The sequence below is a fragment of the Sceloporus occidentalis genome, unplaced genomic scaffold (assembly GCF_023333645.1).
Source record: "Sceloporus occidentalis isolate IW3139 unplaced genomic scaffold, rSceOcc1.0.p SCAF_30, whole genome shotgun sequence".
Lineage (NCBI taxonomy): Eukaryota > Metazoa > Chordata > Lepidosauria > Squamata > Phrynosomatidae > Sceloporus > Sceloporus occidentalis.
The window spans coordinates 10,880,294-10,952,382 of record NW_028317010.1 but is presented as its reverse complement, the minus strand read 5'-3'; positions in this window follow the sequence as shown (position 1 = coordinate 10,952,382).

Here is a 72,089-nt window from a genome sequence, read left to right as displayed (position 1 = left end):
TCCTCCCCCAAACATTTTGCCTGTCTCTTAATTTTGTCATTCCCAGGGGTTTGGGAAACTAATTATTATTCATTTTATTATAACACTTTTTCCCTAAACGGAGATGACCAATGTGCTGAAACTCTGGTACTGGAGACTCCATAACAGCATTACTTCTTCTAGGTACACTTGCACACACAGAGTTTATTTAAGAAACTCGGTAGGTAGGTTATTCCAAACATCTTCGAGAACCAACCACAGTTCTTCTGTGGATCTAGGCAGCCACAATTGCTTCTCTCTCTTCATGTAATCCCATACAGACTCAATGATGTTGAGATCAGGGCTCTGTGGGGGCCATACCTGAAGATAGTTCTTAATGACTTTGGCTGTATGTTTGGGGTCATTGTCATTCTGCAGAATAAACTTGAGGGCAAATCAGATGCCTCCCTGATGGTATTGCATGATGGATAAATATCTGCCTGTACTGTACCCAGCATTGAGGAGACCATTCATTTTGTAATCTCGGAAAGGTGTTTTTAAGTAGCCTTGGTGAACACTATAGTTATGAGGGTATGCAATGTGTTTGATGTGAGTGTGCTGTTCCCTATGGAACTACTAATTCAGTAGGCAAAAACTGTCTACATTTATTGCAAATCATGGCTCATCCACTGTTTTGTGTTTTGAAACATACATAAAAGTTCAGTTGACATTAGTTACTATTACTGTTTTCTTGGAAGCCAGTTAAGATTTCCTGAAAAATGTCTATCCTTCTTTCACGTCAGTAATGCTCTTCTATGTCTATACATCTAAGGATAGTATGGTTTTGTTTAAATTGGATACAGGGTACTTTCCCCTTGAAAAAAACCCCCAAAACAACCATCACTCATTCTTAGTGACACTGACACCCTTGTCTTCAAAAGCATTAACTTTTTTTGACATACTAGTATGCAATGTGATTTATTTCTCTATTTTTGGCATTGGAAATGCAACCCCCTACTGTATATTTTACAGTTACCAGAGATTTAAAATCAATTGCCCGTATTCTCATAGCTACATGTTACATATCATTTAGCATCCAATGTATTCCCAACTATGCATCTTCTTTTTATATATAAATGTATTTTCTTTCTTCTTGGAACCTGTCCCTCTAGATGCCAAGTTAAGTGTGATCACTCAATGTAGTAAATTAAGGTGAGTTTGGCACAGGGAAAGGCATTGATTTAATAACAAATATATTGTCAATGTCTGACAAAGTCCCAGCATTAAAGGGCCAAATTGAGCAGTAAAAAAAAAAGTTGGCCCCTATATTAACCACAAGGGGCTACAGTAGCCTTAATTATTTCATGGCTAGAGATTCCCTAACAATGGGGGATACAAAATATCCTGCGCATTATTAGCATAGGAACTGGGTACATGCACAGTAGGTCTGTATCTATTGTTGGACTTCAATGTTGATTCAATAAGCCAGAGGCTACCTGGTAGATGTAGAAAACAGGGCTGAGTGTCATAACAAAAAAGTAGCTGGGAAAGAAACGACGTGGAGCTCTAATTATGAGATGAGAACATGTAAGGTATTGCATTGATTTGATCCTGAGGATGCCATTGGATCATATCAAGGTAGTTAATACATAGCAGATGATGAAAGCACATAAGATATCTGCTGATTGGGTGGATGTGTCACAAGGCCTCAAAAATATCATAAAAAGGCTAAACCCAGCAATTTATATTAGCCTATCACCGGTTACATTTACGCTATATAAGAGCAGATTTGCAGTTTAGAAACATCTTAAGTGAACAGACTGCAATTAAAATTGTAATTATTATAGATCACCTATTCAAAGAAAGCATATATATGTGACCGTAACGACTGCAATAAATTCAAGAAGTTGAACATACTGATCAATACGTACTGGTGACCTTTAGTTTATATTATCACAATCTCCTGATTGTGTATACAGCTTTGTATTAGGGCCAACATCATATTGTGCACAAAATAGGTCTTTTTATATATTCCATATTCTTTGAATTACATTTGAAAAAAAACATGTATATCACACACTTTCATAGAGATTTTGCCAACCGAGTCTTCAAAAATTATTAATCCTGCTCATTTCCTTGCTCCCACACTTCCTTTAACCCAGGCACAGCTGATATACACTCATTTAAAGAACACTGGGGGACTATTTTCAAGGTAATAAACTAGCTTCAAAATCTATAAATTTTAATGAGTTAAATAAATATTTCTGTGTCAATTCCGATGAGCAGTATTACAATCATGAATGCATAAGAACTGCCCCCAAAGTGCCTTCACATATATGATATGTGGTTGGCATCCTGGCCAGCAAAATGTTACCCATGCAGGGCCACCGTACTAAATAGTTGTCCACGGTTGATAAGCAGGAACTGTAGAGCTGGGATGCCCTTTTTCATGACCTGGTATAACATCTGACAGTTTTGAAATGTTAGCATGTGGTTCTCATAAGAACACAAGAGTGCTTCAATTCTGTCTCTAGAACAGTTACAGCGCTCCAGTGAACATATTTCAGACACTTTCTGATAATGAGAATATGGTTAGCACATCAACCAAATTATGAAATATTTTAAAATCACTAAACACTTTTTGATGCTGATCACGTTGTTACATATACTCCCTTGTTTGCATATTCCTCCTAATTTTATACACAATTTTGAGGACAGGATAGGGATAGAATCGTATGAGCCTAAGCTCAATCTGTCTGCATGCAGCTGGTTTGATCTTATGGCATGTCCTCAACGCGGGAAAAAAAACATCTTTGTCTTATGCATTGGATGGCTAAATATAAGACAAGTGCACAATTTTTGGTTAGTTTTTGGTTTGTTCGTTTTCATAACAAATTTTGTTTCCTGCCCGTTTTTTGGTTTCTACAAAATTCAGATGGCTTTTTTTGATTCTGAATTGAAATTCACTTCAGTCACTTTCTCAGTCATGGTCACAGAATTGGAAAAAAAAGAGTGAAAAAGTAAATCATAAATTCCACTCCTATATTTCCTGACTCTTTCCACTTCACTCCGTCACATCCACAGTCATTCTTCTCCCCTTCACAATGCTCCTTCTCTACCACCTCCACCAATGGACCATACAAATGCTACTGCCGAACCACTTCTTTTCCTCCCCTTCACTGCTTTGTCTCCAGGGCCGGCCCAAGACATAATGCTGCCTGGGGCGAAGTTTAAAATGCCGCCCCCCCCATTATCTATCCTTCCTCTCCCTCCCTATTATCTACCCTTACTCTCCCTCCCTATTATCTACCCTATCCCCTTTGTACTTACCTTTCAGCAGTCCTGCGGTGAGTCTCCCTGCTCAGTCTCGGTGCCGGCTTGTAATGCTGAGCGCCGGAAATGACTCATCTTCCAGTGCTAAGCATTACTAGCCGGCACCAAGACTTGAATAAAGTCCTACTATTGGAAACTCGTGATACTAATAGAAACTCAAACCACAATTCATTAATCATATATATCACGCACTTCACATTAACTACTTCACTCCTCCACACCACGCAATACAGATACAGCAAAAACACAAAAACCAAAAAAAACACACAAACCAACAAATTTCAAATGAACATTTCTAGTTTTTCTTACGTTTATTTCGTTGAGGGTCCGTCTTCCTTCTATTTTCAGACATTCGTGTAAATTAAAGAGTTTGTTAACATTCTAATTTGTATGAATCAGAATGCACAAGCCTACTAAATATCATGTATGCAATTATGTTTATAGCTTCTGGGTAACAAATTAATTACATTAAAATAAATCAGTAAACTGTGAAAGAGACGAAATATTCTGTGCAGTAGAGCATGAAAGCTCTTGATCTGTATCAAGCACTGTAGAATTCTATTGGAATTTATTATTACAAATATTATATATTATCAGTAATATTAACATGTGGGTGATTACTTGTATATCCTATATCTATTTATTTAACAGAAGTGCCATATGCTTAATGTGGGAAGGGCATATTACCTTTGCCAATTCCCTGAAACTTTCCTACTAGTTTGGCTATATAATGTGCTTAATGTTTGTTTTACTAATGTGTACATAAATGTTCCTTGTAATGGCATATAGCTATAATGAATTGGGAATTCACATTGAGTACATAATTGCAGCTATTAATGCGAAACCCACGTGACAACATTCTCCAGAGCAGTAAAAGTTATATTAAAGTGTGTCGGCAGAGGAAAAACAGTAAATGTTTATGCAGATTTTTATGTAATTGTTTATATATTTTGGTAGGTGTTTTATGGTTTAATATTGTTTTTTTTCCTTTTTGAGTAGTTAAAGGCATTCTTGTAATCTTTTCTTCTTACAACGTTCGCTATAAACCAATATCTTTATATCAGATCAATGTATTATCCCCGGCAGAAAAATATCCCTTTCAGTCTACTTAATAATGGCAGCTCCAGTAACATGAGCCTCAACTTGAACTTTACTAATACAGTTTATCGCTAAATCTGTTTTTAGCTCATTAATGCACATCATCCACATGCAGACATTAACTGGCCATCTGGCAAACTTGACAAATGTCAGGTGGGGTAGTGCCAATTTGTGCGGGCTACTTACCTTTTCTGTTTCTCAAGCGGCAGTTCTGGTCCTTGAATGCTCATAAAGCTTAATTGTACGCATATTACAAATTAAGTGGGTCTATACTTTTGAGACCTTTTTTGAGTGTGTAATTTATTGTCACTTTTGCATTGTGGAAAAAAAATACTTCGCTAACTCCATAATAGTATATTGTATATAGTAAATCATACTATCATAGCTTGCAGTTGTTGGTCAGAGTCAAGATACTGTTCTACATGTGAGACCGTGGCACTGTCCTCAACTAATTAATAGCGTCACTCATGCCAGGTCTCCTTTGTCATTAAATGAGGTGTTGCAATCCACACAATGGTCACGCTGTTTTCTTGGCCATATCCGATCTTGTCTCGTACATCCAGACTCACAATGTTTTGATCAATAATCCTTCACAGTTCACAAAGTGAACTGCGTAGGTAGCTAATAATTGTTCTCTTTGTTCTTATTTAACTTTTCGTTGGGAACATTTTGTGACCTTGACAATATTTTCACATTCAATTTTTAGCAATGATGATGTAAAAAAAAAAGATAACTGATAAAATGTTCGCATTCATTACGGTGCATGGTAAACGTGTTTGAAAGTAATACTAATTATTCGTTTTATTTAAAGCAATTAGTTAATAGTTTTTAAATATAAACATTGTTGTTCTTCTCATCCCAATGATACCTCTGACCTATGGATGTTAGTATCAGTTTTACATTTTCATGATATATTTGGAGATATACTTCTGACACATCATGGCACCTCACATAAAGCAAATCCCTAACAAAAGACAAATTTGTTATACTGCAGTATAACCATGCCACAGTTTAAGCACCATGCCACAGTTTAAGCACCAGTTTTGGGGTCTTGGGGTACAGCAGCTAACATCAAATTCTACTCTGATTTTAATTATGTCTGAGCATCCTTATTGGGATTTCTCTCCTCTTTATCATAAGCATTTTTGCCCATTTCAGCAAACATGTATTGAAATGCGATAGACTGTATGCAATAAATATGTTTTGGATTACCATCATGATCTTACATTTTTTCCTCTTTCCTCTAAATTGATCCTCAGGGGAATAAAACATTTTATGCCTATTGATGTTCACAGCTTCAGTGTAAAAATCAGATTAAGTGGGTGAATAATAATATTAACAATAAATGCTAATTTTCAAGACCTTTTTTTGTGTTTTATAAAGCTCAGGTATTTGTATGGATACGCCTGAGCACATGGCCATAAAATGTATTCTTTCCTTATTCTGGAAAAAGCACACAAGTATTGAAACCTCTGTTTAGACAATTCATTTTATATACCTGAGCGAGATAAAAACACTTTTATAGTGTAAAAACAAGCAGTCTTTTCATGTCATATTGATAAGTTAAAAAACACTGTGCAATCTATGGAAAGAACACTTGCCTAGCATATTTTAGATCTAAGCATTACTTTCATAACTAGAATATCAACCCAGGGACTAGCCTTATATTTTGTTTTAATCAGTCTTTGTAATGGCATGCCTAGTCTCCAGACGAGAGGGGAGTAGTGTATGTGAGTGTATGTGTACTATAGTGTCAGAGTCAGTGTGTATGTGTGTATATGTACAGTGCTAGAGTCAGTGTATGTGTATGCTGTAGTGTTAGCGGGGGTAGGCACCAATATTGCTCATGGTGGACATTTACGGGGGTCTGTGGTGGACACTTTAATGATGTTTTATAGACTTTCACAGAGCCCCTGAGGAAGTTAAGTTTTAACGAAATAAGTAGGGCGGAAACTACAGCACTGTATATATTGAATATTAGTTTATTATTCATTTATGCTAACAGAGTTACCAGGAGGAGAGTCTCAAAAAATAGTGACTTACCACACCTTTTTACCGCACTCTGGAACAGAGGGGAATGCCTGAGAACTTCACGGAAAGCACCTGATTCTGCACTACTTCCAGAAGAGCACTTTGTTTTACGGAGGTAGATAAAGGTAACCCTAATTTTATCAATTTATCAACATTTTGCACTTGAGCTGGTCCTCCGTGCATGTTTGTTTGTGAGTTTATTTATAATAAATTATATACAGAGATTTTTTAAAGAGACAGTATTACACTATTTTTGTCTTTTTTCTCCTTTCTTGCATATGTCCACCCGTGTCCCTGAGGGGGCCATCCAGTCCGGCTTTACCAAGAGAGCTATTTTTGCTGAGATATTCTGTTTTTTACTGGCTAATGATTATATATAGTTAACTATTAAAAAATAGAATGTTGTAAGTGCTTTATTCAAAATAATGTGAACACAAAATGCATTTTCTGTCTTGCATATCAGTAAATCTATTGGTTGCCTATCGAGAGGCATCCCTTCATTTATACGGATTCAGTTATAGTTACAAACACAGAAACCAACCCTTTTAATTTGAACCCTAAGAAAATAACAGCAAAGCCCTCCTTTTGTGGACAGACATGCAGAAACATCCCTGTTGTACAGATTTTATTTGCATATCAATGTAACCCATAGATGAGGACTAGTCGTGTCCTTTTTAATGATCTAATGAATTCTGAAAATAACATCACTGCAGGCTATAGAATATATTTTATTAGTATTGTTCTTATGTGCAATATTATGCTTTCAAAGATGAAAAAAAAAGGATATTGCGAGACTTTTATTCTACTCCACTGCAGAGAATCTTTGCTATTCTAAAGGGGGATGGTAAGTCTCTTATCACGAGCCTAGTTCACCGTGTATTGTGTGAAACACCATCTGCTGCACACCCTGTGAATTTCCAATCGATGGATGCAGTCGTTCGGCATTTTTAATGAACAGATTTCTTGATTTTTTCCAAATTTGACTCGTTATAGGTAAATGTATTTTGCCATGATAATAACAAAGATGTTCTCCCTAATGAGTCTTCAAGTGTAGCCTGTGAGCTTAGATTTTCTGCAGTGATAGATAAGGTGAGATTTGCAGAAAGCTATTTGTCTGAGTATCTATTCACTTATCGGTTCTCTTGCTCATAGATTTGCATTTAAATCATTGGAATGTGCACTTTATGAGAAGATTTAGTTCCTCTGCAGTCACAAGTCATATGTTCCAACAAATGCCTTATTGCATCTAGAATATGTCCATTAAGAAATATTAGACAAATCAAAGAAGAATATCAGGATAGCAGCTCCATAGTTAATTCTAGTACCTGTTTGGTGGGATCTTTTAATTCATTTCATCATACGGTTCAGGTATATCTCAGGTGATTAGCTTACATGATCCCATTACTCACAGGCAGTTTTGCAATAAAGTGTGGACTTTCAGGCCAGTGACCACCTGATACAATCGATGACCTCTCACTGTGCCACCTGATCTCCCGCTGGAGCAGCGTATCAAGTGAGTATTGGGTGCTGTTGGCCAGCAGCCCACGGAGCATTTGCCCTATGTTCGGCCAGTCTAGTCTAAGAGTAAAAGTCTTTTAACTGGACCGCCATTAATTTGCAATAAACTCCCTTGCAAACTGCACCTCTTTCAAACAGATTATTTTGGTGGTGATGCCAGGTCTCCATCATTAGAACCTCTAGAGCAGAGCCGGACTGGGGAAGGAAAGCAGCCCGGTTACTCCAAGACAGGGATAGACAACAGTGTTCGTGGTGAGGTTCTTAGAACATCATTAAATTGTCCATCACGGCCTCTGCTTTAAGGCCAGGGGCCTCGAAATGAAGCAGCCACTTTTATCCAGCTCATGGTCACACATAAAAGCTCTGGATCTGTATTGTGACCACCAGTTAAGCATAGTGGCCTTCATCTTCTGAGACTGACCCACCAGGCAAATGGTCTTCCATGGATATTACATGGTGGAGGATTATTTGCCTCTATTTCTTCACGTAGCTCACAGCCCATCTGTTGCTGGACCCTTTCAACAACATTAACCTTGGTCCTTAATCCTTTTTGCGAGTTTCCTCAGATCTCAATATTTCATTTTCTTTTGCCATATTCTTACAGAATCTTCAGGCATTCAAAAAATGTATTATCAATCACTAACGAGAAATAAATAACCTCAAACTATATAACAGTCTCTGTGGTTCTTTCACTGCCTCCTAATCAATATTTCAGCAGAATATATATTTTGCCAAATTGCCTGAATATCACCGTGTTTTGACTGTAATGTGTTTTAGTGGTTTCCTTTGCTAGAAGACCATTGGTAGATGAGTCCAGGACTATTGGATATTAACAGAAGGTTAAAAACATTGATCAAGCTCTATTTATCACATTGAAAAACACAGGAAAAAATAGAGTTTGGAGTATATCTCTCTTATTGAAGGTGCTAGTCTTTCTGTCTTTCTACCACTCTTTAATGAGGGCAATCCATTGATTAAGCCTCAATAAATCAATTGGAACATAAGATTGTTCTGAGTATGCCACTCATCAGATTAGTTCGATGATATACTTTTATCTATGCCAGCTTTCATTTGTGATTAGGAATCATGCAATTTCTCGAAATGTAGACTTTTACCACTAGATGGCAAGATTGATTCCAGACCGTAGGTGATGTAAATAACCTATTCTCTTACAGCATAAGTCATTCAAGGGCCAAAAAAAGAAATAAAATCCCTTAGTGTCGCTGCATCAGATATAATTGTGATGCAAAACAAATCAAGCCCCTAAGAAAATCAACATATCAACATGTACGTATACTTTCTACAGTGAAGATCAGTGATGGATTTTTCAGTATATTGCCAGTGTATATAATATTGCAGGTCACAACATGACATTTCATCAGATAGGCTGTGTGATGAAGTGAAGAGAAGTCTTGTTTCAAATTGTTGTATACATGGACAGCGCATTCAAACAAATCCATCACAGTGGCGGACAGCATGGGATTTCTATTGCAGAATTTAAAACAGCTACTCAGTTGTTTAATAATAAAACAGTGGTAAATATAATCCATGTATATGTATTATACTCGTACTTTCTCTGTACATGTATATATAATATATTTATAAAGTGACCAAGAGGGAGTGAGACACATCTGAATAGTGTATAGTAAGGAGTTTTATAAGTTATGTTAGTGCTTTATATTTGTACGTCCCTTTAATTATTGGTGTTATTTCCCACTTATTTTTAACAAATTTATTGAATCTCCTTTTTTAGGAAAGTAGCTTATCAACGATCTTACAAAGCTTCATATGATGACAAAAGATGTTCTACCCCTAGCAGTATAAAAAGGTTGAGTTCCAGGGTAGGGCACAAAACACAGGTGAGGAGCTCCCTAGAAGCCGGAGAAGTGAAAGGTTTCTTAGTGCATTTTAGTGCACCCCTTTCTATAAGTCTTAATTGGTTCACTTACCGAATCACCAATTTTATATCTCAGCTAGATAAATGGTCCTGTTTGTGCCACACTATTTCTTAAACAGCAATATGATAAGCTATGCCTCGCATTATATTTTCTTCACTTTCCCTTTCTAAGTGAATATATACATTCATATGATCATAAGATATGAATACGTGCAGTAGCAGCATGGGGTTCCAGAGTGATGGAAACCTTGTGGAACCTGGGTCATTTTGTTGGTATGCCAATACATGCATCTGGTTTCAATAATAAATAAATGTATCAGTCCATATTTGTTCTATAATAGGTGCTGGATCATTCTTGGTCCAGGATTAGAACCTCTTGCCTTCTGGAAAAAGCACCTGCTGAACAGATAACAAACTGAAATGTTTTAACTTGTATTTATTAATAACTAAATAAAAGGATGTTGACAACTAATGTAATAATTTAATAATCCTAGGACTTTTTAAGGTATGATATTCCTTTAAAATCTCAGTAACATGGGATATTAGTATTCTTGAAATTACAATTATACTTTATTGTGAACATCATTGGACCTCTTCCATCATTCTCAATCACCAATCATATAATTAAAAGAAATACGCATAATTGTATGTTTGCATCTAAATTTATCATTAGCTGTATAACCTTACTAATGCTTCCTGGTCGTGGAAGGTATAACTATATGTTATACTGATTATTTGAATTTTATCTCTCTGTTACTACTTTGGTGTCACATTATATTACTCATTGTAGGAGAATTACCATTATATTTCTAACCAAAGGGATGATTACTGACACATCTCTAATACGCAGTGAAAACCTTTTTGAGCATAATAATACATTTACAAAAATGAAAAAAATAAACATGGCTGACAAGTAATTGTTATGTTGGTTATTTCATTTGATTCTCAGTTCACTGCTAGCACAAAGCAGCAACCCACTGTATTAATAAAATGTTCTTAATACAATCAGACCTAACTGTGTTCTGCTCTGCAATATATTGCTGGCGGTTAATGAAACTATTGTAATCAAAATATAATTGGCAATACACTTACTGTCTTTTAAGATGTAGTACTTTATACAAGGCAGGCGTTGTTACTTTAGTATAAGTTTAAGTAATGGTTTCTTATTGCACTGGTAAGCATAATTAAATTTATTTTTGATATTCCTATAAATGAAAAGAACTTTATCATTACTAGTCCATTTGTCTTTTGGCAGAAAAGGTTAGCAAAAAGTACACGTGACTAATGTGACTGATAGATGACCAGGAATATGTTTTTAGATGATTTTGTGACATATTGATTGCTATTTATAGAATTAACTAATTTAGGAAAAAAACACAAAGCATTTTATTAGCACCAGCATAATTAATTTAATTCCATCAATTTTAATGCAAGATTTATTGTTGTTGAGCTCATATACATCAATGTACACCAAGCACCTAATAGATAACTGCATTAGGATAATGGGGGGATATGGGTACCAAGTTGGGGGCTCTTATCATTGATTTATTTTGCTGCAAAACGACGGGACGCTATGCCCTCTTGGGCAATCAGACATACTGGTGTACTGCTGCCCAATGGGCCAGTTGCAAGGGAGGTCTCTGATCGCTCTATCCAGCCCAATTTACCTAGCCAGCACAACCTCTATAGGAAGCATTAAATGACTGCACCTTTAAGACACGGGCACTAGGATACAATGCCATATCTCAGAAGGAAAGGAGACAGAATAAAAGCAATTAAAGTGGTGTGAACAGAGGAGAGGAGATGAAAAAAAGCAGAGAAGAGAGAAAGAAAAAGAGACGGCCAATGGAAAAGAGCTAGATACGAGAAAGGAGGAATGTTAGGAGATGAACAGAGACAAGAAAGAAAAGAGGAAAAGGAAAAAAGGTAAGAGAGAACAAAAAGGAGAGGGGTGGGATGAGAAAAGGAGAAGAAGGGAGAAGGAAAGAGAGAAAAAACAGAATGGAAAAAATTTTGAGGAGAGACACATGTGCACACTAACACAAACACTCACACCGACACTCACATATACATGACATATACATACACCACTCACACCAAAACACTCACAGACACTAACACACATTAACACACACATACCCAGACACTAACACACACCCTGACATTAACACTAACACACGCTCCAAGACACTAACACTAACCTACCTTACCCTGTGCAAAGCCTCCATGCTACGTTACTGCACTTGTATTTGAAACCGCCACAAGCCCAGTAGTTTCCAGGACATTATGAGGTAAATTTGGGGATTTGGGATTTACCTCTTTATTCTAGGATTATCCTGGTGAAACTGGGACAGATGGCAACCCTAATCAGGTCTACTGCAGCACCTGTAGTAAATATACCACTTGCTCTCACCTAAGCTCAGTGTGTGTGACTTCAGGCTGTCCGTTCACTTTTATTAGTTTATTCAGAATGCAGAGAGAGGCTCTTAACAAGTTGTTGATGAAATTACTAAATTACTAGTGTAAATATTAGAGTAATTAATATAATGAATGTCCTACTTGGCCCGCAATCTATTGTTTTATTGCAGTCTTTGTTTTTTAAACAGATATAAGTTACAATCAATACTTATTATAGGGTTTCAGCTTCAGTCATTTTAGGTGCTAGAGGAATGTATCTGTATATTTCTTGCACAGCAAATAGACTTACAGATTGACTCCAGAATTTAATTAAATTGTATTTATTATCAGATGGTAATTACCTTATCATTCATTATTGCAAGTTACTTTGTTTGCAGAAACACAAATAAATAAGGTCTAACTTAACTGCTAATTAACGCTTCTGTTTGTTATTCCGACACTCATCACTTTTGTAACTTCAATTATCTCTCAGTTGCATTAATAAATACTTATATTGTTATTTTTAATCCCTCCCAGTTACCCTTTCCCTTCCAATGGGGATGGGGGATTAACCATATAAGGACAACGGGTTGTTCTTAAAACCATTAATGACAATGCATACACGTACGGGCTTTGTCGTGAAGGGATTAAGGAAAAATAACAAAAGTTCCAAACCGTATTTCAAGTTGCAGTGAATTTTTGAGTTGCCTGCCTTTTTAAACTCGCATACAACTTGGATACATGTATGTCCCGTGTGTAAATATATGCAAGGTTTTTATGCAAGGTATTAGCAAAATGAGCGAGTGCTAATGCGATTTGGGTTTTGTCCATTGTTTCTGTAAAAACAAAATCATGAAATGTTTGGGTAAACCCTACCCATAGGCCCACATTTATTCTCTACACCCAAAAACAAAATTGTCCTATTTTGGCCTTTTCAAATGTTGGGTGGTATGCAACGGTCCAAGTACCCTATGCCCCTCGTTGCCCTATGTGTTCCACTGCTCACAAATCTAGCTTGCATACTCAGGAATCTTCATACAAATTCCCTCAGACACAGGTAATCAATACTGACTAACAGGGGTCCTTGAGTGAGGTGATGTGCTTTGTATCCTTTATACACATACACAATCTTGCTAACATACACACTAATGATAACACGCATACTTACACATTCATGTTAAGACAAACTCCCTCTCACATTCTCATACATATACATTCATGCTAACACATATTCATGCTCACGCACCCCAACAAATACACATTCATTCTAATACACACTTACACATACACACTGCACAGTCACACTCTAACATACATATTCCCTCCCTCACTCTCTCATCCCCTTACTTCGCCCACGGCTTTCTTTCTAATTGCTCGCACACTGTATAAGCAACCTTACTTTTACCTCCCCTATCTGCTCACTCATGTTGATAATAATAACAGATACATAAATCAAATTTGCATGAAGATATGTCCTTAAATATATTGATTTTCAGAAGGAATTTATTGGTCTATTTATAGAGTTTGTAAGAAGATAAATCAATGTTTCGGAAATAAAATGAAAATGATTTAGAGTTTACACATTTTAAGTTCATTATTGCTGCACTGTAATGAGCTGTAACTGCATGCTATTAATTATTTTCAGTGAAGGCAGTTCAATTCAGCAAACAGCAAGTCTGATGATTACTTAATATAGATCAAATGTTCATAGCATTTAAGACAAAATGTATTAATGCAGAATACAAAAGAACACTTCCAAATTATTGATGATGAAGAAATATCCTTTTTTTTTAAAGATGTTGCTTTGATAGCCCAGTATTTTTAACATACCCTTCCCCCACCATAAAACAATTATCTTATGTTCTTGGAACAATATAGAAAATAGTTAAACATTCTGGGAATTTACTAAGCTGTGACAGGTGCAGAAACACACAGAGTTTTAATGTGTTAAGGAATCATAGGGGGGAAATATTGCCCTGCCACGGACAGCTGAAGGGTGGTTTGCTGCAGCTTCTCCTAAATGTAATGGTTTTCTTTTCTTTCTCCAGATAAAGAACCTGTGTTAAATTACTTACAAAACACTCTAATATGCATTCTTTGTTGGTGGGGCTGCATGAATCTGTTTATCAGACATTCTCTTAAATAAATCATATCTTGTGTGATATCTAATATGTAGTGGCAAGAGTGAGGATCTCTTTGAAAGTCAGGATGTGAGGTTAGCACCATCTTTCACCTGTCAGAGGTCCTGCAAAGGTCATCTTCTTTGTTGAACACATGAGGTGACATTTAACATACTCATGCTGTGGTTTTAGGTACAGCATTGTAATTTGTAAAGTCTAATATCAACAAAAATTCCCTTTTACCAGAAATCATTCTTGTTCATGTACAATGTATTACTTCAGATAAAGGTGACAGCTGGTAACCATAACTTTAATTAAATCTCCATTTCTGTATGTTGCTTAGCCCAAGAGTAATCTCTCAGAAATAAAATAAGTAGTACGTATCGTAAGAAAGCTAGGACACCAAAGCTAAATCCTTTTAATACAAAAAGCAAAACGATAGAGTAAAAATACTATTTATTTGAAGATAAAAGGCCAAAAGAGATAATAAGCAGGGACAATTATTTAAACTGCAAGTCCTTGTTACAAATCACAAATAAGCATACCATTGTTTCTTCTAATAATAAACAAAAACCCATTGTGTATGACCCGTAAATGTTTGTTTAAGTTCCTTTTCTAATTATATAAAAGTAAACCCAAAGTATATTTTAAAAATCTCATTGGTAAAGCAGAAATGGAAACTCTACAGGGCAAAAAGCAACGAAGCAGATCGAGTGACTATCAAACACTAGAGTTACTCAAAAAGGATTTTGTAAAAATATTTTCCATTCTTGGATTTTGCATCAAGCAGAATCTGAAGCCTGTGTTGTACAGTGGTGAGTATTTCTGAATCCCATGTGTTCAATTTGAGAATCATACCAGCCTAAGGACAATTTTGTTGTTCTTCAACAGGGTTCCTGTGAATAGCAAATAAACGATGGTTGTTACCTGTAAATGCTGAACTATTTGCTAGTAAATAATCAGAAAAATGATGATCAAATGTAATTTAGTAAAATAGAGTTTTGCGGCATTTATGAAAAGATCTGTGAATTCTTACAGGATCATAGTCACAAACATTACAAAATTCTGATGAATTTAAAACCGTGAATTCATTTTTTATGTAAATATTAATGCCAAAAAAATTAATCTGGGAGCAGGGTTTAAATTTGGAGTCTCTGGGTAAAGCACTGCTTCCCTGGGTCTTGGGGTCACTTTCTTCTTTCTCTGAGTAGGAAAAGTGATGTTTTAGCCACGCCCATTCCCTGCCACCATCCCTCCTGCTCCACATTGCCTGGTACAAGCCCCCTGCAGGGCTATCCTCGCCTACACAGCCGGTTAGCAGCCTGCCCTTCGCAAAGCCATCTTCTCTAGAAGATAAAGTTCACAAGTATGAACACAAGCCATTCAGAACCCTTCATTGCATTCTTATCAAGTGAACATGATCAGGTTATATAAAAAGTTCTAAAGACATTTGTTAACCTTCTTTATTAGTCCACAGCAGTTGGGCAAAGGGAGTTTTCTTTGGGCATTTACCCAGATTTCATAAAAACGTATATATATCCCTGTTCCCAAAGCTAGCCATACAACCAAAAATCAAACTTCAAGAAATTAAAATAAAATCGAAGTCCGCTTATGTCTGTATTTAATATATATAGTCAATGTCCTTCATTTAGACTTTTTTTTTTACAGTGCTTCACAGGGATACCTTGAAGCACTGTAGCTACAAATAGTTCCTTTATAAATACATTTCAGAGCTGTTTTTTTCCACTGTACTGTGTATTATGACACTAATAAAAAAGGTCATTTTGGTTTTGCTTCATTTAAAATACTATTTTGTTAGAAAAGGCTTTCAGTCATTTAATTTATGGTTGAGTTGTTATAGCAGAGAAACAATACAATCTGAAATTCTATGTGATTTGCTATAAAATAACTGTATTATAGGTTTTCTGCTTTATAACCATCACTTTGGTTTCATTTGTTCAAAGGGTTCATTCTGGTATATGTTGTGGGTCATGGAATTCAAATACCTGCATAAGATCATATAATTTATAAAAATGCAGCACCCATAAATAAATCATATGAAAGATGAGATTACTTTTTATTTACCTGCATTTTGCATTATGAGCTTCTCAAGCAATGAATAAATATAGTTTAAAATAGGCAAAAATACAAAATCCTGGGCTAAATTTATCCATGTGATTTGAGTAAAGATATTGCTTCATATCTTTTTTAGAAGTCAATGAAATATTTTTTCTTGACGGCTCCATAATAAATAAGCCCTTTAAGGCTGTTTTTTAGATAAATCATTGGCACGCTATGCAAATAAAATGTTAATATAATGGTTAATTTGCATTAGGGCCACACGATGATGTCACATACAGAGGCAAAAATTGTAAACCTTTTGCTCCTGATTTATACATAAGCCTTTTCTAACACAATATAAATATCATTTTATGAACACTGAGTGACAGTCACTTGTTGACGTCTTATTGAAAAACGATTTTATATTTATCGACCTATATAGTCATAATATAGGTTATACAGACAGTTAAAGCCAGTTAATGCCCCGGTAAAAACAGGAAGTGAGTTGATATAATTATACCAGGAAGGCCTTGCCTCAGCAAGCAAACGATCATATAAGACTAACATAAAAGAATAATTAATAGAATTTGTTATATTTTGTTATATTTCTTAAGCTGTGAAGGATAACTTATAAAGCAAATGGCAAGCTCTCGAATTTAAGTCATATGCCAGTCTGGATTTTTCAAGTTGCAGCAGCAAATCATTTTTCACCTGCTGCATTGGCTAGATTTTGTAGTTTCCTGTAAAATTTCATTACCCCTTGTAATTCGGTCTTTTGGTGAATTCGATACGGTAGAGAGATATTCTTCGTCTTAATGTAGCATTTTTCGGTGTTTGTACCATCAGATATATGATCATTCTATGTGGTTTAGTCAGGCCATTGAATTGCTTACTGTGTTGTTTTTCCACACCGTTTAGGTCAACAATTAAGTTTTAGTCAGGTCATTAAATTGATCCCAATGAGTTTATGATAAAGTATGATATTGGCTTTAGATATCTGGAGATAAATATTTTTCGAGATATTTTTGTAGTTAGTTCGCTGTAACAAACTTGTATCATCTGGTCACATTAAATGATTTAATTTGAAAACTTTAGCCTACAGCTGCTATCTATTCAGAAATGTACACGTAATACAGCAAAGTGCCAAAACTGCACTGCAGAGAGAACGTGCTACACAGAAAACAGCTTTAAAGATGTGGGACATCAATGGTGTTGCTCTGTGGTTGTTTAGTAATTTGCATATAAAATGCCAAAGCCTTTCTTACTTAATTTACTGTGACCATATAAATGAAGGAATACGTTCATTATCCGTGATGAACAGAAACATTTAACCAATGAACCCCTTAACCTAGTTTTAAGCCTGCTAATATCACTGAACTTTTATCTTGCTGACATTTATCTTGCGATTTTCATTTTTTTGGCAAATAATTATTAATTTATATGTATATATGTATAAATAGTGGTTTTAAACATTTTTTTGTTCATGTTTACCTTGTATGCTTTCAGCAAAATCATCTCTCGGTAGGTGTCACCCCTGCTGTCCTTCCACCATTAAGTCTGCTTAATGTAAAACTTTTGTAACTAAAAGGCCAGTATTAGAAACATTGTTCCTAATATTTTGTATTTTTTTCAATAAAAATAACATTGTCTCATTTTTTTCCCCCGCATGGAAAACGTACTTCTCAAATGACATAGAGGTGGGCACATAGGTCATTGCCTCAAAAACGGAAGACCCTTCTTAAAAGTTTATTGTGTTGTTTTATGTCATTAAACTTTTGACAAAAAACACACAGTTACACATGTTACAAGACTTAATTGTTTATTTGTACTTAAATGTACAGTTAATGTTTTGTCTAAATTGAACAGCATCTTTAAAACACCCTTGAATGTGTGTATCCTAACAAATGACTTCTTAACCTTTAGTAAGTCCGCTTTAACTTTGCTGTACTAATCCATACTTTTACATTTTTCTACTTACTACTGTACAAATGTTGTCAAATGCCCATTCGGTCATTCAACAATCCTAGAATTAATGTATATATATATATATATATATATATATATATATATATATATATATATATATATATGTGTGTGTGTGTATGGGAAGCCCATTACATCTTGGAATACACTGTGTACAACAACCTTTTAAATGAAAACAAATTACAGGCTCTTAAAACTTCCGGGATTCTAGGGAAAATTTAATTTATGAGGACCTGTGACTTAATGGCACAATTTACAATAAATGTATATAAGGCAAGCATTAAGCAGAGGCAGTCAACCGCAGAGTCGAAAGCACGAGAGAGAGAGGATATAGTGGTTTAATCTGAAACACTGCTATAACAGCACTTTACTGCTGAATTTAAATAAGAATGTTGAAAGGTACATCTTCAATGCATTACAGCTACCATTAACAATAATTGTCTATATTCCCTCAAATGAATCCTTTCTCCCTTATGTCCCCATCAACTTAAATCTCTTGTTTCTCCACACATGCTTTGCAACGTGTGTAATACGCAAGAGTTGGGGAAAAAAACTGTCTTGATGGTAAGTAGCAGGCTAAACCTTGTTGGACATTAAAAGTATAATTGTATCATGCAACTGCAAGGAAGATTCCATTAATAAATTATTCTACTCAGGTTACTTAAGCCTCATTTTCAAGAAAAGGGAGCTCTGGGATATAAATTGTTTTCAGAAAATCATTTAGAATTCATTGCTATGCAGCATTTGGCACACTAAGAGCCGACTGGTAAATAGAATGAGCGTTATAAAAATGCATACATGTTGCAAGATAACTATATACGGTGCTTAATGTCAAATGGAAATGGTATGTTTTTCAGACTTGGATAATTACCTGGATAATTGCAGACATGAGTTAAAATTAGTTGTGTTTAACACTCTAATCTGTTAATGCCAGGGCAAATTATTAACCATATACAGGTTTAGATGTCAGCACATAAAATTGGTCATTGGTAAAAAATAGAGGGTCAGAGGCTTAGATGAAATATAAGAAAGTTTGCTTTACTGCAGGGCCACTAGAAACCGCATGGCCTCGGTGCGAAAACTGCCCTGGGCTCCCCCAACTTCACTAAGCAACATGTCCCACAGTGCCACCATTGCCCCCAAACAGCTTGTGAGTGCCATATTTGCCCTAAGCGGCTTATCAGTGTCCCCAAACAGCCTGTCTGTGCCATCTTTGCGCTAGCTTGTCAGTGCCCCCAAACAGCTTATCTGTGCTATCTTTGCCCCCAAACAGCATGTCTACCATCATTGCTCCTTGCCCCCTCCAACATACAATATGACACACATATGTAAAAACACTTACACAAATTTACACATGCTAACATACACTAATACTCACTAACACACATGTACACGCTCACTCCAACACACACTCCCTCCTCTCATACTGCTCATGCTAACACATCACTCCATCTCACATCACTTACACATCCATGCTCACACACAACTAAACATCCACATCCATGGTCACATACACTTATACATAGACATGCATGCTTAGATACACTGATACATAGACATGCATGATCACATACACATAAATATAGACATGCATGCTCACACTCTTATGCATACACATTCATGCTCATATAGATGTCTATGTATAAGTGCATAACAGCCAAGTATGCACTACCAGCCAAGTTCATCCACACTAAACTCATCCAACCATGTCTTTATGGGCCTCGCAGTGTGCACTGGGGCACAGTCACGTTGGAATAGAAAGAACCTTCCCCAAACTCTTTCCGCAAAGTTGGAAGCATTGCATTATCCAACATGTATTGGTATGCTGAAGGGGACATGCCAAGACATTTTGGACAATGTTATGCTTTCAACTTTGTGGGAACAGTTTGGGGAAGGTGGCACATAATCTGCTGCTGGACTGGCAGGTCAGGTGAGTGGGTGGCTCTGTGTTTATCAGTCATGAAATTTTATGTTTCATTTCAGAAGGAACCTTGGGAAAGCTTACTTACCCAATAGCCCAATCACACCCTTGAGACTGAATGGCACATACCTCTCTGCAAATGTTTTCTCCTTCGTGGTCTAAGTGAATCTGCTTCTGGGTGCCAGGATATGGTGTCATATCCCAGTGACCTGCATCTGTTGGTTGTATGCAAGGGGGGAAATTTCAGTTTGCATGTATGCATTTTGCATTTAACAAAAAACACTGTGCCAAGTATGCACACTGCATTCCAATGTGCAATGCATATCTAGACAGTATATTTGTGGTAATTACAAGAACATTGATTGATACATTTTTGACTATGAATATAGTGATTTATTGTTGGGTCACAGGAACAGTAATAAAAGCTTAAATAAAATTAAATTTTAGTCATAAACCCTGGTTATGCCACCCTCATCATGACACACTATGTTTAATGAAGTAAATGGGATCATCAAGTGTGTTGTGACATCAGTGACTGGTAAGTTTCTGAGTGAAATCCCCATACGTCATAAATATTCATGAAAATTCCTACTTTTTCTCCAATTCTATTATTAGTATATCTATGACATAAGTCTAAAAAGGATAGTTCAAAGTACAAATAGGAATGAAACAGACACATTTTCTAAAGCTTCTCCCACATCAATATTTACAGCGATTGTTAAGTGGAAACAACTAATTCACCATAATTACCACATAGAATTACCACTTAACAATATGCATTTATACGTTACCAATGTTTTTTCTTTACTATCTTTGCACTAACCCTTTTCTCTCGAACACTTTTTCTGTTTGTTTTTTTTTATTCACATAGACATGTTTAAGAGGACCACACATACGATGCAGTAAAATGTAATGTTTCTATATATCTAGTCCATTAATATGTTTTTGTAAATTGGTTTTCATCTTTGTTTAATGTTAACTATAGAAAGAATGCGGCTTTTTATTGTTTAAAATCACACATTGCAGCAGGAGTCCTTAGATATCAAATGTTAAATTGCTGATTATACATGCAAATTCAGAAAGCTAAGTAATTAAGTATTTCTGCTGGTTTCATCAATAAGAGATGATTATCACATTGTGCCTGGAAGTTGGTAAATAAAAAAGTTTAGTGTAAATTGGGACAGACAAAAAGTATAGCTTAACATCTGCCTCAAGGGTTATTTAATTCTGATTCAATTCATATATAAAAATCACATTTATTCTACCTATGTACACTCCTTTAGGTCCAGTTTTAAGATGTACAATTCTGCATCATATAAGTACATATGCTAAACGTAGTTAAGTCATGTCCTGTCTTACAAAGAAGAACATATCTTGAGTTCTTTTGTTTTGTTTAATTGAGACAATGCAGCTAACCCCTTCATACCAATCTCACTATTTGGCCTATGTGATTCCACTTTGGTTTTAGTGAAAATGTTCACAAGGTTCCACCATGTTTTCTGGGCAAGTCTGGATTGGCTGCTGTGGCTCCGTGTACACGGCTTGGGTTCCATATCAGCTCTTTTTTCTACATTAACCCTAGCATTTCTAGTGACACTGGTTCAACCCTAAGCTTGTACAGGTACAACAAACTAGATTTGTGCATTCAGATTCACATGAATTGCAAATTTAACAAGGCCAGACCCCCCCCCTTAAAACGATGAAAAAGAAGCAAAAGGCTCAAAATTTTCACCTAAATCCACAGGCTCTTTCACTCCCACTCTCTTATACGCTCTGAATGTCTTTCTACCTTCTCTACTGACCAGTGCTTCCGGTGATGTTCTCTCTGGTCCTTGAATTGGGGGAGAGGATGTCACCAGAAGCTCCACAATTTTGGCAGGAATTCACATGAGATTATTTTAGTGAAAAATTATGGAGCCCTAGATTACATTTCTTGCATATTATCACTTCTTTCTGTCCTCCCATTTCTCATTCGGTAACTTTCACTCCATCTTTTTCCAACCTTTCACCCTTTTATCTGGTTCATCCCCAACTTCATTTCAAACACACTCCCTATATCTGGTATCCATACCTTTTTTAAAACATGTATCCTATCATTCTATTATTTTGCGTCTAATCATTTTCATTTTGCTTCATTTTGCTTATACTTGTCTGTCTGTCTCCATCCTTCTCATTATTTATGCATATGTGACTTAGTTTTGAAACATGGACACAAAATGTATATTTTTTTAAATCACGCCATTACAGACTGGAGAAAAAAATGTACTTTCACCTTGTTTCATTTTAAAGAGGTTGTGATTCACGAGAGTCTGATACCAGTAATTGCATCCTGAAAACAGGAAGATAACAGTAATTGCATTTCTGCATCAGCCAAGTGGCAGGTGCCTGGTTGTTTGAAACACACACACACAAACACATAGATGCATAGACATGTAGACATCTAATACAAGGCACTGGTATATGCATATTAATTGACTCTTTACATTGAACTTAAATGCTAATTGCTAATATTTTCTACTTACTCCTGTAATTAGTTAGATAATATAGTACCATTTTTTCAGAGGAACTGTTGAAAGCACTAGCTTGTTTCTTTTAATTTTATGAGATGCTCCATAAAACCTTACTTAAATGTATATTATTGTAATTATTTTAGTATATTATTGTAAATATGTAATTATTTGTAAAATAGCAATTATATATATATATATATATACACTGCTGTGCAAATGTTTTAGCCAAGTGATTTAGAAAAATAGATAACTTAATAGCAGTGCCATCAGCTCAGCATTGGCAGAAAACAATGGGACCCTGGTACACCCATCTATTTTCCGGAGAAGTCTGACCAGAAGTGATCTTCATGGAACTTGCGGCCACAAAAACATAGAAACAAGGCCGAGCAACCTGACTATTGACAAAAACACAGGAACTTGACTAAGGTACCATCAATGTCGGCACCCTCCCCCGTCCCAAGAAACACACATGAACACGATAATATTTATAATGTATTGTTTATTAAAGTCAACCTTTGGATGAAAATTTAGCCACGGTGCAGTCAGCTTCCCCTTCTGCACAGTGACACGAAAAGTAATCAATACTTTATTTATTCAAATAACATAAACTTAATAACACATGATAAAGCAACTGGTATCAAAACACGTGACAATATTATTAAGCCAACCCCTTGTTGACAACCTGATTAATATGTAAACAAACATCACCAATGCTTTGCTTAACACCTATTTAAAACGTTACAAACAACCACACCAGCTGGCCCAGGCGTAAAACCATATCCCTGTTGCGACCACTGGCGTCCCATGCACCGCAGCCCTCTTCACAAACGGATTCACAAGGGCACAAGCCCAAGGAGTGTCCTGCACCTAACCCTCTAACCTTTGCACCATGCCAGCCCCACTAAACAACCGCAGCCATTAATAAAGGGGATGGGAGGGAGGTAATGCTGTCCACTGCAAATAATAATTCTTTGTCCTTCACAAAGTGACCCCACTCCTAAAAGATCGATCCAGGGCATCCCTAACTAATTCAGGGAGGGGGTCCCCCAATTCAATCAAACTTCTGATTGACTGTCATCAAAGGGAAAGAGAAAAGAGGGAGGGCTGTCTGAGGTCCCCAGTCATGGTGCCCCTTGGTCCATGCTGTCCCCCCGGGCTCTTCTGGAGTGCAAAGAAATGGCATCAGGTGCTCTGGACAGAGTCAAAATTATACCATCAGGGAGGCATCTGATGTATTCTGCAGGTTGACAACAACCCCAAACATGCATTATTAAGAATTATCTTCAGAATAACGAAGAACAAGGAGTCCTGGAAGTGATGGTATGGCCCCCATAGAGCCTGATCTCAACATCATTGAGACAATATGAGACCATTTGAATCACAGCAAATTTTGATTTGATTTTACTTAACATTTTGTTAAATAATAAAAAATAAACTATTAACATGTTTATTTTTTAAACCTTCCTTACTTTACAGCATTTTTTCACACACACCTAAAACCTTTGCACAGTGCTTGTATATACAGTGCTTGTATACATAATGCGTTTCCTGGTTGTGGCAGTATAGTTTTGTAAATGTTATATATTCCCAAATAAATTGTTCCTTTATTCAACACAGCCCTGCTTGCGTTCATAAACATCACAGCAAGCAGTTTATGAGGCAAAGAGCTGGATTTCATCATGACTTCATAAAAAAAAAAAAATTCTCATTAAAATATTAGTCTTCCTTAATAACTAAATCACTAAAATTGGATTGATTGTCTGCTTCTCCCTATGCCTTCTTTGTGAACATTGCTTCCTGGATACTATATTTTGGTACCCCCTTGCCCCTCTACTAATTCAGATACACACTAGCACATACTCATGCCAACACACATGTACATGGACATACTCACTTACACCCTACACACACCTACATCCTACACATTCATGCTCACACATGCATACACATCAATGCTCGCACATACTAGGGAGACCACATCATGCATGTTTTCCAGGACACATATTATTTTTACATATTGCCGACCATCCCAGATAAAATTTTGCCCTGCAGTGTGTGGAATGTATAGACTTATGGAAGGGAGCCAATTAGCCAGTTATATATCCTCCATACTACAGGGCAGCATCTAGGCTGGTCAGCAATCTGTAAAAAATATATGTGTCCTGGGCACATATGGTCACAAATACTTACACATACACATCCATGCTCACACATACTTACACGTACACATCCATGCTCACACATACACATTCATACTCACACACCAACATTTACACATATATGCTCACACACTAACATTTACACACAAGATTTGGTAATATTCCCCAAAATATGAAATTATTGTATTGTATCCATATAATATCCATATACAATCATAACTTTACCAAAATTAGTCAGACTTTTTTCACAATACTTCCAAATTTAGGGTTCTCTGTGTACTGGGGGGTAACTGTTTATATACAAGTCAAGTGTGCCAATTAGCATACTTGGGAGTCTGGATAGTAAATCATAATCAGAAATGTTATCTCGAATCTCAAAGGGCATAGACAAATAGTAAAGGTTTTCTTAACTGTGATGAAAATGAACATACTTTCTGAGAAAAACAGTTAATATAACCGAGCTGTTTGGGCATTTGTGGGAGATAATTCAAATGTCAATATTGTTGAATGTATACATTTAATTACTGATTTACAACTTAGTCCCTAATTAATAAAACTGAAACTAATTTATGGTCAATAGAGCATAGAAAACATGCAGTTTATCATGCAATTCTGACAATATGAACTAGAGATGCTTATGGATGTATTTTTGTGATAAGCCTTCAAAAATAGAAAATATTTAAACAATATGTAGGATTTACAAATGTGTGGTATTGACAATTCAGACTAAGCAAAAATTAAATTGGAGGATGTTCTCCTATTACTTTAAAAATATGAATTAAACTGGCATTGCTACAAAGGAAAATTATGCATTTTAACTAATGAAAAAAGCACTAAAGAGGATTATATTCTCTGTTATCATAAGTCAACGTGCTTTCAGATTTCTACAAACTGAAAAACACAACAAACAATCAAACAGAAAACAATGAGAGATCAGCAGGAATTGAAATGGGTTTAATGTACTAAGAAATGGAAGTAACAGACTGAATTAAAAATAATGCAAGTATGACAGTTATGAGAAGAAATGTGTCAAAAGGGCTACACGCTCTCTTTATTATGAGATGGTCTGGCTTTTCATCAGAGCGAAAAAATAAGACAAAAAATAATTAGATGGGGAGCGCTGTGTCAATCGTGGGATAAATTATTGGCAGAAATAGAGTTCAGTGTGTTCTCTTTTTCTAGCCCTTCTCTACAAAAATGTATACACATATGCAGATCTACATGTTTAACCCCTTAACGACCGATTAAGGGTGATTAATAAAATATTTAAAAAACAATTAAAAAATATGAAAAAAAGCTTATAAGTAGTAATATTTAAAAATAATTATGCATCAGAGGAACCATCCAGTTCCAGCAAAACATAAAAAAAGTCCTAAAAGAAAAAATAAACCAAAAGTTTATTATTATGAGCGAGTGCTAAAATTAGCACTGTATCGTCCCCAAAATCTTGACATGAATAGAGTTAAAGTAAAAGCATTTCAAATAAGGGGTGTCAAATTTAAAAAAAATGAATGGCTTGATGGGGTAAATTGGAGTGGCATGGTTCAAAGATAGGGCATAGGCACAGACCGACCAAAATAGGGGGGGGGGGAGTGCATATCCCAAATGTGGCCTTTTAGCCACCAAATGCCAGACTCAAAATGGTTTTGAAATAGCAAAACGCTACTTGTACTAATTGCCCAATAACTTGCAGAAAACCCCCCCCAAAAACATTGGGTATTTCTAAACTGAGGACAAATAGTAGAATCTATTTAGCAGGTTTTTTCATTAGGTTTTTGGGATGAGTAAAATATTTTTTTTTTAAAAGTGAGAGAAAGTGTTTTTTTCTCAAATTTTCATATTTAATTATTTTTTTTTTATAGGAAATTAGATAATATGATAAAAAAATGGTATCTGAAGAAAGGCCTTCTTGTCCTGAAAAAAACCCTATATATAACTTGTGTGGGTTCACTAAATGAGTGAGGAGAAAATTACATCTAAACACGAGCACCACAAAAGTGTTAAAACAGCCTCGGTCCCAAAGGGTACAAAAAGTAAAAAAAACCAGCCTGGTCCTTAAGGGGTTAAATCAAGAACATTAAGACAAATTAAGTTCTGTGATTAATGATTTGTCACATTTGACAGGCTTTAACAGGCTTTGGGTCTGTTAAAGGCAAGTACTGTACTATTAATCCACTTTGTATCTTCTCAATGTCCTCGTTATGTCACCATTTTTGTTAAATTAGTTCTTTACCAAACACAAAAAGACTAACATAGCAAACATTTTCCAACAGTGTTTGGTTCTCTCAGACCATACATAAATGTAGGTATTAGAAGGAAATAAGGCTATTGTATTGGGATCTATTCTGGAAAAGATAAGTCACTAAAACAAGTTAAAGTGTTAGTTTGACTGATGTAGCTACGTGCACTCCTGTGATCTTGCTTTGTAAAGCAGCATTTTAACCTTATGAGAAGCTTTTTTTTTTTTGTTTAAATCATGCTTTTCCATCGACTACTAGCAGGTAACACAGATGATTACATTCAACAATCTGAGCTGAAATATACAGCCAATCAGCCGCAGATGTTGCTTCATCATTTTTCCTCTGAACTACAGAGAAGATCTATAAACATATCCGCAGTGCAGCTTTATGTTGTGAATCATGGGCAGACTGTCATGTGAATCATTGTTCCTGCCTGCTATTGTGATGTATTTTAAGGTAAAAAAGTAAAAAAACAGAAATACACCTACAATTTTTGTACAATTTAGTAGAATTAATAAAAACGTCTAGGCACACCAAAATTACAATGCTATATGACAGATGTAGATCACTCAGCCCGTACCGTACAGTTCCTATGAAGGATATATGACATATAGTCCTAGGTACTCTTTGGGTTTGACCCGTTGTCTCTGGCTCGGTTTCATCCTTCTTCAGGCAGGAGAGTGATATTCTGTGTCAAAGTGACATTTAGACTGTACAAGAACTAAAAAATCTGTGGGGGATGTGATAGTTTTTACATTATGTAGGATAGTTTTTTCCCGCTATTTCTGTGTGAAAAAGAGAATATATGTGGCTGAAAATACTTTGATGAGAGGATAAAAAACAGGGAGCGACATTGTAGTTTGTACAATGCACATTAGGGCTTACTTTATGGTTAGAAGGATCGCTGGCCCAGAGGAAGGATATCTGAGAATAGGAACGGATGTCTGATTGAAATCGTTTGTTTGTGATAAGTGTAAAATAATTGTGGTACAGATGCTATGCCGGCGGCTAGTAGAATTGCCAAAGAGGAGTCATTGTGAGAATGCTTTTTTAAAGAGATGGGAATTGGGAAGGATTGGGCGCGTCAGAGGCATGTACAGTGACATTTTCAACAGCTGCAAATAGTAATTCAATGGAAACAAATCTCTGATCTGTCTCTTAAACAGAGCGACTGTACAGCCAGCTTCCATTTCAGACATTATGTACATTGTGTGCATTTTATGTTACAATTATGTTGCCGTACATATCTATGTATCAACTGATTCTATATTTACAATGTATTTATATTAGAGAACTTATGGGTCTTATATTGGCAACACAGTATTATTAGCAACATAGTAATAGGTAACTTGGATAGATCACTATCAAATATTAAAACTGTCTAAATAGTGAAAATAAAATAACTTGGAAAATGTGAAGTATGTGATGTATGGTCAGTACATGTGTTCTGTAAAATAGGACTAGTATTTTGTAAGTTGAGAATAATGGTGTTTCTTATTGCAATGACTGTGAAAATGTGAATTTATTGTGTATTGATAACAATTAAATTAAAGGCACATTTAGAAGTGATAACATCTATTGTTTAATAGTTAGGATGTCTTTTTTCCTCCTATCTATAAGGGTTTTGAAATCCCTTCTGTATGGTTGGTTAAGGATTCTTCTTGAGTTTCTTGTAAGTAGAGGTGTCTGATAACTGGAGATTTCTTTAAAGTAGTCTTCCTTATTTAAGATGACAATTTATCTGCCCTTATCTGCTGGTTTTATGATGTCTAAAGGCCTCTTTCTTTCCTGACGTTAAATTGTGCTTATTCATTTTGCTTGACCTTTTCTAGGTCATTTAAAACCAGGGTTTTAAATTATTTGATATGTCTTGGCTTATATTATTGAGGTTAGAATAGGGAAGGGTTCTTTAAATTGGTATGTTTAAATTAGGATTTCCTTCAACCTTTCATCACATTGTCTTACCCTTCAACAAATTATGGTACTGTCAAAAGGTCTAAAATGTTCCCTTCTAATTCTTTTGACACCTTCAAAACTTACATTGATGTCAACAAATTCACAAAGTATCTAATTTAAAAAAAAATGTTAGACCACAGTGGATCAAGACATAAAAAGAACATTCAGTCAAGATTTTTTTTTCATAGTTAAGAACTACCAATTTATTATATATGCAATCATCCGATCTACCTACTTGTGAGGTAGCCCTATACATTTTTTGGCCTCATTTAGAAACAAGCTTGCTTGGAAATGTAGCTGCAGTGGCCTCATCCCAAGTAGACTCTTTATAAGTGGACAGAAAACAGTTACACTGGAGTTAAAACTGCAGGCAACTGCATCATCCTCTCCATGTGCAAACAGCCACCATCCTCATCAACCCATCTGAATGGCCAACAACCTCTACAGATCATTCAGACCCTATCAACTCATCCTCATCTAAGCAATCCTCTCCTAATGCTTAATTAGCTGCTGACTAGATTGTAAGCTTGCAAGAGCAGTGCCCTCTTCTTTTCTACCGGTTTGTTATTGTCTGTGATTTGAAATGTATTCCTCTAATTATAACAAGGCTATGGAATCTGCTCACACTAAAAATGTAATATAATGTAATATTAACCAACCGGGATATAAACAATATGGACAAATGTATTGGGAAACATGACCATTACACCAACAGGGACTTTTATGATATCATGTAGTTGGTCCCCCTTTGCAGATATCACAGCTTCCACTATTCATGGAAAGCTTTCCACAAGATTTTGGAGTGGTTCTTTGGTGATTTTTGCCTATTCATCCAGTAGAGCATTTGTGAGGTCAGGCACTGGTGTTGGACAAGAAGGCCTGGCTTGCAATCCTTTCAGTTTATCCCAAAGGAGTTCAACTGGGTTGAGATCATGGGTCTGTGTTGGCCAGTCAAGTTCTTCCACACCAAACTCATCCAACCATCTTAACTGTGTATGCAATGTCCATATAAAATTGATGATGGATGAAATATTGGGAGTTACTGTCACATTTTTCAGGGAAGCAGACCTCTTGATGCGAGATGGCCAGACTATCAGGAAAAGCAATGTACCCCTTGAGACAAAAATAACTGGTTCCCCTGTCAGGTTGAGCTCATGGGATCGAGCAGCTGTAGGGCTTGCTGATGATTCACCTGACCCCTCAAGATACACTACAGCCCAGAGAAAGCAAAACAAAGGAATAAAGAGATATAGATTGTCAGGAGTCAGGCCAACAATTGGTACAGGCAGCAATTTGAAAAATAAAACAGGAATTAGAGGTAAGAATTGGGGAGGTCAGGAATGTCAGTACAGTCAACAGGTGTCAGGGCACGGGTAAGCAGGTCAGGTAGGAGCCCAGTTGCAGGGGATATCAGAAGCTCAGTTTGTACTCCACGATGCATCATTACCAGGACATCATTACCTGTAGACATGGCAGGAAGCCCTTAGACAGGGCATGCGGCAGGAAGCCCTCAGGCTGGGCACGCGGCAGGAAGCCCTCAGGCAGGACACGCGGCAGGAAGCCCTCAGGCAGGACACGCGGCAGGAAGCCCTCAGGCAGGACACGCGGCAGGAAGCCCTCAGGCAGGACACGCGGCAGGAAGCCCTCAGGCAGGACACGCGGCAGGAAGCCCTCAGGCAGGACACGCGGCAGGAAGCCCTCAGGCAGGACACGCGGCAGGAAGCCCACAGACAGGGCACACGGCTGGAAGCCCTCAGGCAGGACAGACCTAGTCAGGCAGGCCGGGTCAGAACCAAAAGAACTAAATTAATGCCAAATCAGAATCCAGGAAGAGAGTCAGAACAAGCCGGGTCAACACGGGCAGAGGAAGAGTGAAAACAGGAATCAAAGAACCAAGTCAGAAGCAAGCCAGGTCACAATAGGTAAATCCAAAACAGAATGCTGCTAGCAGGAGAACAGGGTCAGGTAGATACACTGCAATGCAAAGGCCCAGAATGGTGCAATAAACAGATATTTAAGGGGAGGGCTATACCCAGGTGCGGATGCAGCTGGTCAGGTCGTTAGCAACAATGTACTGCAATCTCACAGGTGACCTCTAGAGGCTGCAATGGACAAGATAACTATTAAATAAATACAGAGTCCAGGCTGACAGGGTGGAACCCTGACAACAGGTCACAACAAGAGCCCTAAACCACGAGATACTACTAGTATCGGTTCACATCCAGGCAACCTACCTCCACTAGGGCAAAAGCATAACACAGAGCAGTGTCCCTACAGTTACCTTTGAAAAAGCTGGAAATTTTGCTAAACACCCTGGTACCTGATGTAGAAACAACAAGAATGAAAGCGAGTGGAAATCACTTTTCTCTATGCACTGACATCTCACCACAAGGTCATTGAAACATTGTAATCATTATGATGTTATGTATTATCACATAATAAGCACAGCCCTATCTTTGTGATGTAAACTTTTCACAGAAACACAGCCACACTTTTATTACCCATTTCTAAAACTAGAGAGGTAGTAGAAGTATTATTAAAACCTCATCTACAGACACGGATGGCTTGTTTTTCCCTCAGAAATCTCCTGGTGCTGCCATAACCACAAGGGATTCTGGGTAGGCGCATGCAAATAAGGTTAACAATTATCACCTATATCAAGTGGATATTGTGATATCCCTTGTGGTTGTTGCAGCACCATGAGATTTCTGAGGGAAAACAAGCCTTCTGGCTTGTCTGGTGTCTGTAGATGAGTGTTTAATAATATTTCTACTACCCCTTAAATCTTAGTGGAAGGGTTTTCCATCACCTTTACCCACCATAACTTATGTAATGGTATGTCTTGGCTACCCCAAGCCGCAACTATTAGACCAGCGTCATAACCTTGTGCTGACAGGTCCCATTATGGATGAAACAACCAGGCTTTATGAAGTTAGTAAAGTAAAATTTCATGGCTTTTGCATCTGAAGTCTGCACAGTGCAAGGGGGGGCCTCTAGGTTCTGACTTTCTGTCAGGAGCTAGGTGGCCCCCCACAGAAGCTCAAGGGGGATCTCTGGGCCTTGGCCTTCTGGTGGGATCAGGGTGGTTCCCCCCAGAAGTTCAAGGAGGACCTCTGGGTTCTGGCAGGATCTGTGCGGTCCCCCACAGAAGTACAAGGAAGACTGCTGGGCCCTGGCCTACTGGCAGGATCCGGGCAGTCTCCCACAGAAGTTCAAGGGGGACTGCTGGGCCCTGGCTTTCTGGCAGGATGTGGGTGGTCCCCCACAGAAGCTCAAGGGGACCGCTAGATCCTGGCAAAAAAAAAAAAACAGCTGTCCAGCTTTCTGGCAGGATCTAGGCAGTCCCCCACAGAAGCTCAAGGGGGACCTCTGGATGGTCCTCCACAGAAGTTCAAGGGGGAACTGCTGGGCCCTGGCTTTCTAGCAGGATCTGGCCAGTCCCCCTCAGAAGTTCAAGGGGTACCTTTGGCCCCTGGCCTTCTGGTGGGATCCGGATGGTCCCCCACAGAAGTTCAGGAGGGACCACTGGGCCCTGGCTTTCTGACAGGATCTGGGTGGTCCCCCACAGAAGTTCAAGGGGGACTGCTGGGCCCTGGCTTTCTGGCAGGATCTAGGCAGTCCCTCACAGAAGTTCAAGGGGGACCTCTGGGACCTTGCCTTCTGGGGGCTCAGGATGGTCCCCCATAGAAGCTCAAGGGGACCGCTGGGCCCTGGCAAAAAAAAAAGCAATTAAAACAAGATTTATTGCCTCTATGGTTTTACTTTATTCACTATTATGGTTGCATTAAAACATAATTTGTATTTTATCAAACATTTTGAGGCTCAACATTCAGCATCGTGTTAGAATTTCATTGAATCCCTTTTGATACTGGATAAAAGATGGTTTACTTCACAGAGGTTTTAAAGAGAAAAGTTGGTGTAGTAATTGTTCTTGCTTGAGTGTTCCAGAACAATTTCCATGCTTTTCTGTAAAATTCTCAAACTACCAAGACACATAATCTTATAAGATCCTTACTTTTTCTTTGGTGTGTTGCATATTTTCAGATATGTGGTTCCTTAGAACACCTTTATATATTGATGAAGCAGAATTTGATCAAAAAGCGGTTTAATTATTTTGACATAAGTATCTGCCATGAGACGTGGGGCATGCCAAACCAAGGCTATAATTTGGAACTGGTATTGAGATCCAATATACTTTGCCTATGGGTGATAATATATAAAAATCTCACTTACCAGACACTTTTATATTCTTATAGCCCTAACATAACTTTATAATCTAGAGGTAGAAATTATAGGACTCTGTTGTCACACGTCACAGGAAGCTCAGTCTCATAGTGTTTCAGTGAGTGGACATAGTTGGGGATAATTTTGCTGATTGTGAGGGAATGGCTTCTTTACTTATAGTTTATACTATTCCATCCTCCACATTTTTGTGAGCGTTTGTTTACATTATATCTACTTCTGCTTTATTTACTGCCAGGCTTTGAAATCTAAATTAATTGGATGTTCCTTAGATTTTTTTTTTTATTCACTAAATTGAGTAGCAATTTGGGTGTTCTTGTAAATCATTAGCAATTAGGGATGAATGTGTAAATAATTTATAACTTATGCAAGTCATACTTATATGGCTCTTTATTTACATTATGTAGGTACACTTGTGCATTCTGAAAGCAAGACATGCGGGCAGTTGGAATGATCACTCATATGATTTGAAATAGTTCTAGTACTAAACATGCAAGGATCAGGCATCAGTTTATCAGTGTGTTGGAGTAGTTTATGGGATACGGAATATTACGTTTTACACTGTTTACCCTTGTAATATAGCCTTGATCTCTATAATGTGACATGCATAATAACTCTGAGCTGGCATTTTGCCTTATTTATATTACACTAGAAAATTGTATTGCATCTGCCAAGGCTATGTCTATGTGACCTGATCTCTGTGGTCATAAAATATATCCTGGAAATAGAAAAAAATCTTTAACTGGATGTGTGTAATATGGGTACTGAAAATAAAAGAATGTCTCAGGAGCAAGAGACCAAGAGGCAGGGAGATATCTGTGTTCACTTGCTTGGCTTTGGGGAACCCGGGAGTCCTGACATATCCATTTTGTCCATACAGATGAGTACATTTAGTAATGATACAGCGTGCTAATTTTAAATCCGAACTTTAATATTCAAAGAATATATCAATATTTCATAATATATTGTTCCAGTGGTATAATCTTCTATAATAAAGAAACACACAGGAGATGTGACGTCTCAGTCAGCCATGTGCATGTTAATCTAATTTCATAGGTTCTGGCAAGTATGTTACATTAAAGACTAAGATCATATTGGAGAGTGTTCCTAGAGTTTTCTTTGATGCTACATTTTTTTTCTTCTGCTTCACATTATTTTCTTCCTGAAAGCTTCTTCTGAGAATGGTCACCTAATTATTGTGACATATAACGTGAGCCAAATTGAATGAAACAGATGTTTTTTTTAACTAATGCTAATCAATATTTTCTAAGAATAAAAGATGCGTATTTCCAGTCTAAGAAAAAAATTATGAAGTAATATTTCTTTATGGTTATCGGGAATCCCAGATACAGTAGTTTGAAATAAACCTATCACTCACTATACATTTATTGAGCTTTTTGTATTCGTTTACAATAAGCACATCCCATTTCTATATACTGAGCCAAAATAGTAACTGCATCCACTGCGTTCTTCGCATGATAAGTATGCAGCTGTTATATTAGCACTTAAGTGTGTTCAGCACAATGGAAGGCAACACATTGCTAAACTGTTTTGGATTAAAAATGTAATAAAAAGAATCGTCAATATTTTTTTTCATTTTAGCTACAATTGGTAAGTTGGTATATTTATAAATTTTATGGGGATTTTACACACTTGAATACTTCGGTCACCACCAATTTTTTTGTCCCATATATCTGTCTTCAGCAATAGGGCTGAGCCTAAGTGTGCCCCACAGAGGCAAACTCTCTCTCATTCCTCCAATCGGGGAGAGGGATGTCCGCAGAGATTAAGACGAACAAAGAAGAGAGAAGAACACGAGGATGAAGGGCAGGAAGATGTAAGACAAGGAAGTGGAGCTGTGAGGCAAGGAAGCAAAAGTGGTCAGCAAAGAAGGTAGGAAGACATTCAGAGAGTGAGAGAGAGTTTGAGAGAGTGAGAGTGATTGGAGGATTGGGGAGAGGTCAACGCAACCATCTCCATTTTGGAAGAAGTTACCTTCAGGTTATGTCCACAGGGATGCAGACGAAGATAGATGATCGCAGATTGAAGATAGAAGATAAAAGACAAAAGATGCAGAAGCGAAAGTGGCCAGCAGAGAAGGAAGTGAAGTGAGAGAGAGAGTAAATGAGAGAGAGTGTGAGACACATGTCTAATAAATATAATTTAAATAGTAATTTATTTAATAGTCATTTTGTTACAGAGTACACAAAAAAATTGGACTTGTTATTCATTTCATGACATCATTGAAATTTGCATATAAAAGGTACAGGAAAACTTGTATAAACAGAACAAATAAAGTTTAATCTTGTACAGGAAGTATTTAATATTTTAGTATTACCAAGTAGCTTGCTACTGGCAATTTTGGCTTATTTGTAAAAAGAAATGTCCAAACATTTTAAAATTGGAATGGCTGTATTTCGAGGGCTTATTAATTCCTACGAAAAATAAACCTCTACATCTGGCTCATTTTAATAATAAACCCTGTGATCCACTGTGTTGTTTACACTGTATTTATGGCTCATTTAGAACTGTTGTGACTAAGGTTCATTAATTCTCATTGCTTATTTAGCTCAGTTTCAGTTTATGTTTAGTTGGAAGGCTGTTGAATTGTTATTGAGTAGCTTTTTATACTTCCCTAATATTAACATTCTATATCTCTTGTCCATAGAATTAATTTACAAATAATGAGTTAGACCTCTTTTTCTTCCAATCATAATAGTTGAAAGTATATCAGTTATTATTTTTACGTTAAGTTGCATCTTTAAGTGGCATAGTAAAACTGATTATAATTTTTTTTTGTTGGACTGTCATTCTTAGTTAATATAAGAGCATACAGACTTCCGCAGGGGGCGCTGCTTCCCTCTGTGTTGCTCGCACTCTGTAAGCAGCCGGGCCCCTGTGCAAGTGATCAGGTTTGCGACCCCTGCGATCGCGGCAGGCTTTTGCCCCGCATTAATGAAGACCACGGGGGTCAGAATGGGCCTGAGTGGGCCGTTGACTGGGTGCCGAGCAGGGATAGGCCTTGCCGGCATTTTTTGAATGTTGGGGGAGGGGTTAATGGTGGGGCTATTTAAGGGTTTGGCGCCAATGGGGTAAGCACCATTTTTCTGTCACTTACCATTCCTGTTTGTCCCACCCACCCTCCCTTCTTTTATTGTTTTGTCTTGGATTGTTTGTTCTGTCACAGTCGTGCGTATGCTTACCAGGTATTCTAAGGGGTTAATGCTGATAGGAGAGCATTGGTGGTGGGAGGTTTTCCTGGCAGGTGGAGCTGGGAACCTCAGGTTTTGGGTTGGGCATCTCGGTATGTCCTTCCCTGTGTGTTACCTGGATAACCTGGTAAGCTTGGGGTGGTTTTGCATTTAAATGGTTAATGTTTAACTATGTTAATTTATGTTATTTATGGTTCAGTGTGTTGGGCATTGTCCTGTTAACGCACCTATTTTAGTTTTAGGTCTGCGTGGCAATGTCCTGCATTTAAATAAAATCGGCTGTGGCCTTTTCTTCCCAAATTCATGTTGTCGTGTTTTTATTGGGTGGTGGGGTTATGTGTGCTTTAATGGATGCCTAGCACGAAAGTCGAGGCTACTACAGTCAAGACAGCCCTCGCCCTGGCCGTCCCTGTCCCTGACAATGAAGAATGTATTAGAGCGTGCTTTCGATTTCTGATCATTAGCCGAATAAATGAAAGAAGAAGCCTTAAGATAGAATGACAGACCTAGCAACACAATAGTCATCTCTGTATGTTTTCTCTGTATGGAGGGAAAGTTCTGAGTTAAACATTTTGCGACCACAATATTACTGACATAACTAATGATTCTTTGGTATTTCACTACTTAAAAGGTCACGCTTCTAACTTATAACCCAATTGCCATAAGAAATGTCCAAGGAGGATACTATTTAATAAATAACCACAAAAATATGTCCTTATTTAATGTTACTGTAAGTAAATACATGTGTTTTAGAAACATATTGATGAATTACTAAAGGTCTTGTTATTGATTTGAAGAAACCATGTTCTGTGGTCATTACGTTCTAAGAGACTTTATCTTAAAGGGGAGCTCTCGCTCAATAATGTTGCTAACATCAGATATAAATATGTTTTCAAATGTATTATGTTTTCTATTTTTAAAACAGTTCTAGTTTTGTATAATATAATGTTTTCAGATGTCTACATATTAGCCACTTACATGTGTTCTGGCTCTGTTATCTTAGCCCAATCTAGTACACAAACACCCTGACTCCTTATCAAGCTACCTTGTGATAAATAATACATTAGCCCATATTCATTCAGCCATTGACACTCTATGACTACTGAAAGTCTATAGAGGAAGATACAATTGGTGGAATTTGGTGGCATTTGTTGCACAATAGAACAATATCAAAATAATAATATAAACATTGATTATTTGATTATTTGGGAAGTAATTGTAATATTTGTGAAGCATTAATCTAATTTATATTTCATTGCATGATATGTTTTTTTTTTTTTTATATTACTGTGTATTAAGGACACTGTTATCTGTAGAGCACATTGTTAACATTTCCAAGGATGATGTGAGTTCTCTTTATTAGCATCATTAGTTGCAGCCACTAACCAAATATAAAAAAAAAATGCAAACAGCTTAGATTAAACAGGAAAGAGGTATATTTTTGTATAAATAGCCAGAGATACATGGAGTATAGATACTTAGTTATTTCCACTGAACAGTTTTTCGTTTTGGTTTTTAGCAGAGGAATAAGCGACATATTTACACAGTTTGATTTATTTAACTAAAATATTGTCATATATACTGTATACGTAACATTGGATTATATCTGCATCTTTTTAAATTGAAATGTTATTACAGATTGCTGAATGCCATCCTGGACATAAATATACATAATAAAATAAATTAAAACAATTTCACATATTTTCCAAAGAAAATCATTTTTATTTAAAAAAATGAGGAATTAAAAGTTATTGAGATTTTTTTTACTGCTACTTAAATTTGGTTCAGCCTGTTATATAAGACAACTGGAAAAAACAACTATGTTACTTTTGTAACACAATGAGATGTGTGAAAAAAAACATGCCACTGTGGAATTACTTAATCTAAACATGTAACTATGTTTGCTTAATTATAGCTGTGAGTGTCAATTACTTAACGAAAGGGAATCCTTGGCAGATCCCTGTACATTCATTTATCTTCGCTTCCATTTCTTATAAAGAAATATTTCAAAAAGTTATCCTAAGACTGAAATTAGGTATTGATTTTTCACTTCAAACTGTAAAATTTATTTTTATAACTAGCAATTATATTGATGCTATATAGATGTTGGTAAGACGATTATCACTCATACCCCACTACCTTTATAATACTAATAAAGATATTATTACACCATTGACAGAAAATAGCATGTTATACACTAAGACATAAATAAGAACAATACACCTGAAGGTCAGTGCTACATACAGCAAGCTGGGTGTATTAAAACAGTTAACTGTTTAAATGCTTACTATGTGAAGGAAAAATTACAAAATGTGTGAATTAAGAAACTGACACATTATCAATACATAAATAACCTAAGTATTAGTAAAGGTTGATTCAGATTAGAAGAGAAGATGATTACTCACACTTACATCCCCCTGACCTCCTCAAACGTTCAAGCGATAAAATAAATACTAAACATGGGGTTCCTCCTGCACTCATGATTAAACTAATATCCATTATTTTACCTATACAGGGCACCACTGTATATTAAATATTTGGTGATCCACACCGGGTGATACTAGATATACTTTTCTCACCAACTCGTGTCCTGGCATAAATCCTACTTGACTAACCAATATAGGAGAGACTTCGTTTTGAGACCAAGCAATGCCCCTGTTTGTAACCATTAAATTATAAATACACAGCTATTAAGAAAATTACCCAACCCATACATCCAAACACATTTTTAATTGCTCATATCATTAAATTAAATTACCATCTTAAAATGAAAATAATGACAGGAAACATAATGCTTGAAATTGTAATGGAATATGGTTTTACAATACTGTCAGAGTTTTATGGACTTTTTTGTAAAAAGCCACAGTTTGACCTAAAACGCTCAGTGATCAACATTTTTTTCTGTACCCAGATGCTTCAAATGTAGGAGCAATTCCTATTGTTTTGTTTTTATTTATTGATAGAAATCGTAAATGTGCAACACTTTTACTAAAACACAAAGTGAAATATAATCCTGGAACTTCTGTTCACTTTGTACTTGCACCTAATATCAACTTTGATATATAATGCTGAAATATTGAAAATGTGATGTTCAAAAACACTAAATAAAATATATTGCAATTTGTTCATATTTGTTTTAGAATGTTATTTGTTGTTTTGCATTTAAAGACATTACAATCATTTCATGAAAAACTGAAAATTCTTCTCCTTCTATAAGAAATCCATGTTTTCTTCCTTCCAATAGGACTGGGAATATTCAATTGCCAATATATGATGGAACGTATACCCTAACTGATAAGGTAAAGGGGTATAAAAAGTCATGTTTAGAAGAGTAAGGTCTCTTTTCCCCCCTTCTTTTTAAGAACATAGAGCCTACAGCATCCAAGCTCCATTGTCTTACTACCACCTGTGTAAAACTAGTGCTATTTGGTCTAACAAATTTTATATAGACCTGCACCAATGAAATAATAGAAAAAAAAAAGAAAAATAAATATGGAGCTGCTATAATCACCAAGGAGAAGGTCGTTATCAATGACCTTAGAAGAGTAAGAAAAGAGACAAACTGGGCTAAGAGACTGGAATGAAATTGTTATAAAATGCTATTTTAATATAAGATCTATTTCAAACAATAAATACAATACATTGGCATCCAGTATAAATAAAAAAGTCAATAAAAATGGCTCTAACACTTTTTAAAGGTTGATCAATATGTGTATACCATGGGAGCAGTCATCTTTACTTCCTGTAAACTTATTGATCCCCTATAGTGAAACATGGTTCTGGAACTGGTACCCATTGTACACTTTGTACACTTGTAAGAGTGAAGAGAACGGAGGCGACTCTTGTCATAAGGAATTCATTTTTAGACTAATTTTCCCACAGGTAAAGGAATTTTCATAACAATTACACCAATTGAAGACCAAAAAGAACAACTTTTTACGAAGTTTTGATAAATTAATTTAGTAATACACAGAGTTGTTTTTGTCTATGTGAGTTAGAAAAATCAAGTAAAGTATTTAAGTAATAAAGTAAGAAGACTTTATCTAGTCAAACAAATGGAGAAAAAAAATTCAGTCATGTTAATTGGGAGTGACACATGTCTGAACACAAACCACATTCGATTGTTTGCTATTATTGTTAGAATTCTTTCTCTTTGTCTTGGTATTTTTCTCGGTGATATCGACATGTACACTACAGTACTTGGAATAGCAGGGTTCAGGGGATTGGTGCGCTCTAAGCTAAAAAAGATAATAAGATAGATGACCTTTCAAAGACAGTGTGTAAGTCACGGCTGGCTATAGCATATTGTAAATAGTTAAAGTTATTAATTTAAAAGCCAAAAGGCCAATTCACAAGGTGATACAAAATTAAATGGCAGGGCAGGCAACACAGCGCCTGTTTACAGTTAGTATAACAAGAAAAGAGAATTGGGTATGCTTTTAGATGACTACTGTATTTTGTTTGGAGGCAACACAACCTTTTTGAAAAATAATAGTCTTTTATTATTTTCTATAATACTGTACAGAATACATTTACATAAAATGTTTAAAAATCCAGTGACCTGTTGATACTCTGATGACGATACACGGCCTTAGGTGAGATTTTGATGGGTGTAGCATGATGCATCACATATGCATATTAAGTTGGCCAGCCCGTGGCAAGTGTGTTTGAAAAGTCTAAAATGGAGGAGGATCTTAATAACTATGGCTCCAACCCAGGTTATTATGCCAATGAAGTTGGGCAAAATCTCAGACACTTTTACTAAACTTATACTCTGCATATTACAATATTTTTAACTCACAGCACAATATCAAACTAATAGGACCTATAAATCCAAAGATCAAGTACATCAATTTCTGTTGACTATAGGATGTGGTACATAAAAGCCCTATAAATTGAATAAAGACTGTTGTTTTTGGGTTTTTTTGTTTGTTTTTTAAAACACATGTAATTATAATACCAAAGAAGGAAAATATAAATCAGGATGACTAAAATATGGTTTGTTAAGAAAAATAATAATATGATATATTTCCAGTGCTGAATTAAGTTATTTTTGTATTTAATTTTATCTTTAAGCAGTGCTCTGGAACATTTCCAATTCATATAATCTAACATTTAAGAAAAAAGAGAGAAATCAGTTCTAATCAGTGTGTATTGTTATGTTTATATTATATTATTCTGTTGAGTCTTATGTGATTGTTTTTGTGATTCTATTACTTTCTTAGATCACAGATCATGTATATGATGTTCATTTTCCTGGTATTCAAATAATTTGATGGATTTTCAAAGAAATGAATGTATTCTTTTTTGTTTAATTATGCAATAACATCAAACACCATAAAAAATCATCTTTCAACATGTAGTGGAACATCTTTCAGCAATGCATACACAAATCTAATTTAGTCACATAGCCAAGTAAAGTATTCCACTCTAATCTACTACTTTACCAATTTTAATTATTTTTTGACAGAGTTATTGTACACTAGTTTGATGAAAGATTAATCAAGGTGTGCCCTATTTTTGTTGACAGAAGGAAATAAAATGAGGAAAAATTAAATTCTATCCTCGCTGCTGAAGACTCCTGCAATTCAGCTTGATAAGTCCTTATATGGTATGATAATTTAGCTTTGGGCTATAAAATTAATTTCCTATTTTCAAAATGGATTTTATTTAACCTAAATGACAATGGTGGGTTTGATTTATGAGCAAACAAAATGCACACAGAATATGTTTCTACTGACCAGAATTTGCTAAAGTGAATATAAACAAATGAATGATGGGATTTACATGTAATTATTGTTATTTTTTTTTATTAAGCTATAAAATATTCTGCAGTGGTATACAATTTAATAGTACTGTACAGAGAAAGAAAAATACATGCTAAGATGAATTCACATTGGAGTATCCCCTTAAATAGCAAAATACTCCAATGTCCAAGGGAGCCCCCTAAACAATCGATGAGTATGAATGTAATAACATATTAACATTAGGGGGACGCTGCTTCCCGAATTTTCTACACATCTACCATTATATAAGGTGGGTAAAGGTGATGGAAAACCCTTCCACTTAAATTTAAGGAGTAGTAGAAGTATAATTAACACTCATCTACAGACACCAGATGGCTTGTTTTCCCCTCAGAAATCTCATGGTGCTGCCACAACCATAAGGGATTCTGGGTAGGCACATGCAAATAAGGTTAACAATGATCACCTTTGCCTCTATATCAACTTTATACATGGATCCCTTGAAAGTAATTTCCCGCTGTACAACACAGCCTTTAGAAGTGCCAGATTTTTTTTCTTTTCTGTGGGGGACTGCCTGGATCCCACCAGTAGGCCAGGGCCCAGCAATCCCCCTTGAACTTCTGTGGGGGACTGTCCAGATCCTGCCAGAAGGCCAGGGACCAGCAATCCCCCTTAAACTTCTGTGAGGAACCCCCCAGACCCTGCCATAAGACTAGGGCCCAGCAATCCCCCTTGAGCTGCTGTGGGGGAATGCCCAGACCCTGCCAGAAGGCCAAGGCCCAGCAGTCCCCCTTGAACTTCTGCGGGGGACCACCCAGACCCAGCTAGAAGTCTCCCTTGAACTTCTGTTGGGGACCACCCAGACCCTGCCAGAACCCAATAGTCCCCCTTTAACTGTGCAGACTTCCAGTGCCAAAGCCCTGATATTATATTTTGTCAAACAATAATAAAAGCTGGCTGTTTTATCCTTTACGAGAATTGCCAGCATGAGGTTATGATGCTGGCTTGTTGTTGAGGCTTGGGGTAGTCGTCTGCTTAAACTCTCTTGGTGCTGCCACAACACAAAGGATTCTGGGTAGGTGCATGCAAATAAGGTTAAGCTTATTTGCATGCTGAAAAACCCTTCCCCTTAAATTTAAGGGGTAATAGAAGTATTATTAAACAATCATCAACAGATACCAGACAAGCCAGAAGGCTTGGTTTTCCCTCAGAAATCTCATGGTGCTGCCACAACCACAAGGGATTCTGGGTAGGTGCATGCAAATAAGGTTACGCTTATTTGCATGCTGAAAAACCCTTCCCCTTAAATTTAAGGGGTAGTAGAAGTATTATTAAACACTCATCTACAGATACCAGACAATCCAGAAGGCTTGTTTTTCCCTCAGAAATCTCATGGTGCTGCCACGACCACAATGGACTAGAATTATTATTTTTTTTTTTGTATTTAAGTTTATTTACACAAAACAAACATTTGTATGCCCGTTTTGACAATATTACATTAGTACATTAGTAAAGTACAGAGTGGTAAGTCAGGTACTTTCTCTCGATAGAGTCCTTGAGATCCAGCTCCGGGGCTCTGAACAAAGCCTGTGCAAACGGGCACTGCCAGAACAAGTGAAGGGGAGCCTCCTCCTCCACAATGCACAGGGCAGCGTCTGTATCTGCACAGCTCCCTGGCATGCATAAATGTCCTTGGGGGAGGCCTTCCTGAATGGCCATCCATGCAATGTCTTTATGCCTGTTGGTTAGCCTGCTCGACAGCCACGTTAGCCCAAACAGTCCTGGCTGTGGCGTCGGGAGCCCTGGGATGTTCTCGATAGTGTCCTTGGCTCTGATGAGCTTGTGGATCACACGGGGTAACCACAGGTCTGGTTTAACTCCCTCCAGTTGGTGCTCCCTTACATTTGCCCATGTCCGAGTAGAACCAGGGCATAACAATGGACTAGAATTTAATGTCAGAGATAAATCTATCACTTGTAATTGAACCACATGTAGATAGCAATGGGAAAAAATGAGATAAAAATACAGTGATATGTTGTATCTTAGTTAATGCATCTGGGTCAAAAGATCTATTTTTTATCTCTATTTTGCAAACAATGCAAAGATTGATATTCAATGACTTGTGATAGATTTATCATTTGAATCGAGCACGAAGGTAAAAATATAAAGAGTTATTTTACTGGCTATTTTATTTTCATATTAATTTCATATTATTAATATTGCTAAGTAAATATTTATCAGCAACATAGATATTTTCATTACATTTGAAAGAAAGGTAACTTGAGTTGACTCATTCGGGTGTAGTTATGTCAAATTATAATGTAGCTTTGCTAATATATTGTTTTAGGTTCTTATGGGAAACATCACAACAATGTTAAATTGGTGTCTAAGAACGGTTTTGCTGTAGCATTCATTGAGTTTACAAATGATTTTGCAGTGTATGTCACATGGGATCAACTATAAGCAAATTAACAAGGACATAAAGCTACACTAAATGAATGCTAAACTTTCAATGAACCCTTCAAGTTCTAGAAGGTGAATAACGCAATGGCATTTGAAGGATAAATCCATGTATTTTAATGCACGCTTCTTGATAAGAACGATAATACACTTAAAATGAGCATAGCTATTCTGTGACACTATAACGGTCCATATGGGAGATACAACGAGCTGCAATGCCATGTGTTGTTATGCAGGTAAAGTTTTTGCACAAAAGTTGTTTAAGCTGAACTCACCTGTACGGATTGAAACTGAGGGTTGTTTAACTTTTAGAGTTGTAAGGAATAAATAATACAATCAATGGTAATTAAATATTTTTCATAAAAGCACCCCCCCTAAGTAAATATATCATATGTATTTGTATATATATACAGACATATTGCACATAAAGCCCATATATATATATATTACACTACCAATGATTACCCACACGCCAGTGCAGCTGCTATTGTGGACTACTTTAAATACCTTCTAAGTTCTATTTTGTATGGCCAAATCAGAGCCCCTTATGTTGCAGTGAAATTATATATGAAAATAAGTATCTGATCTGTTTTAAATCTGTTGATTTGTTGATTAGTAGTCCTAACTACTAGACTAACCGTTGCCTGAGTTAAACAAATGGTCACTTGGCTTGTCAACAGAAGCAGCAACATTGCAGTTTTAAATGTGTAATTTGCATAAAAAGTTCATTGCCTGTAGTCAGTGATAAGTAATTGGAGACCCATTAATATGCTATAAATTGCAAGAAGATAGCATTTGTCACTTCTGATGACAGTATATTGGTGCTAATGGAAAACTAAAAATATCATTAGGCGGTACATAAATGAACCCTCGACATCTCTTTCGATTTCCCTTCTATATTACATAAACATGATAGGTTATAGTCTTTTAATACACAGTTTTTTTGTTTATAGCCAGCTTCATGCAATATTTGAAAATCTATATACCGTATTTGCTCAATTATAACACAAGTTTTTTTTCAGAGAAAATGCTCTAAAAAATATCCCTCGTCTTATATTCGAGGTTGTCTTATAAATCAAATAGAGGTCTGACTACAAGACTAAGATCCAGATCCCCCGCAGCGTTGCAGGTGACCTGGATCCTCCAGCCGGTGGACATCTGTGCAATGTGTGCAGACAACTTCTGCTGCTGCTGGCACTTCTGCCAGGGCTTCTATGACAGAGAACCGGCGTGACATGTCCTACCGGCAAGCAACAGCGGAGGTTGTCTGTGCGCATCGCACATGCCTCCACCAGCTGCCCCCACTAGACACCAGGGAGTCTGAAGCACAGGGGTACAGTCTAGGGATGCACTGGTAAGTTGGGGGTTATAATGGTTTTCTGGAGGCAGAGTGGCATATAGGGGTTAAAAGGCATATCTGGGAGGCAGAGTGGCATATAGGGGTATATAAGGGATATCTGGGGGGCAGAGTGGCAAATAGGGGGTAAAAAAACATATTAGGGAGTTAGAGTGGCATATAGGGGGTATAAGGCATTTCTGGGGCAGATGTGCATAACTGGGGGCAGAGTGGCAAATAAAAGGAAATAAAAATTTTAAAAAATCATTTTTCTCAATCATAGTTTTTATTAAATATGAAAAAATAGTTTACATGTGCATTTATATTTACTAGTAAAACTTTTCTTATAGGGTACTCTTATATTCAGGCTTTTTTTTCTAAATGAATATTAAAATTTTGGGGGGTCATCTTATAATCAGGATCATCTTATAATTGAGCAAATACGGTATCTGTTTTAATGATAAAATCATTTTGTTTCCAGAATAATAATTAATATAATTCTATCTAATACTAATGCTTCTTGTTTGGTTCTTGTTTTGTTTCATTTAAAGTGAGCCTTTTCAGGACATGGGAGTTGTTACGTAATTCTTTTTCTTAAAAGGATAAAACAAGTATTGCGCTAGACTCAAGTGCAATGCTAAATAAATGCAATTAATAAATATCAATCACTATCAAAGTCCATGTTTAAACCATTAGAGGTTAAAGTTCCCGACCCAACTTATTCCATGTGTGATCTAAGTTTTCAATGCCCATAAAGGTAGCATTTTCTAGCTGTGGATATTAAATTAGCTCCTGTCAAGTGGTAAGCTATACTTTAAAAATATCCTTTCCTAGACACAGCAGAATAAATCAACTTGACTCAAGAAACAGACTGAATCCTTTGCGTCTACGCAAGGTATCTAAAAAAATCTGGACCTAAACAGAAACTGATTTAGTTAACAATGGACCGTTATGAATGCTCCAATGAGTGACCAATGAGACTGTTTGAAAATTAAGTTATGGATGTTTCTTAATCTTTTACATGCCAAAGACAAGTGCTCCATCTTTGATACATTACAGAATATGCTGTTCTTGTATCCATAAAAAGCTAAAAGCAACACATTATGTGTTTCCACCATGAGAAATGTTGGCTAAATCTGCCTTTAATCTCTTTCGACTTGAAAATCTCTTGAATATTTATCTAATTTTAAAGTCTCCGTGGAATTGTTAATGCATCAATAAAATTCCTCTTCATAACTAATAATGATGGAAATTATAGTCACAATGTATAACTCTAAATTATGGGTTAATGCAAAACAATACAAGGCAAACAATGATGAGAAGCTGCAATTGCGAGTAATAATTTAAATACTAGACAGAAAACGAAATTCTCAACTGTCCGCATTTTCATATGGGGCCTTCATAAACCTATATGTACATATAACAGCAATTATTAAGGAACAGAGCAGCAAAATCCTTTTTTCATTTACAATTTCTTTAACATTCTGATTTTGCCAAAAACGACAATCTATTTAATTTAAAATTGATATTTACAAAAAAGATTGATGGTATATTGTGTGCTTAATGCAAGACATACATAGAGTATATACGATGTTAATAGCGACACAATGGCAACAATCACTATAACCCAAAGATGTGCTTTCTGTCAGCCACTAATCCATTCTCCCCACATGTCACTACTTGTGCATTCTGAAAGAGATTGGATTCCGGGTGAATTTCGATCCAACAGCTCAGTTGTCTCAAGTGTACACCAAGGTGAATTTTAATTTACACTTACTCTGTTTTCCATTGTTTCTCACAAAATATCAAAAGAATAAGTGATCCTAAGTATTGTGTCAAAGTTAATATTTGTGGATGATAACTGTAGTCAGTTGGACGCTCAGTGTTACACATACAATTTAGCAAGTTTATTGGAAACCAAAGAAGCTGAAATTAATTGACATTCAAATAAAAAAAGAGTTTAAGAAAGAGGAAAAAAGATGAAATGGATTGCTCCGCATATGATGTAAATATAGCCTCAGTGTGTGTTTAATGATGCTCCTTTATATAAAACGGTTATGCAGTCAACAACTGTGTTACTTTTAATTGGTTGTGTGGTACGAAACATTCCTGAATCCACTGTGATATGTATTACTTGTATGCAAATTAGTGTGCTAATTATCATGTCATTTTAAAGGAACTAGTTCTTTCATAAATGCTGGGGAGAAGAATTTTTTTTATCTAAGCTTTTATTTTTTATCCTGTTAATAATGTCTAAATTTTTTGCAAGTCTTGAATGCAAAAGGTTATTAAGAGCACATAAATACAACTAGACAGATGTGGGTTAACTCGGCTTCCTTATGATGACACTGACAAAACAGTGTGCAGATTTTCTAGTTTGTGAGTTGTTTGTATGCGCTGGCAACTTACATTTTGGGTGTTACAGATGAGGGCACTCAAATTTAATTTGTAGTTGTATGCCCTCACAAATTTCATAAACATGTATATAGAAAAGAAAGTAAATAAAAAGTAAAAAAGAAGAACAAAAAAGAAATGAGTCCTCAGAACCAAGGTGTGTGTGTAAAAAAACTTTTAGTACTGTTAATCATGAAGTTTTGCATTTGTTTCTTAAAAAATCAGGAAAACCCGTTGTCAGTTTTCAGTTTGAAGAAAATATACAGGATAAACTCTAGGTGAATTCCCCTATATTCCCTTCTCTAATCTTGGATGAGCAATTTAGTTCTTGAAAGCCAGATTTATATAACATGTACCTCACGCATCCTACAAAATAGTAAGCCCATCCTCAAGCATCAGTCAAAATAAAGTGAAAGCAAACTCAGGTGTGGCGAATTGACCAAGTGAATAACGTTTTAGGTGTGAGCCCAGGGTTAGTGGCACCAGAGTGCAATATTTTCAAAGCGTTCCCACGTAAATAATATACCATACACTAATACCCATACTCACAGTAATACTATATCATACATCTCTCTCCTTCTCCCAGTACTCTTACATACACAAACATCATACATTAACACCATATGGTGACACATGTCCTAACATCATATGATCACACACCACAATCGACCACATGCTCACACACACACACTAACACCATAAGTTCATACACTCACGCTAACACCATACACTTGTATACACCCACTAACATCAAAAACATATGCATACACACATTCATTCTCGTCCTCTTTCTCTCTTTCTTATCCTTATCCTCACTCTCATATCACCTCCTTGCCCTCTCCCACTCTCTTTCTTTTCTCTTTTCTCTCATCCTCTCCTTGTCTCTTGCCTCTCCATTTCTTTAGCCTTTCCCCTTGTCTCCTACTCATCCTCTTCCTGTCAAATCTCATCTTTCCCCCTTCCCCCTCTCCCATCCACAGTGCAACTTGCATGCTCTCTCTTCTTCCCTCTCCAGCTTACCTTGCACATGTAGTGGTGTCCTCACTGTTGCTTGCACTCTCTGTGTGAGCTGCTGCAGCTACCATGGGGCATCTCTGTTGTCTGGGTGCTGTGTTCCTGTGGTGCCTGGCTTAATGCGCACCTGGATGTAAATCTATTTCTACTATTCAGGAACAAAATCTTCTAAAAAGTGACCTTAACAATGTACTTATGGAGGAAGCTCCTAATTTGGTCTGCAAATTTGAATGACATGTACTGAATCCATTGGAAGCATTCATTCTGATAAATACTTATAGGTTGCCAATGTTTTCCATGACTGTTCTTAATAAAACATGCCCAGTATTCATTTCTTTTCACTAAACAATCCATGCAGTTATTATTTACATAGAAATTAGGTTATCATTATTTTATTAGCCTTTGTTAAGTACGGGAAATAAGAAACAGTGGAAGAAAATCATATAATTGGTTAATCAGAGATAAAGAAAAATGAAACATGGTTGACATCAATAAGAAGGCAATGAGACAACTATATACTTTATAATGTGTTGTCTCATTAATTGTAAAGCCAGCCATGTGTATCAATAGAATGATTTGCATATAAATGGAAATTAAATTCTTAATTGAATATGTTTGTGCAAACTGCTCAACCAAATGCAAATCTATACAAACAAATGATCACACATTTCTATGTTAATTGTGTGAAATGTGTCTTTGGAGTTTCAACTGTTTGGTAAAATATCTGAAAGAAGAACAATTGAATTTGATGTTAAAATATTTTTGTAATGTCAAAAAAATCATATCATGGGAAACAGAGGTGAACAAACCAGTTAAAATAAAGCTAACTAGTTTTGGAAAGTACGGAAAGAGATATTAAAAGCATGGAAAATAAAACACTTTGATTTATTTAATACAATCTGAAGTTTGACAGCTATCTTGTGGTATACATTTCAGTTACATCTCACAAAATGTGCTGTAGGGGTGTATGTACTTAGGAGTCTACAGTATGGTCATTTCATGTAGGTAATATGAACGACATCTGAAAAACTACCTCAATTACGGAAGAACTGGTCTGTCGGAGTAGTCTCACATAAAGTTCTTTGATGCTTGGTTGATTAAAAAACACCAACTGTACGTAGGGCTATTCTTGAATGGTTGAATGTGTTTCTATCTATGTGTCTTCTGACAAATTGCAGATATTCTTACACCGATGTGGCAATTGCACCGATGTGGCAAGTAGCATAATAACTTTGGATTTCAAGCATATGGAACAATGCTATTCAATGTATAACCAATAGAGGGCAGCATTCTGTCCGAACATATATTAGCCATATATATGTATATATATATATATATATATATATATGTATGGTATTGACTTACTGATTGTTAAATGATTAAACTTATTCATTTATTGGCATTGGAAACAAGATGTGGTTGTACAACTTTTGAGCACTTAATCTGGTTTGCAAAACGGCATAAATTATCAAGTAAATGTAATGTAATCAATTGCTTGCTGGGAGCGATAAGGTTTACCAATAATCTTTTACCTCCCAGTTAGGGGGTTACAAGAATAATAAAATTAACAACAAAAGTAATAATAATAATAATAATAATAATAAAGCTTTCTTACTGTATGGAATAATATGGGGGTGTCATAATTACTGCCATTTCAAGATGTATTTTGATAATTTTAATCCTTGTAATCAGTTCATGCTGTTGGCAGCTACATTGTAATTCAAGTTAGCAAAAGACATCTAGTTTAAATTAACACTAATTCCAATTGCTGCTTTTGATCTAAAGAATAAAAATATATTTTTGTCTTTGCTTGTCCCAAAGCTGCAGACACAGCATAGTGCCACTTCTCTTCAAACATTTTATTGAGCCAATGAGCAATGGGCAATTACTCTTCGGCACTGACCTAAGTATAATCCAATGTAGTGCCATCAGCCGCCCCCTACGCACCACCATCCTTCTTCTGTACAGTGGGATGCAGTGCCAGGCTGAAGTAAAGTATGATGACTGTACACACCATAGTGTTCATGGGCCAGATCAGGAGCTTGGTTATTGCTCTCTTCACCAGCCCATTGAGCAGTGATGCTACCTTAGAAGCAGTGTTCCCTCTAAGCCGTGCGCTTGTGCGCGTGCACATAGCTTTCAGAGGGAGCGCACACGAACAAAAATTGTGCGCACAACCAGTAGCGTACCGAAGGGGGGGGGGTCTGCTACCGGTTGTGTGCACAGCACCCCTCCAGAGACGGACAGTAATGTCCGCTGCTAGAGGAGCAAGCTCGGTTGGGGAAATCAAGGATCTCCCTCCAACCGGCTTAAAATCAATCAAGGGAGCGGGAGGTCTGTTAATACAGACCTCCGATCCTGGTCCCTTGCGATGCGGGCGGCAACTGATGCTGTGCGTCGGGATTTGTTGTCAGATCCCGGCGCACAGCACTGAAGCCACGCCCACCATCTTTACTGCACCGGAAGGAGAGGACACAGAAGAGGAAGAACGAAGAGGAGGAAAAGTGACAGAGAAAAGGTAGGAAAACACTCTGTGAGAGTAAATTAGTAAGTGTGTGAGAGTGATGGGTGTTATGTTGTAGTTTAAACTGAATGTTTGTGTGTGTGTGTTATAGCATGGATGTGTAAGTGTGTGGGGGGGATAGCATGGCATAGGGAGGCTGTAATCATATTCCTATCATGCTCAGGTTCCAGCATATACTGGCTGCCTGGGCATGATAGGAGTGAGATTGCTGGTAGCAATTATATATTTTTTTTGTTCAATTTTGGTGTGTTAACCACACCTTTATTAAAAGTAAGTAACACACCAAAATTGGACAGAAAAATTCGATAACAATATTAATTTATATATAAATATATATGATTGCTAACAGCAATCCCACTCCTATCATGCCCAAGCAACAAGTACATGCTAGAACCTGGGCATGATGGGAGTGTGATTGCTGTTAATTATATATATATATATATATATATATATTGTTATTTATTTTTTTGTCTAATTTTGGTTTTACTTTTAATAAAAGTGTTTTTTGGGGGGGTCATTTTCAGTTTCAGTCAAATGAATGCTAAATTTTCAGGTCCAGAATTTTCATTTCGGTGCATCCCTATATAGATATATATAGTATATATATAGTATATATATATATATCTAAATATATATATATATATATATATATGATACTAGGCCAGACACTAAAGTGGTAGGCCTACACCACATCAATGTTTGGCTTAGTATATAGTGATTGGGGTTATGCTGCATTATTGTCAATGTCTGGCTCAATGTATAGTGATAGGTGTTATGTTGTACCACGGTCAATGTGTGCCTCTCTATATAGTGATAGGTGTTATGCTGTACCACCGTCAGTGCGTGCCTCAGTATATAGTGATCGATGTTCTGCTGTACCACTGTCAATGTTTGCCTCAGTATATAATGATAGCAGTTATGCTGTACCACCGTCAATGTTTGCCTCAGTATATAATGAAAGCAGTTATGCTGTACCACCGTCAATGTTTGCCTCAGTATATAATGATAGCAGTTATGCTGTACCACCGTCAGTTTGCCTCAGTATATAATGATAGCAGTTATGCTGTAACACCGTCAATGTCTGCCTCAGTATATAGTGATAGGTGTTATGTTGTACCACCGTCAATGTCTGCCTCAGTATATAGTGATAGGTGTTATGTTGTACCTCCTTCTATGTCTGCCTTAGTAAATAATGATAACAGTTATGCTGTACCCCTGTCAATGTTTGCCTAATGATAGAAGCTATGCAGTTTTAAAGTGTGTGTGTGGGGGTCCCACGTTCAGGATCCGCCCCAGGTGCCAAATACTCTAGGTACGCCCCTGCGCACAACAGTTTTTCCCAATTTTTTTTTATCCTTTATGCGGCCGTGAGCCTCTGCTCGTGATCCACTCATAATTTACTTATGCAGTGAGAATTTCACCTTTAAAAAAACATTACAGTAAGTAATACTGTTGTGTAACTAATACTACATTATCACACTATAATGTAGTGTTATTAACCATGAGCGAGCTGTTCCAAAAATATAGAATAACAATTTAAATTTAACGTTTGCAGAAGCATATTGTGCGCACAAAATTTTGGCTCTGGGAAAATTTTTGCACAAGAGAAATTTTCTGCGTACACCACCTAAGAAAAATTAGAGGGAACATTGCTTAGAAGGCCGATTGGTTCCCTGTTTATGTATTAGAGGACTAATGTCCCTCTGGACCTGCTGCCACAGACCTCGTTGGCCTAGTCCAGTCAATGAGACCACCTTGTGTTTTACTCCATTTTTATACTCATTGCAGCAGCTGGAGCTTAGTGATGCTTCATCTCTTCAGACATTTTATCAACCAGGGTGAAATACACTGATAATTAAAAAATAGTCAATCAGAGAGAATAATTTCAAATATGGAACATCAATAGAACAGTGACAATGACAGTGGCTGTCAACAACAAACGTATAGTTCAGAGTTTTTTTCCCCAATGTTTTTTAATATCGTATTTAATATATAATTTCGATGCTAACAAATCTCACATGTAGCACTGTCAGATTTAGGATACAAATTAAATGTTCTTGATACTGCACAAAGTATAATACTTTCAGCATAAGTAATAAATATTGCATAGATGGCAGTACTTTTAGAATATATTGGATACGCTGATATTGAATTATTTGCATACAGCACAGTTAAGTTAATATCATGTAATAACAAAGATTGTTTGGTTTAGACTTGTTCTTGGCAATATGCTAATTTTACTCACAACATTAGCTAGCTTTTGATATTTTACTTTGGGTTTTAATTCATTTCTATCTCACAGGTGTTAATGTAATGTTTATTAACTCGTTCTACAATGTCAAGTGATCTTTTTTTTTTCATTAGATGCTATATCCCAAAAGACGGACATATGTTATGAAAATCTACAAGATATAGCTATCAAAGGTATATGTGATTCCATTTTGTCTTCTAGTTCCCATGTTAAATAGGTTTTTATTTCCAAGAGAAATGTTATTTCATCATTTGAAGATTGCAGAACAGATATCTTAGTGCCAATGGAAGAAAAGTAAATTAGTTTAACATTTTTAGTATTCTCATCTCAGCAATACTGAGGATATTCTTTAGAGACCACATAAGCTAGATATGTATATGGTAAACAGAATGCCGACATCTCTATAGATATTAAAGTATGGCAAATAACCTTGAAGAAATAAAGGATGAAATAATTTTGGAGCATTAGCTAGAGCTGAGGACTTTCGCTGTTTATTAGCTGGCTAGACAATTGAAATCATTTAATTTCCCTATAGAAACGCGATGTTTCCCTTATCCCCTTTTTATTGTAGCTTCGAAAATACTTGAATTTTAATAGCATAATTAAAATAAAAGAATCTATTTCTTACTTAATGCTACACATTTTCACCAAATATATGTAAGATCCACATAGATTGTATACATTTATAAGAAAAAATGTATAATAGGCAGAATGATCACGTAGGTATTTTGCACTAATACACTTTGATTCAGGTAATACCATATACAGTATATATGATATGGCGAATTAATGCAGATTGCATTATTCAATAAGTTTATAATATCACTGCTGAAACCTAATATTGACTTTTAAAAGGCAAAGTAAAAGCAATTTTATCATGGATGCTTATTATGCATATTGACTAGAATGTGTATATTTAATATATATTTATTTATATAATATATATTTAATATTCTTTTTAGGTAAAAATATTTAAATTTATATTTTATAAAGTTCCATTCACACTCTTTCCTAGGCTACCTAATATATATATATATATATATATATATATATATATCACATGGCAGCAAAATACAATATATTATTTTTCAGTTTACCATTTGCTTCTCTTATTTTTTGATACATGTTTCTATAAATTGAAATGGCATCATATTATTGGTTTTCAGTATACAGAGTATATTTCTTTAGAGGGAGGATGTCACCGTACAAAACTACTTTTAGGAATATAAGCCCAACCCAGCTTTCTTGTATACAGTGGCATATTCTGGCCCATCATATCCTGGCGCTCAGCAGTAATGACAGCATCATGGAAGGGCAGTTGTTGGCTTTGCACTGGGGCAAGCCTACGGCTGCGGTGACGGGAAATACATTTGACATTGTACGACAATTTGGGCACAAATGCTATTTGAAAAATGCATTTATAGTCAAATACTATAATATAGGTAGTGCCAGGAACCTATTTGTAAGCTTTTTTTATATATCATTTCTAGATAGCAAAATGACTCTTTTTTCCATCCTGTGAATATCCAATCTTCCATATTCTATTATAGAACGTATAAGAATAAGAAAATTGCTCATCAATGGATAACCCAATGCATTCCCTGTTACAAGCTAAGAACATTAAGATTTAAGAGTTTCATACTGAAAAACCAGGGTCATTGTGAATTATCCTAAACAGACTTTTATAAAAGAAACCTAGCTGTTAGAGAAATAAGATAAGCATATGAACTGCTCCTTTAAAACCAGGAGGGGCTAACATACAGCCATAAAGCAGAGATTAACCCCTTCAAGACCGGGACGCACCTGGTCATAGGTCACCGCCACACCGGGACGTACCAGGTACGTCATCGATGATGCGCGATCCAGCATCGCTATGAATGCTGGGATAGCGAGGGGCGGCTGCTACTGACCGTTGGGTGTCCCCAGCGATCCGTAGCAGCCACTCCCCCTCAATTCCATGCACGTGATCACTTTGAAGCGAATCACGAGCACGGAATTAAAATATTTTTAAAAAACTGCGGCCTTCAAGGGAAGATGCAGTACGCAAACACCGGTCCTGAAGGGGTTAAAGAAATTTAACAACTGACATCCTTCATTTAGGAAACTTGATAGAATGTACAACCTTTAGCTAGAGTAGTAAGAAATTAAATGCCAACATTAAAAAGAGGCAGGAGACAGTAAACATTACTCTAAAGGTAGTTTTGTAACAAGGAAAATTGTTTTTATATAGTAAACAATATTAAAAGAAAATAAATTGGCAGGGAATGATTTTTACTTGTATGCACAAATTGGACAAGCAGTTTCAACAAATCCAATTATAATGATCTCTAGTGAGGTGAATCTGGGTCCAAATGACCTGCACCATGAACTAAATGAGATACAATGTTCAAAATGTTAAACATGCCTCACATTTGTCAAATATCTATATCTTTCTGCAATGTACTTGTGATTATAAAATAAACACTCATTTATAGTATATCTTGAACGTGTTAAAAAGCTCCTTTATTGTCTTCATCTATGAGAGAGCAAATGTATAGATATTTACATGTATAATTCATTTTCAATAAGAAGAGGGATAAAAATACTTATTTCAGATATAGAAGAACACTATCAATTTGTAAACATCGAATGAAATTAATTAATTACATTATAATGGTAGGCATGTTGTAAAATTACTACAGTAGCTGCATTTCAGCCAAAATAAAGTTACTATATTTCAGTGCTCATAGAGCTTTTGTTTTTGTAAAAAAAAATAACCAAAAATAAGAATACAGATTGCATGCCCTAAGGTCTTTCAACCTGGTGTCTTGATTAAAAAATAGGGAGAGGTTTTATAGTCTGAGCTACAGGCTGTGAAATATCAGCTTGGACCTTAACAGGCTATTGTTCTTTGCTGTTTTATGGCACTGAGCATATGGAGGTGACCTATTCCACAACAATGTTTTCAGGGTATTTATGGCCATGAAAACACAATCTCAAGCAATTTGAGTTATATAAATAGGGAACTTCCAATGTCTGTAGAAAAACAGACCCTGTCAAATTGTACACCTTCAGATGTTTAAGCACAAAAGATCAACATGGTGATTATGATGATGATGATGGTCATTGTAATACAAATTGGTCGACTTGGATGAATCATTAGCAGTAAAACTTATTTTTGTTGGATATTTGTATACCTGCAATGAAAGGTAGCTCTTTGGTTGTAAATGATCATCATAGGAATAGTTTTTGATGGTGCATACAATGGCTCATTTTTCTACCCACTTTAAGATATAACACGTTATTTGGTCTTTCACCTATGTTCATAATAGCCTTATTTCTGTCCTATGTTTGCTTTGACTCCCTTGCTATATCAAGCTCTACCAGATCAGAAGGTAGCTATACTTACCCACAACCCTCTTCCATCTAAGCCACTGACCCTCACCTTTAAGACTATGACCTCTTATAATGACATTTGTTTTCTTTTTGGGAATATGTGCCCTTTCTACAGATCTACGTCTTTATGTATTTAAATGTTTTACCATATCTCCTCTTTCTTGTCTTTCTTTTAAGCTATACATGTTTAGAATCCTTATTGTTCTTGGAATGTTTTAGCCTGTCTAATGTGTACTAATTTAGTAGCTATTGTTTAACTTGCTCTAGAATATCTATGGAAATAAACGGGCTCTCTAGTTCTGTACACAACACATTAACATACCTAGGAACCCCCCTGCTTTTTCCTTTGTAAACAATATCCAAAGATAAATGGTCTAAAGGCCCATATTAAAACAGAAAACAAAATGTGTTATTAACTCTGCAGTCTTGCACCTATGTGCGGTAAATTGTTGAATACATAACATTTGAATAGAAATTTACTTTATAGACAAAAATTATATATATAAAATTATATATAAATTATAAATATAAAATTTTTTTTTTGATTTTTTACTTAGCAAAGTTGTGGATGAGCTTATTATTTATGAGGGTTTTTTGGTCCATTCACCAAATTCTTCATGTAGTAGTTACGGAACACATTGTGAAACATTCTTGCAGGTTGCTATGCATTCGCAACTTCAATGAGAACTTCATTCTGCTCTGTAAGAATGCTTTTAAGCTGTTTTTGAAGTATGACCCTACATGAAAATTTCTAAATGAGCTGTTCCAGAGATTTTTTAATCTTTTAATTGAAATATATTTCCTTTGATAGTTTTTAGCAAAGATCTTACGCAGAGACCCACAGTCACGCTAACCAAATAGTTCTAGCAAATTTTAACTGGGTCACTAATATTTAAACAAAGATTTAAGCTATGACAATTAAAATTGTGTGCCATGAGTATATTCAAATCAGAGATTGAACAGATAACAGCTCTAGAATGTACAACGTCTATATCTGCTCATTAATAATAACAAATCCTGAGGTATGAGTTCAAATACCCAAATACAAATATAAATACCAATTTATAAAAGGATGGTGGATTAAGAAGATGGTTAGGACATCACTTGCCTAAGTGAGGACGAAGAGGAGAAACGTATTTTTGTGACACTTATTCGTCATGAAGTTGACTATAATTTTTCCATAAAACAAATTTGTTCTTATATTCTATCCTTTATTTTATGCATAAATGGAAATTTTATTACTTGCATTAAATATTGAGTCACTAAGAAATCTTGGGACTAAGCCATTCAATAATATGCAATTACGGTATTTTTTAGCAATTCAATAAACTTATGCAAAAAAAATATGTAAAAAAAAAAAGTCAAAATATCTTGTCCTTTTTTGTTATTGAGATACTTAATGTTCTGTAGAGGATGAATGTAACAGTTTAAAGTTATTGCAAATATGTACAAAACAGAAGGTGAACAATGATATATAACACATAGATATGTGTTACAAGAAGAGTGTGCACACAGGTAGAAATGGATAGACTACTTTTCTGGCTGCATAACATATTGACTTACAGTATCTAGAGAAAGAGACTGCTGAAGTGTAGAGTGTGAAATGAAGCAGATAACTGTTCGTAAACACAGACTAAATTGTCCGCTAACAATGCTCTGCTTTGAGAGATACAGAATTGACTGTTGCCACCTGATGGGTTTAATGTTTATCAAGTGATTGTTCCAATAAATGTGCGCCTCTTACATTTTGCTGATGGTAATATCAACATCATACAACACAGGAACCAATAATCTATGCTACTTTATCTTTATAATTCACTTTACGTTTAATCCCAGGGAAAATTGACATACAGCGTGGAAAGATTTTCTTGAAGTGGCTCTTCAACCGCTAAAAAAGTAATTTTAAGGATAAGTATCACGGCTGTGTGAACCACCATGCGTTGCTAATCACAAGGCATCAGAGTTTGTTAGCCAGTGTGCCTTATTTTTACTTATAGTCTATAACGCCAGTGATTTAAGTATTTCCTTAAAGTAACCCTACAATGCACACTTTCAGGATTTTCTGCTGTAACCTGGTATCTTTACATCAGAACCACTCTATTATATGCCATTCCTGGTTATCTAGATTAATTTTCCCTGTCCACCACCCAGGCACCCAAAGAGTTAATTGGATTAATTACATTATGTTTCAGGTTTAATTTTCAACTACCCTAGAGGGCTCCATGCCTCTCCAAAGAATTAACTGCACTTTGCTCCCCATCCCATTGGGCAGAGTTGGGGGCTGTGGAGATTAGATTTCCCCGAAGTGCGTTTATGAATTATTAGATCACCCCCATGGGAGGCATCAGAGAAGGCAGGCGATGGGATCTGTACCTCCCATAGGGTTTATTTTTACATTTAAACCTCTATACCTTGTCGACATGATAGGTGGGGATTTTATATTTAGAAAAAACCCATTGATTGCAAATACTCAGCAAAAACACTCTTTGAGCTATATTATTATTATTATTGTTATTATTACTTTAAATTATTCTGTTTGAAAATTCTAGGCTACATGATATATCTTGTTTTATAGCTCTATATTTGTGAGAAGAACAGATCTACAAGGGTTTATCAATAAAAAATCACAACAGGGTCTTTTGAATGAGTGAGCATCAACTTTTTGTTATATTTCCTAGAGGAATTCATTTACAGGGGATATATATATACATTTGTAGGAATAACACTCTAGAGGAAAAGACTGTGACACTCAATATCAGAAGAAAAATATCCTCATCAAGGTGATAAGTGAACATGCATATGGAATTGTCACTGAATTTCTGTTATGGGTCCCCAGGTTGAGATTCTGATACCAAATCTTAAAAACTAAACTAGCTCTGTTACAGCTTAAGTCTGACTGCAGCCAGACAATCTTTATCCATACTAATCCTCTCATCTGTATAAGATCCTAAAGCTGTACTTTAGTCAGCGATGAATCTATTGAAGCTGTGTATATATGATGCTGACTTTAAAAGAAAAAGTCCTTCCATGTATCTGTGTAAGATATTCAGCCATTCATAAATCCATAAAGAAAGTTTCTTTATTGGGGATTATCATTAAGTTTTGTGAGAACCACCCCCCAAAAATTTGGGTGTCCTTAAATAAGAAGAGAAACTTAGAATTAAGCAACAAGAGTGCCATGACGGGGTAAGTATACTGATTTATTCCTATGCTACTGGTGTGCTAGATTTTTATTAGGTATAATAAAATTAATGGATTACTTTGCTTTTTTTGCGGTGATTTAGTGCACTTGTTGCTGTGCTGCTCTTGGAAGATAACTCTTTCCAACCTGGATATTCCTTAAATGAATCCAAATGTTACAACAAAGCTTGTGGATTTCAAAATAGATGAATAAACATTATAATACAACTGGTGACATTTTATACCAATTATATATATATATATGCCATGGGATGGATAATGGTGGAGCCCCCCTCTTTGTTATATAGATCTGTATGTAAGTGTGTATATAAATGCTGATGTATATCTTATCATTGTTATAAGGAGATTAAAAACAATGCAAACTGAATCACAATTTGTTCATTAAACCAATTATTCCCATTTAAACTTTAGAATTCCTAGGATTCCTATATGCTATTATTGAATGTATTAAAAGGCTATAGTAAACAGAACAGAACATTTACGTACATGTTAAAGCGGGCTTTAACTTCATACACGCATGAAAATTCGTCATGACGTAAATTATGATATCTGGAAAATGTAAATATTTGTAACTGAAAATGTATTTTTTACAATGTTACATGCCAAAAGTGAGCCCTAAAGTTCTCAGGGTAGGATGAAAGGAACTCTCTCTGTCTTCTGGGGGAGTGAAGGGGCAGGACTAGCTCAACATAGTGGCAGTGCTAATCTCAAACAGTTTTTAGTGGGTATGGAATGGGAGGGGAAGTGGATGGAGAGCAGCTTTAAATTTGGCAGAAAGTGGATCTGTTATCTTGGCCAGATCTTGTAGACCTCTGCTTATACTTTTTGTGTCAAAGTGTGTTCAGGACGGGAAGCCTCTGTGTAGGTGTCAGTCATTCAGTTACAACCCTGGTGTGTCTGAAGGTAGTGTAGCAAATGGAATGAAATAGAGACGTTTGGCTATATTTACTAAGAAGTTGAGTGGTAAGTCGGGTTAGCATGACCTTGCATGCTAACACTAACAAATTCACCAATCTGTGAGTTGTTTACGAGTGTATGCAAGTGCCTGCTATTTTAAATTACAGAAGGAAGTATGCACGTTCCATATGAACTTGCATGACTTCCCCTATAACTCACAAAATTAAATGATGTTTTAAAAAATAATAAAGGGTCTCCAACCCATGCACAGCAAGGGGTAAATAAATATGGAGGGGGTATATGCCCTTTGTACCCAGGACTGGCCCAAGAGAAAATGCCGCCTGGGGCGAAGTTTAAAATGCCGCTCCCCCCCATTATCTACCCTTCCTCTCCCTGCCGCCCCTGCTCGGTCTCGGTGCCGGCTTGTAATGCTGAGCGCCGGAAATGACGTCATCTTCCGGCACTCAACATTACAAGCCGGCACCGAGACCGAGCTAGAGGGCTCGCAGAGGAGAGAGTGAGGGGCGCCGAGCGGGTACTGACAACTTGGTAAGATAAAACCACTCGGCGCCCCTCTCTCTCTCTCTCTCTTCTCAGCTTTAAAAAAAAAAAAAAGGCTTGGGGCAAAGTGCCGCCCCATCAAAAGTGCCGCCAGGAACGGTTTCCCCCTCTCGGCTCCATTGTCGGGTAGCTTTAAAGTATGACCGCTTCTTCTAACATTTTCTTTTCTTTAAAATATACATCCTTCTCATATCATAGCAGATTTGTAAGCCATTTCCTGCCTATCAAAAATCAATTTCAAGGCAATCTTCCTTGTGCTTCAAAAAAGAAGGATTCAATATTTACAAATGTTGGAAAATGGAAGTTTTACACAAGCAGCCTTGACTTCAATTTATCTACTTCAACTCAAACAATGCAAACATCACCGGGTCTCCATGGACCAAGAAACATTTTAAGCTGGTTCAATAGTACCAACACCAAGCACTTTATTAAGAATTGATTAATTCTGGTATAAAAATATAGCCCTGACATTAGTCACTGGACTGTATCCCATAAGAGAGGAGACAGAGGAGTTAAAAAAGCTATCAACCAATGTTCCATGTTCTCCTCAGATGCTAAAAGGACATTTGACTGCTCTTGTGATCTGCATCATCGCATGAAGTATTGTTTTCTAAATTTACTAAAATATAAATACAATATCTAGTCCATAAATTAAAGTAGTCATAGAGTAACATATATATTTGTCTGTGTGCAGAGGCACATATTAATGCCATTTCTGAAAGTTTTTGTATCCAAGAAATGCTGGGATTATTTTTGTCTTCTTCACAAGCTTGATTTTTTTTCATAAATGTATGTCTTCCGTATGAATGATTGCTTGTTGGTATCAAGCAGATTCCCAGAAATTATCAAATATATAATGAGTTCCATCAATTATCTGATTCAGGATAAAAATAGAGTTGGTAAAATAAAAATAGCATTATGTTGCTTAATGCTTAAAAACAGGTTTTTGCAAATGTGAAGTATTACATGAAGTTAGACCCATAATTACATAGGATAACATTTGCATTAATAAATAGAGCCTTTGGCAGTCTTTTATAGGGGAAGTGCCATAGAAAAGGTATTTTTCCTTGAGCGTTATACATTACCCTATTTAGTGTTGTGTACAGTAATGTAGTTTGGCATTGAAAAAACATTTGTTAATTTCATTTTGTTCCAATAAATTGCCTTTATTTAAAAACCTGGAGGCTGCTGTAGTAGGCATTGTTTAACTCCATAGATTTTCACTAGTAATTTAATTACCCCTGACCCAACTCACACAGGGGCAATCTTCAGGCTCTTCTTCTTAATATGGGGTTCCAGGTGCTCAAATTTAATTTTTTAAATTCTATTATTGAATTGTTGGGAGGTATGCTAAAGTGTCCATAAAGTAATTGGGTTGATAGCCTGACATAATCATTAGTTTAATTATTAATTATGAAAGATTTAATTTCTAAAACCATCACTCAGATAGAAAAACAAAAAGCTGTACGCAATTACAAAAAATAAAAAAAAACTTTGCAGAATGTATTTTAAAATTGTCTTTTTATACATACAGAAATGGATAAATTAAATCATCTACAATGATTTTCAGATTTGTTGTATTGTTATTGTTATTGTGTTATATCTAAATATACAAATTAAAAAAAATGTACACTTGTACCCAATTTACAAAAGTTTAATGGTGTGCGAGGAAAGTTAAATCAGTGTCTTGAAAAATGGAATATCAGGATTTCTATCCGATATCTTTTGAAGTCGAGGCACATTCTGTACTTTTACTGCGCTAGTATTTTCCTCTAACTCGTTGCAAGAAAACAAGCTATTATGCTGATTTTAAATTATAGTTCTCTATAAGACATGTAGAATAAGTAAACACATCCTGAGTAGGCATATAATTTCCTCTATAATCAGTTACTGTCTTATATGGTGAAATTGTATTACTAATTTAATGGGAATCACGGGCTCCTGCAATCTCGAAAACATATTTTTCACACAATTTAGGATTAGGTACATAATTGAATGGCAACATTGGTGGATGTATTCAATGTGTGTTGTCTAGATAAGAAATATTATTGCTACAATGTGTATGCCCTTGCAATTCTTAGAGAATAAAATTTCATTTTTTCCCGCAATAAACACCTATGAGTAGCCCTGAGCATGACTGTATGGGTTATATATTAACATCTTATTTATATAGTGACACATTATATTTTACTGGAATAACTTTAAAAAAAAGTGCAACACGGGAGAGAATTTTTACTATGGTTTTCAAGGTTAACAGTTCTTATCAGTGCTAAAAAAACACCTTTCTAATTAAAATATGTATGCAGTCCAGTGGGGGATTCATTTATTATTTATTATCTTTATAATGATGTTCTAAAAACTGGGCTAAAAAGTATACCTGAGAACTCTCTGGATTTGACCCAGAGTCTCTGGATGAAGCACGGCTTGTCTGTTTCCTCAGGGTCATTTTTTTCTTTCTCTGGGACAGGGGAGAGGTGTTTAACTATGCCCCACCCACTTTCCCTCCTACGCAAGACTGGGACTAGCCTGCCCCATGTGACAAGACTAGCCCCACCCACGTATGACTGGCCACATCCTGCACGTGGCTAGCTTCATCTACACAACTAGACATCCCCACCCCTCATAGAGCCACCCCCCCCGAAGTGCTTTCTGGCCTGAAACAGTCTGTATAAGATATGAATATTAAGAGCTTTATTGGCAGATATTGAAGGGGACAATTCTATAGATCATGGGTATTGTAGTTGAACAGTAAATGCTAATCTCCAACAAATTTTTATTTCAAATATTTCTTTAAATTGACAGAGGTGGATGACCAAGTCAAGTTTCTGGTCAGCTCCGGATAAGCTATATAAATCATCTGTGAACCACTAATAAAAATGTCGTTATGCACTGATTATCTAAATTAAGTTAATAAATTACTTATCCAAAACAGGTTTTTACATCCACCGTTCCTACTATGGAGATTGCTGAATTTGTAGCTAAATGTAACATATCAGGTAAATCAAACATGTTAATTAGCATACAAATTTAGCTGCAAATTGATCCTTGTAGGCATAGCTGTCTATATGCCATCTCCAAATGAAGAGAGCATTAAATATATCTAATATATGAACTCAGATGACTTCCATTTCTAAAGCAATAACAATCATCTTTTTTTTCTGATTTAATGGTGCCATTGCATCCACTGTGCTTAGCAACATGAGAAACAACATTCTTATTTCATAGTTTACATTTATGGTATATGTATGCGTGTGTATGCGTGCATGTGTGCGCATGTTCTTGTATGTATGTCTGTGTATGTGTTATGTGTTATACCAAGCACTGGTTGTCTTGGTGAAAGGGAATTTCTTACCATTAATTGTTCTATGCCATTAGTACACGCTAAATTTCATCAGTAGCATACTTCATTGCCATAAAATAAGCTAAAAAGTTAACTGTGTTTTCAGCAAATGTCTTTAGTGGATTAAACGCTAGAGAGTCACGGGTTATATTTTATGAAATTCATATAATTTCTTTTAGAATCACTTTTCTTGCATTGCTATGTGAAAAAGGCCATTAGGAATATAACATTTGGCAAAATGCGCAGTTATTGAAGATGACAAGTTAGAGAATTATGTTTTGATGTGTCATGGGTTTCATTGTAATAATACCAAGTTTGAGAACAGCTATTTTATATAAAGCAAAATTAACCCCAACGGGAAAACACCAGTTTGCTGAGAATGCAAACAGATCGTCTAAAAGAAATATTTTTCATATATGTCTTTTCTACTTTAGGACTATAAAGTTATAGTACTATAAAAAAAGTATAATATCTCACATTAGCGTTACCAAGCTAACTTTTTTGTTAATGACAAAGTGATTGATTATATGAATAGAATATGCTATTATATTTTACATTAAAAACCCTACACTTTATGGCATCATAAAACCAAAGACAGCATAAAGGGAAATTTACCTTAAAAAGTACTACTTAAGTACTGCTATTTATTATAATGCCTGTGCCAGTGACAAAAATGGCTCCCATGCACGTGCGAATGTCACAGTCCAGTGGGTGGTAAGGGGAGATCATGTGATGCCTACAAAAACATGATAGTGAGATAGCTTGGCAGGACAGTAGCTGAAAGTTGGGTCTACCATACTCAGTTGGGGAGTATGTCATATGGAGTGATAAATGATAGAGGCTCAAGCCCTAATATCAGTGTGCAGAAATTCACACTTGCAAAAAATTCTAATAGTAAAAAGCAACAGAGTTGGCAGGTTAGCAATAAGAAATGATAAACAAGCCATTCAAAGTGTATAACGGTCTGGAGATCTACCAAAAAAGTGATGTTTAATAGGTGAATAGAAGCAGACAGTATGGGCTACTTAATTATCAGTGTTAATTTCACCTGACCAAAACAGGCAACAATTGTGGTCCTGTTTTTAGGAAGTGCACACAAAAGATAAGTACATATTACTACATGTGTTTATTATATTGCCTTATATTATTTTGATCTATACAATTTATGTAATCTTTCTATCCATGTCATTCTAGTTAGATTGTACATGTTGACCTTAAAATAAGCATACTTAACACTGACAGCATTGACATTTTCTACTACATAAAGGAAACATAGGAGAAACTGGTCATCTAAGTGTCTCCTCTTGATTGGGAATACAGGGCGACTGCAATACCAACATGCAGGGGAGGGCTGGCAGCCTAAGGCCTGGGGGGCAAGTCAAGTGAAGTGGCTCCGCCCCCTCGCACTCGCCTTTCACCCCTCACGCTGCTCCCATCACTATGCGACCATCAGACTGCTGGAAAACTTATCTAAACGGCCGCTGGGTGCTGATGCCACCGGCAGGAGCTACTTTAATCCTTTTTTTTATTTATTTAATATGCCGGATCGGCTTGCCATGTTAAAAATAAATAAATAAATATTAAAGTAGCGCCGGCCGGCAGCATCAGCACCCAGCGGCCGTTTAGATTCGATTTCCAACAATCTGATGGCCGCATAGTGATGGGAGCAGCGTGAGGGGTGAAAGGTGAGTGCGAGGGGACGGAGCTTTCACCCCTCACGCTGCTCCCATCACTTGGCGGCCATCGCATACGGCCGCTGGGTGATGATGCCGCTGCCGGCCGGCGCTGCTTTAATACTATTTTTTTTTTCATTTAATAGCCGATCCGGCTTGCCATATTAAATTTTAAAAAAAAGTATTAAAGTAGCGCCGGCTGGTGGCATCAGCACGCAGCGGCCGTTTAGATTAGATTTCGGGCGGCCTGGGGGGCAATGGCCCCCCTGCCCCCCGGCCCAGCCCGCCCCTGCCAACATGGTACACCAGTAATTATCAGGTGAAAGTAATAAGACTTTGTTCTATCTACCAAAGAGGTCACAGTTATCTGTGAAGCTATAAAGATGACAATAGCAAGGAATGAAGGATTTGCCCATTTGGGTAATTCTTGGTCAGCTTGCAATAAATACATGTCTAAAACAGAAATACAGCAGTAAAAAAAAGCTTAAAAAATGTTGATAATAGAAAAGCTATAGCATTAATACAAGCACAATGTTTCTTCCTACCACACTTTTTCATTCTTAGTAATATTATTATCAGTGTGTTTAATAAATTGCTGAAGGATGTTTGATTTGATAATACGGGAGTTGAATGACCAAATGCAGATAATTATCAGTGAGATTTCTGTCTGTTTCATATGGATTTGTTTTATATCGATTGTAAGCAAAATGAATGAGATTTACAAAGCACAGAAGCATGGTTTATCGTACGTTTGGTTTTAAGAACCATACCTCATCTTAAACGGATATAATCCCTCTCCCAAAAACTTTAAAAAAAAAAGGAAGAATAGAAGAGCAGTACCTTAAATCAGCTTGGAAGGAAACAAATGAGAAAATATTAAGATGTTGCCTGTCTTTACTACCGTGCAAATCACAGAATCGACCAACGTTCTGATATGTGCTAGTGTCACAACCACGGTGTGTGTAATTAAACCATATTTCAAACAGGTGGAGGCGTCTGCCTAAGCAATCCATTACCCCTTAAATAATTTACCCACACTTGAATCCACTTTCTCCTCCTGTATGTACTTTGCAATGCAGAGAGTCTGGAGAACTATTCTTTTTTTTGCTTTACAAATGATGTATGACAAAAAAGAAGGTACAAGGAAGAAATATTACAAAAGAAATATGGCTTTCACATAGTTTGCAAATTTAGGTTGCACTTAATGTCTCTTTTGCAAGTAGTTTATCCGCTCCTCCTTCAGTCTCCTCTTCAATAAACTCTGCCTGATCTGACAGGGTATTAATTAGACCCAAAGCTTTTATTAGCTAAATAATGTATCATTTACTCTAGCACTTAGAAGAACTGAAGAACTGGTTCACAGCATGTCCAAAAAAGTGCAGTTTAACCCCTTCGCGACCTTTGCCGGTTCAGGACCGTCATAACAAGAAGGTCACTAAATGACCTTTGACGGTCCTGAACCGTCAAAAAATTAAATAAGCTTAGAAAGTGATCAAGGATCACTTTCTTCGCTTAAACGGCCTTGCTGCAATGCCTCGATGTCGAGGCATTCAGCAAGGCCGAGATCGGCATCGGGGGCCATGTCTGGCCCCTCCCCGGGGCGTCAACAGCCGCCATACATTGTATGGCGGCGGACGCCCGTTTTAAAAGCGTTTAGGAGGCGATCAACGATCGTCTCCTAAACTTAAATGGTGTCGCTGGAATGCCTCGATCAGGAGGCATCCAGCGACACCAAACACTTACCTCTGGGTGGGCTGTGACCGCTCCGGAGAGCGGTCACAGCCGCCGCTGCCGGTGATCTTCGCCATCAAGCAAGATGGCGGCGGCCCGGGAAATAAAACAATAAAGACGAAAAAGTTCGCTAGAGGGTCTCCAGACCCTCTAGAGAACTGGCTCCACTTGATGGTTGAATACAGGTACTGCATTCAACCATGCAAGTCAATGGAGCCCAGCTTTCTAATCACTATGTGATTAGTAAAATATTCAAAAAAAATAAAATAAATAAAAAATGGAAAAAAAAATTTTAAAAAAATGTGCTAACATTTAAAAATAATTATGCAGTGATGTCACTAGATGAACCATCCAGTACCAGCAAAATGTGTAAAAAAAAATATAAAAAAAGTATTAAAAAAATAAAATTAAATTAAAAAATAAAGTTTATTATTTTGAGCAAGTGCTAAAATTTCTCAAAAATCTCAACAAAGAGTTAAAATAAAAGCACTTCAAATACCCAAGGGGTGTCTAATATATAAAAAAAATGGCTGATGGGGTAAATTGGAGTGGCCTAGCTCAAAGATAGGGCATAGGTACAGACTGACCAAAATGGAGAAAAAAAGCGCACTTCCCAAATGTGGCATTTTAAATCTGAAACAACCCGACAAACCCATGCATGTCGGGTATCACTGCACTCAGGAGATGTTCCTGAACACACATTGGCATGTTGTTTGACAGTGGCATATACCAGGACCTGTATATCTATAACTAAAGTACAATTTGTGTGAAAAAAAAATAAAAAAAATTACTATTACAAAGTTTGACAAAGTGTAGTTCTATAATTGGTGCATGGAAAGGGTTAAAATAACAGCATTTGGAATACCCTGGGGTGTCTAGTTTTCAAAAATATATGGTTTGAATGGGTTAAATTGAGTTAACCGGCTTCAAAGATATTCCAAAGAGGAGAGGGAGGCACAATGACCAAATGACCACCTGAATTATGCATGCCCCAAAAGTAGCCTTTTACCAGCCAAACAATCTGACAAACCCATGCATGTGGGGTATCGGTGTACTCAGGAGATGTTGCTGAACACATATTGGGGTGTTGTTTGACAGTGACATATACCAGCACCTGTATATCTATAACTAAAGTACAATTTGTGTGGAAAAAAAAAGAAAAAAAATTACTATTACAAAGTTTGACAAAGTGTAGTTGTATAATTGGTGCATGGAAAGGGTTAAAATAACAGCATTTGGAATACCCTGGGGTGTCTAGTTTTCAAAAATATATGGTTTGAATGGGTTAAATTGAGTTAACCGGCTTCAAAGATGTTCCAAAGAGGAGATGGAGGCAGACTGACCAGATTTGTTAAAAAAGATTTGGAAATCATAAAACGCTGCTTGTACTTATTGCCCTATAACTTACAAAAAACAGCAAAAAAACATAAAAACATTGGGTATTTCTAAACTCAGGACAAGTAGTAGAATCTATTTAGCTAGTTTTTTTACTTGCTTTTTTAGGTGAGTAAAAGATTTTTCAAATAAAAGTCATAAAATGTGTTTTTTTTTCAATTTTGCACCATGTTTTTTTTATTTTTTTTATAGTAAATAAGATGATACGATCAAAATAATGGTATCTGAAGAAAGCCCATCTTGTCCTGAAAAAAGCAATATATAACTTATGTGGGTACACTAAATGGGTGAGGAGAAAATTACAGCTGAACACAAGCACCACAAAAGTGTCAAAACAGCCTCGGTCCCACAGGGTACAAAACGAAAAATGAGCCCGGTCCTTAAGGGGTTAATATAAAGGGGTAGTCTCTATGAGCAATAACTGTTTATTGCGTACTTATTCTCAATCATACTGTATCTCAACTGAAGAAGAATATTATTGAAATATACACTATTGTTTAATGTTAGCGTTTATAGCAGTATATTGTTTCATTTCCAGCACTTGACTGCACATTCATAGACAGCGCAGTTCTAAAAGCCAATTTATACAGACTTGAATATATGAGTTGAATTAAATTAAGGTTCGGTGGAGGCTAAACTAATTTTCGTTATGTGTATTTTTGAAATTTGTCAGAAGAAGCTGAACTTCCTTTATACCAATGTTTATGTCTATAGCAGTTTTTTTGTTTTGTTTTGTTTTGTTTTAAATAGGTTAGAAATATTAATTCATTGTCTCAGATGACAAAGAAAAGTTTAAAATTGTTCATGTTGATTTTATTTTTTATTTTATCTCTTTGCCAAGCTCTAACTACTAAGCTATAAATAAATATGTTAACATTAGTTATAAACATCTCTACCAGACTAAGTAAAAACCAGTTTTTTCTAAAAAGCATTTAACTTGAAATGATTTATGTAAGTTTGTACTTATCAAGTACCATTCAACCTTACTGTGAAATAATACTTTTACGTTCACCTTAAGACAAAATTGATGCACTTTCAGTGACGTTCTCTCCCCCGATTAGAGGATGAGAGGAGATGACATCACCAGAAGTGCCACCATTTTGGTCATGTCCGTGGTTTTTGGTTATGTCTTTATTAAGAAAAGAATGTGCTTGGGTTCTTTAAAGAAGCTCCAGTGTTATGATCTACAGAGACATTAGAAATTAGGAAATAAATAGACAAGGTGGTAGCGATGACGTGGAAGTTAAAACAAAGGGTATATATTTTAGTTTGTCATAAAGCACACAAATGCTAAAATCTACAATTTAGCCATAAACAAACTATATTGTGCTTGGATCTTTAAATATATGGTTTCAATCAGGCATTTTTGGTGTCATGATGGGGATGGTTGGGGATGAGAAAGCCGGTATGCAGGATATTCACCGTCAAAAGCCAGCCGGGGTAGATCTGCTAAGTGCAGCGAGGTCCAGATGAAAAGCTGAGTCAGGGTTATGCAAAAACACAGTCCGGGAAACTAAGACAAGGGTCAGGGTTAGAGAGATAAGTGTGGTCAAAAAT